Here is a 72,089-nt window from a genome sequence, read left to right as displayed (position 1 = left end):
TAACTAACTTAAGAGACATTACAAAGGATAATGACGGCATGCTAGACCAAAAGCCAAAACGTTGGTCATAGAGTTAGTCGCAAATGATGTTGCGATAGATAAATAACTAAAGGAAAAGGAATAGAAAGCCTCCTGTGGTAGTAAATGGGGAGAACACAAAGTGAATGGAGGATAATGGAGATAAAGGTCTACGCTGACACTGGATGAAAGATAACAGACGAAAGGACAGGGCAAAACATAAAGACCCGCGAGACAACGCTGAGGTAAATCGGGAGCTAAGTTGAGTGCCCCACCCATTAGGGTAAGGATTACAATGAAACACAACACGAAAACTTCCTAGGGAGGTCACCCATCCCAATATTACTCTCGCCCCAACACGCTTAACTTCAAAATTTGGATGGAACTTAATACGTTAGTGCTGGTATAATCACGCGAGACAGAAGTATCTGACTAGTAACGGAGAAACGAGATGAGATTATGTACCTGGAGTATTATAAGATAGGTAAAGAAAATCATAACAAGGTCTTAAGAAAAACAAGAAGGATTAGCTATTTGCTAACTGACGACACACTTGAATGCCATAACTCTTCAACATAGAACTAGTTAATGAGAAGAAAACCGCAGAATGGCTATATAGGCCAGTGGGCGAGGGTATTTCGACACCACTTAGTAGCCAACTCTGAGGGAGAAAAAGCAAAACCCAAAGGTAAGGGTACTAGCGGATGTAATTTACAAATGACAGGAAGCAGTGCCCAAGGTCGAAAATCCCACAATATGACCAGGACTACAAAACTCATTTTGCACTCCAGCGCCAGATGACTCTGGAGGGAATATTACTTGTGGAATAACGATATTAGTCCCTACTCCTTTGATCAAAGGTTACCTAATCCGCCGAGAAGGTGTAAAATTATAGAGTAAAAAAAAGTGGTAGGACCTTACGGAGTCCCCACAGCTATTATCCCAAGCGAAGGAGCCCAAGTTGCAACTAACTACCGAGAGGTGCAAAGATAAGTTAAGACAAACTACCGAGACGGAATTAGTACTACGGGTGAAGTAAGACATGGCCACGATTGGACCAAAGATCTACCCCGACCTCGAGTGTAGAAAGGGAGGAAAAGCAGGGTAAGACATGAGGACTGGCGAGGTAACGCTAGGATGCTTCTTGTACCCTCTCGTATTCTTGTAAAGGTAAAAAATGACACAAGATAATGTGTCTAGAGGATTATAAGCGGGGGTAAGGGAAATTGTGAAAAGGTTTAAGTAAAACTGACTGAACTAGCTGGTTACTACAGGCTAGCGAGCTTCTATGCCAAAACTCTTTTGGAATTACACCAGATCATGTTAGACAAAGCACAGAACGACTACGAGCGCCGTTATATGGGGGGACTGCAACATTATTCGGTAGCCAACCCTAAGGATTGGAAAAAGAGGGGAAGAAGGACCCAAAATATCGAATGTCAGTTAAAGTTCTGAAAAGAGTCGAGAAAGACTATACGAGGCTAACGGTTCCCAAATTATCCACGTCATTACGCACCCATTTTATACACGGTAAGAGTAGGGTGCTATATGAGTTATTGTGATTAGGCTAATGAATCAGACCATTTGCTTCCAATCAAGAGCACCTATGCTGTTGAAATTAGAGGGAGTTATAGAACATGGAGAATGGTAAGGTTCCGTGAGGTTTCCTCATCTAATATCCCAGATAAAGGGACTTCAATTATAATTAACGCCTTGAGATCAGTCCAAGGAGAGGTCAGGAGCACAGACAGGTCTTAGTACCACATTTCTCCCTCGAGCTACTAAACAGACTGAGCGCACTATTAGACGCTAGAAGATATGCCACAAGCCGGGAGATTAACTTCGAAGGTAGCCGGAATGATTATCCATCACTTATCAAGTTGCCTACAATAATAATTACTACTCTAGTATTCCAATGAATTCGACATGATTAAGCAAGCTATTGACTAAAAGCCCAGAGTCGGCAAGAATGATATACAGATAATCGACGTCGATATACAAAGTTCAAGTTGATGATTGGATGTTCATCATAGGGTCACCTAGAAAAGGAACTTGACCCAGAATATGTTAGACAGTATCAAGTTACTCATAAGGTGGGCAACGTGGCTGGTAAGTTAAGCTTACCACCTCAGTTGGAAACTATACGCCCAGTCCATTAGATACTGACGAGTCACCCAGGGTATATTCCATAAATGAGGTCCAGTAGATGGAATCCTATGAGGAAAATCCTACCACCATCCTGGATCGGCAAACTGGAAGATTGTAGACTAAAGACGTATCTTCCGTCAAGTTACGGTGGAAAAACCAAAACCAGAAAGAGGATGATCGGGGAACTGAAGAGAACATGGAATACAAGTATTTGCACCTGTAACCGATGTCTACAGGTAACTCCAACTCTTGAGCACTCGTATGTTAATAATATAGATGGGAATATATGTGATAGCATAAAAAAAATGAACCCCTCTATAATTTATATAAAGTCTTATAGAAGGTTGCATTTAACATTCGGGGACGAATGTTCTAAATGGAGGAAGGATGTTACACCCCACATCTTTGAACTCGGAATGTCCCTTAAGTTACTTAGAAGCTAGCATGTGAGCCACTTAAGTTACGACACTATCAAACGGCTCTAAGGAAGGGAGAATGTGATACCCCATACTAGAGAAGGTTGGAGATGAAATCATAAGAGTCCAGAAGGAATTGGAGGCCAAGTAATGGGTCGTAGGACTCGATTTATCTACGTAAGCTACTAACTTGGAAGTCTTGCACACTTAAGCTATTGGAGTACGTACCAAGTTTGGGTAGCATGGGTTACATAGGCTCTTAAAATAAGACGAGATTACGAACCTACGAGAGGGAGCAAAAACTAGTTTCCGAACTTACGAAAGTGAAGCAAGCAGGTGACAAGAAGGCAGGTGACTCACCTACCTGGGATGGACCCCACTGCCACATGGCAGCATGTGATTGGCCGAATAAGTTGAGGTGGCACCCTAGGAGGCTGCCACATGTCACCCTAGGGGGCTGCCACGTGTCACCCTAGGGGGCTGCCACGTGTCACCCTAGGGGGCTGCCATGTGTCACCCTAGGGGGCTGCCACGTGGCACCTTCTAAAGAGGTGAATATATATGTGTTAAGTGACTCTTAGTCACATTGTTTCATCCAAATCTACAGCTAAAAGAAAGGAAAAAAATGTGAAGAACACAAGGAACAAGGCAGCCATAATTTTGAGGAATTAAAGGTAAGTTCTTCAATTTTTCCTCCGTGAATTAATTATCTACGGTGTTCCTCAATTATGTGGTGGTGTATATATGTATATTACGATGCCTACGGAACCATGGTTGGAGTTTACACTTGGAAAGAAATAAGAGAAAGTTGAAGGAGAAAATGTTAAGAACTAATTAACAAACCAGTTTTTGGATTGGACTTTCGTTAGTAATATTAGTATAACTTCTTGTGTACAGATTAGTTTTGAGTGATTTAATATGTTTTGGAAAGGTATTTCATGGATCTATAACTTTAATTCAGACTCCAAAATCCAGTTTTACTTGTATCAGCTCGAAAAATGGTGATGAAGTGTAGAGGAGGTACTGCTCAGATTTGGTTTTGGAAATTCTACACGGACAATGTAAGTATTTTGGTCATATCTTTTTGTAAAAATTTGATGTAGGGATTATTAGAAATTTTTTAAGACCCTAAGACATATGTCTATAACTTTCATGAAGGACGTAAATCTTGTTTCCCTCCATTACCCCTTCGAAACGAAGCGACAAGGTAAAGCAGTAAGCTGTCCAGATTTCACATTTTGGATAATTTTGGCGAGGTTGACAAGTTTAACGTAAGGTAAGGCCTTTCCTTTTAAATTGGAGTTTATGGTATTGTAATATGGTGTATTACACCCATTGTATGCTGCTGGAAGTTTAAGAATGTCGTAGAAATGCTCGACGTTCGAAATAAACTAAATTGGAGTCGCTAGAGGTGAATTGTCATCGAAATAAAGTGTCGTTCTTGTTAGTTGCTGCTGCAGGGGTGTGGCTTGTTGTTGCAGGGCCTAAATATGTCCTAATGTGGGTTAGGGTGCTGCTTGTCGAAGCCACATGACCCCTCGTTACGTATAATTAAAGGCGTCATAAAATAAAGGCTAGACGCCCTATTTTGATATCGTATTTTTGAATAAGTCGTTTGGAGTTTATGTTATATATTATTGGTATGAATTGCTGCAGGTTGTTGTTGTTGGTTGGCTGTAGGTCTTAGGGACCTAATTGGGAATTTGGATAGGGCACATTACAGGGGAGGTGCTGCCCAATTTTCGTCGATGCCTTAGCGAATAACAAAACTAGTCGGGGAAACGACTAAGGAAATAGATTCCATTGATACTAAGGTGTAACCTAAGATGCTGGAAAGTTAAGAGGGGTTGATATTTATATTACTTTCATGTTGAATAGGTTCAAAGGACGGCGAGGCAAGCAGGATAAGGAATAATTCAGACAAGGTATGTAAAGCTTTCTCTTGGCATGTTTTGGTATAAGTTCGTACAACTATTTTTCTTTCCTTTTGGCAAGTGTTGGCCTTAAGTGAACTGTGTGTGAACTGTGGGGATAATTCCATTCCCAGGATTCCAAGTACGCCTCATAACCCCTACCCACTGCTCAGTATTAGAGTTCCTGTGAAGATTAGGTATTGCCTAGTAGGGCTTCTACATGTCAGAATGGAATGTGTGGAAAGATATCTCTCATTTCCCTTGAAATGTATTTGATACGAAAATGAGATTACAATGCCATGGTGGTTCACCAAGCCCCATAAAGGGCCGGGTACAAGATATGTATGTCATGACCACCAGAAGAAAAGTACAGACCACATAGAGTTTACTCACTTTCTTTTTGGCATGTCCTAGTTGTAAGCTAAATGTGATACGAGCTCCAGGGTAATTCCATTCTTAAGTACCTCTTATTTACTACTGGATGTTGAACTCTACGGTAGTTAAACTATTTCCCTGGAAACTCCTATACGTTAAAGAGGTATGAATGTACAGACTCCAAGTCTTAAAACTAATTGATAAAAAATGTTCTGATTTCATAAGTGAATTGGCCTTACTTTAGTATGCATCTAGGGTACCTGAGATCTTAACTGATATAGCCCCGAGTGAGAGTTAGAGGGCACTTGAAACAACTAAATTCATACCCTGACCTCCAAGTGATGATTCGCTTGATGACTTCATTGAGTCTCAGATAATGATTTAAATTGTGTTTTATTTCTCACTACTCTACTCATGTATACTGTAACACTTCTTCTACGAGTCCCGGGCCGGCTATAAGATTCGTGCAATTCACTGCATTGTCCACCGAGACCTTCACTAGAAGGCCAGGTACGTATGGATATATATGATGATGATATATTGTAATAAGGTAGCGATGGCACGGGGCCTGATACTGATACTACAGATATGATTCACCGGATCCCTGGTAGGGCCAGCTATATTGAAAATTTGAGCATGCATGATTTTACTTTTCAAGTACTGATTTCTGATTTGATATTTTATCCCCTGCTTCTCTATTTCAGATATGCTTCCAGTTGTATCATATTATGTTTTACATACTCAGTACATATGTCGTACTGACTCCCTTTCTTCGGGGGGCTGCGTTCATGCCCGCAGGTACAAATACAGATTTTGGGAGTCCGTCAGCTTAGGATTCCATGCAGCTCAGCTGGAAGAAGCTCCATTGTATCGGGGCCTACTTTTTGATACTGTCCACTGATGTGTAAACATTGTTTTGTCTATTCTAGGGTACGGCGGGGGCCCTGTCCCGCCATATATTGTCATTTATGTTTTTAGAGGTCTACAGACATGTATATGTGGGTTGTGTATGTCAGTTTGATTCAGCTGGGTCTACATGATATATGATATATGTTATTATGTTATGGCAGCCTTGTCGGCTTGCGTGCCCTATCGTGTTGTGGTACAAACGAAAAGGGCTACAGGTTTATGAAAATGTTATCGCCCAATGGGGCTTTGTTACATGATACTATTTATTTACAGTTCAATGTGACCACAGCTGATAGATATGTATATGGGGGGTCCAGATCGGACCCCAGTCGCGGCCTACGGGGTTGGGTCGTGACAGAAGTGGTATCAGAGCAGTTCGTCCTCGGATTGTCTGCAGACCGTGTCTAGTAGAGTCTCGGGTCGAATTTCTTAAATTCTTCCACAGTAGCGTCTGTAATGACTTGGGGATTGACTCCAGTATCTCCGACGATACTTTAGAGGTGTTTAGGAACATTTAATTGGCGACGCAATAGGAATTAGGTAATTTTTCCAGTTTTTCGTCTGTGTTAGCCCACAGATTTTTTTGGATCCGGGGGTCCGGGTTGAATTTTCTAGGATTCTTCCATAGTAGCGTCCTTAATGACTTGGGAAAAAACTCCAGTATGCCCAGCGGTGCTTTAGAAAGGTTTAGGAGTATTTTATTTGTGACGTTAGGAATTAGGCGATTTTGCTAATTTTTCGTGTGTGTTAGCCCACGGAATTTTTAGGTGCTGGGGGTCTGGGTTGAATTTTATTGTATTCTTCTATAGTAGCGTCCATAACGACCTGGGGAAAGCCCCTAGTATCCCCACTAGCGCTTTAGAAGGGTTTACGAGAATTTTATTGGCGACGTAATAGGAATTAGGCGATTTTGCCAGTTTTTCGTGTGTGTTATCCCATAGATTTTTTAGGTGCCAGGGGTCTGGGTCGAAATTTCTTTTATTCTTTCATAGTAGTATCCGTAACGACCTGGGAAACAACTCTAGTAGCCCCGGCGGCGCTTTAGAGGGGTTTAAGAGCATTTTATTGAAGACGCATTAGGAATTAGGTGTTTTTACCACCTTTTCGGGTGTGGTAGCCCACGGATTTTTTAGGTGCCAGGTGTACGGATCGAATTTTCTTGTATTTATCTATAGTAGCATCTGTAACGATCTAGGAAACGAGTCCAGTAGCCCGGCGGCACTTTAGAGAGGGTTTTTAGCATTTTATTAGCGACGCAACAGAAATTAGGCAATTTTGCTAGTTTTTTATGTGTGTTAGCCCACAGATTGATTATGTCCCGCGGATCCAGGTAGAATTTTTTCGGATTCTTCCATAGTAACGTCCAGAACAACCTAGGGAATGACTCTAGTAGCCCTGACGCTGCATTAGAGGGGTTTAGGTGTATTTTATTGGCTTCGCAGTGGGAATTAGTCAATTTTGACAGTTTTGTGTGTGTTAGCCCACAGAGTTTTTGAGTTTCAGGGGTCTGGGTCAAATTTTTTTGGATTCTTCAATAGTAGCATCTATACCGACCTAGGGAAAGACTCCAGTATCCCCGGTGGTGCATTAGAGGGGTGTAGGAGCATCGTATATGTGACGCAATAGAAATTAGTCGATTTTGCCAACTTTTCTAGTGTGTTAGCCCACAGATATTTTTAGTGCCGAGGGTTCGAGTCGAATTTTATTGGATTCTTCCATAGTAGCATCCGTAACGACCTGGGAAATGACTCCAGTATCCCTGGCAGCGCTTTAGAGGGGTTTAGGAGCATTTTATTAACGATGCAACATGAATTAGGTGATTTTTGCTAGTTTTTCATGTGTGTTATCCCACAGATTTTTTAGGCCCGAGGGTCCAGGTCGAATTTTCTTAGATTCTTCCACAGTAGCATTCGTAACGACCTGAAGAATAGGAATTAGGCGATTTTTCTAGCTTTTCGTGTGTGTTAGCGCACAAAATTTTTAGGTGCTGGAGGTCCGTATCGAATATTCTAGGATTCTTCTATAGTAGCGTCCCTAATAACCTGGGGAATGACTCCAGTATCCCCGGCTGCGCTTTAGAAGTGTTTAGGAGCATTTTATTGGCGTACCAACATGAATTAGGTGGTTTTTATAGTTTTTCATGTGTGTTAGCCCATGGATTCTTCGGTTCTGAGGTCTAGGTTGAATTTTCTAGGATATCTTCAATAGTAGCATCCTTAACGACTTGGGAACAAATCTAGTATCTCCAGCGGTGCTTTAGAAAGGTTTAGGACTATTTTATTTGCAACAACAGAAATTAGGCGATTTTGCTAGTTTTTCGTGTATGTTGGACCACATAATTTTTAGGTGCCGGGGGTCCATGTAAAATTTTCTTAGATTCTTATATAGTAGTATCCATAACGACTTGGGAATGACTCTGGTAGCCCAGCGGCGCTTTAGATAGGTTAAGAAGTATTTTATTAGTGATACAACAAGAATTAGGCTATTTTGCCAGTTTTTCGTGTGTGTTAGCCCACAGATTTTTTAGGTGTCGGGGGTCTGAGTTGAATTTTCTTGGGTTTTTCCAAGGTAGCGTCCTTAACAATTTGGGGAACGACTCTAGTAATCCCGACGACGCTTTAGAGGGGTTTAGGAGCATTTTATTTGTGACGCAACATGAATTAAGTAATTTTTCCAGTTTATCGTATGTGTTAGCCCACAGATTTTTTGGGTGTCGAAGGTCTGGGTCAAATTTTCTTCGATTCACAATAGTATCATCTAGAATGACATAGGGAATGAATCTAGTAGCCCCGACAGTGCTTTGGAGGGGCTTAGTAGCATTTTATTGGCGCCACAATAGAAATTAGGTAATTTTGCCTGTTTTTCGTATGTGTTAGTCCATGGAATTTTTAGGTGCCGAGGGTCCAATTTAAATTTTCTTGGATTTTTCCATAGTAGCATCTATAACGAACTAAGGAATGACTCCAGTAGCCCCGGCGGCGCTTTAGAGGGGTTTGTGACGCAATAGAAATTAGGCAATTTTTCCAGTTTATCATGTGTTAGCCCACAGATTTTTTGGATGCCGGAGGTCTGGATCGAATTTTCCTGGATTCTTCAATAGTATCATCCAGAACGACATAAGGAACGAATCTAGTATCCCCGACAGTTCTTTGGATGGGATTAGTAGCATTTTATTTTCGCCACTATAGAAATTAGGCAATTTTGCCAGTTTTTCGTATGTGTTAGTCAATGGAATTTTTAGGTGCCAAAGGTGCAGGTTGAATTTTCTTGGATTTTTCCATAGTAGCATCCATAACGAACTAGGTAATGACTCTAGTATCCCGGGCGGCGCTTTAGAGAGGTTTAGGAGCATTATATTGGCGATGCAACAAGAATTACTAGATTTTTCCAGTTTTTGGTGTGTGTTACCCATAGATTTTTTAGGTACCGGGGATCCAGGTCAAATTTATTTGGATTCCTCAATAGTAGCATCGGTAATGACTTGGGGAATGACTTCAGTATCCCCTGTGATGCTTAAGTGGGGTTTAGGAGCATTTTATTAGCGATGCAACAGGAATTAGGCGATTTTACCAGTTTTTTCTGTGTGTTAGCCCATAAAATTTTTAGGTGTCGAAGGTTCGGGTTGAAATTTTTTGAATTCTTCCATAGTAGCGTCCATAAAGACTTGGGGAACGACTTCAATAGCCCCGGCGGCTCTTTAGAGGGGTTTAGGATCATTTTATTGGCTACACAATAGGAATTAGGCGATTTTGCCAATGTTTAATGTGTGTTAGCCTACGAATTTTTTAGGTGCCAGTGGTACGGATTGAATGTTGGTTGATTCTTCCATAATAGCTTCCGTAACGACCTAGGGAACGACTCTAGTAGCCCCGGCAGCACTTTAGAGGGGTTTAGGACCATTTTATTGGAGATGCAACAGGAATTAGGAGATTTTGCAAGCTTTTCGTATGTGTTACCCCTCGGCATTTTTAGGTGTCGAGGGTCTGGGTCAAATTTTCTTGGATTCATAAATAGTAGCATCCTAACGACCTGGGGAACAACTCTACTATCCTCGACAGCGCTTTCGAGGAGTTAGGTGATTTTGCCAGTTTTTCATTTGTGTTAGCCCACAGATTTTTTATGTGTTGTGGTCTGTGTCGAATTTTTTTGGATTCTTCCATAATAGCGTCCACAACGACCTGGGAACGACTCCAATAGCCCCAGCGGAGCTTTAGACGGGTTTAGAAGTATTTTATTAGCGAAGTAACAGAAATTAAGCGATTTTGCCAGTTTTTCGTGTGTGTTAGCCCACAAATTCTTTTAAGTATTTGGGTTTGGGTTGGATTTTCTTTGATTGTTTCCATAGTAGAGTCCTTAACAACTTTGGAATGACTCTAGTATACCCGGTGGTTCTTTATAGGGGTTTAGGTGCATTTTATTTGCGATACAACAAGAATTAGGTGATTTTTCTAGTTTTTCGTGTGTAACGCCCGCAGATTTTTTGGGTGCCGGGGGTCCAGGTCGTATTTTCTTGAATTCTTCAATTTCATCCATAACGAACTAGGGAACGACTCCAGTAGCCCCGACAGCGCTTTAGAAGGGTTTAGGAGCATTTTATTAGCGACGCAAGTTGAATTAGTAGATTTTTCCCATTTTTCATGTGTTAGCCCACAAATATTTTAGGTGTCGGAGGTCCGAGTCGAATATTTTTGGATTCTTCTATAGTAGCATCCGTAATGACCTAAGAAATGACTGTAGTATCCCCAACGACGCTTTAGAGGGGTTTAGGAGCATTTTATTGGACATGCAATAGGAATTAGGCGATATTGCCACCTTTTCATATGTGTTAGCCCACAGACTTTTTAGGTGTCTAGGGTTCGTGTCAATTTTCTTGAATTCATATATAGTAGCATCCTAATGACCTGGAAACTACTCCATTATCCCCGGCAGCACTTTAGAGAAGTTTAGGAGCATTTTATTGGTGACGCAACAGGAATTAGGCGATTTTGCCAGTTTTTCGTGTGTGTTAGCTCATGAATTTTTTAGGTGCCAAGGGTCCGTGTCAAATGTTTCTTGAATTCTTCAATAGTAGCATCCATAACAACCTGGGGAACGACTTCAGTAGCCCCGACGATATTTTAGAGGGGTTTAGGAGCATTTTATTGGAGACGCAATACGAATTAGGCGATTTTGTCAGCTTGTCGGGTGTGTTAGCCCACAGATTTTTTAGGTGCTGGAGGTCCGAATCGAATTTTCTTTGAATCTTCAATAGTAGCACCCGTAACGACCTAGTAAATGACTCTAGTAGCCCCAGCGGCGCTTTAGAGGGGTTAAGTAGCATTTTATTTGCGACGTAATAGGAATTAGACGATTTTGCCAGTTTTTTACGTGTGATACCCCATAGATTTTTTTAGGTCCTGCGGGTACGGGTTGAATTTTTTTGGTTTCTTTTATAGTAACTTTTGTAATGACCTGGGGAACGACTCTAGTAGCCCTGGCGGTGCATTAGAGGGGTTTAAGAACATTTTATTAGCGGCGCACTAGGAATTAGTCAATTTTGACAATATTTCGTGTATGTTAGCCCACAGATATTTAGATGCCGAGGGTTCAGGTTGAATTTTCTAGGATTCTACCATAGTAGCGTCGATAACGACTTGGGAAACGACTCTAGTAGCCCTAGCGGCGCTTTAGAGGGGTTTAAGAGCATTTTATTGGCGACAAAATAGGAATTAGTAGGTTTTTCTAATTTTTAATATGTGTTAGCCCACAGATTTTTAAGGTACTGGAGTCCAGGTCGAATTATCTTAGATTCTTCAGTAGTAGCATCTGTAACTACCTGGGGAACTACTCCAGTAGCCTCGATAACGCTTTAGAGAGGTGTATGAAAATTTTATTGGCGACGTAATAGGAATTAGACGATTTTAACAGTTTTTCGTGTCTATTAGCCCACATAATTTTTTGGTGCCAGGGGATCGGGTCGAATTTTCTTGGATTATTCTATAGTAGAATCCATAACGATCTGGGGAATGACTCTAGTAGCCCCAGCGGCCCTTTTGGGGGTTTAGGAGCATTTTATTGGCAACGCAATAGAAATTAGATGATTTTGCCAATTTTTCGTGTGTGTTAGCCCATGGAATTTTTAGGTGTTGGGGGTCCGGGTCGAATTTTGTTGGATTCTTTCATTGCAGCGTCCGTAATGACCTAAGGAATGACTCTAGTAGCTTCAGCGGTGCTTTAGCAGGGTTTAGGAGTATTTTATTAGCGACACAACAGGAGGTAGGCCATTTTGCCAGTTTTCGTGTGTAGTAGCCCATAGATTTTTTAGGTGCCTGGGGTTGGGTCGAATTTTCTTGGATTCTTACATAGTATCATCCGTAATGACCTGCAAACAACATCAGTAGCCCCGGCAGTGCCTTTGAGGTGTTTAGGAGGATTTTATTGGCGATGCAATATGAATTAGGTCATTTAGCAGATTTTTCGTATGTGTTAGCCCACAGATATTTTGGGTGCCGGAGATCCGGGTCGAATCTTCTTTGATTCTTCAATAGTAGCGTCCACAATGACCTGGGAAATGACTCTAGCATCCCCGAAAGCGCATTAGAGGGGTTTAAGAGCATTTTATTAGCGACGCAATAGAAATTAGGCATTTTTGCTAGTTTTTCTTGTGTGTTAGCCCACGAAATTTTTAGGTGCCGAGGGTTCGGTTTGAATTTTCTTAGATTATTCAATACTAGCATTCGTAACGACCTAGGGAATAACTTTAGTAGCTCCAACGGTGCTTTAGAGGTGTTTATGAGCATTTTATTGGCGACGCAACATGAATTAGGTGATTTTTCCAGTTTTTTGTGTGTTTTAACCCACAGATTCTTTAGGTGTCGGTGGTCCAAGTTAATTTTTTTTGGAATCTTCCATGGTAGCCTCCGTAACGACCATTGAAAGATCCTAGTAGACCCGACGGCTCTTTTGGGGGTTTATGAGCATTTTATTGGCGATGCAATAGGAATTAGGCAATTTTACCAATTTTTTGTATGTGTTAGCCCACAAAATTTTTAGGTCCCGGGGGTCCTGGTCGAATATTATTGGATTCTTCCATAGTTTTATCCGTAAAACTTGGGGAACGACTCCACTAACCCCGGCGGCACTTTAGACGGGTTTAGGAACATTTTATTGGCGATGCAATAGGAATTAAGTGATTCTTCCAGTATTTCGTGTGTGTTATCCCACGAATTTTTTAGCTGTCAGAGATCCGGGTGAATTTTCTTAGATTCTTCCATAGTAGCATCCGTAACGACTTGAGGAACGACTCCAGTATCCCTGGCGACGCTTTAGAAGGGTTTAAGAGCATTTTATTTGCGAAGCCACAGAAATTTGATGATTTTGCCAATTTTTCAGCTGTGGTAGCCCACAGATATTTTGGGTGTCGGTGGTTCGGGTGAAATTTTCTTACATTCTTCAATAATAGCGACTATAACGACTTGGGAATGACTCTAGTAGATCCAGCGGCGCTTTAGAGGGGTTTAGAATTATTTTATTGGTGACGCAATAGGAATTAGATGATTTTGTCAGTTTTTCTTGTTTATTATCCCATGGACCTTTAGGTGCGAGGGTCCGGGTCGAATTTACTTGGGTTATTCCATAGTAGCGTCCGTAATGACCTAGGGAATGACTCCAGTAGCCTCAAAGGTACTTTAGAGGGGTTTAGAAATATTTTATTAGCGATGCAACAGGAATTTGTGGATATTTCCAGTTTTTTCGTGTATGATAGCTCATCGATTTTTTAGGTGCCAGGGGTCTAGGTCGAATTTTTATGGATTCTTCCATAGTAGCCTCCTAACGACCTATGAACGACTCCATTAGCTTCGGTGGTGCTTTGGAGAGGTTTAGGAGAATTTTATTGGCGACGCAATAGGAATTAGGCGATTTTTCTAGTTTTTCGTGTGTTAGCCCACGAATTTTTTAGATGTCGGGGGTACGGGTTGAATTTTCTTGAATTCTTTCATAGTAGCATCCGTAAAAACCTGGAGAACGACTATAGTATCCCTAGTGGTGCTTTAGAGGGGTTAAGAGCATTTTATTGGCAACGCAACAGGAATTAGGCAATTTTGTCACTTTTTTGTGTGTGCTAGCCTATAGATTTTTTCGTTGCCGGGGGTCTAGGTCGAATTTTGTTGGATTCTTCCCTAGTAGCATCCATAATGACCTAAGGAACGACTCCAGTAGCTCCGGCGGTGCTTTAGAGGGGTTTAGAAGTATTTTATTGGTGACACAATTGGAGTTACGCCATTTTGCCAATTTTTTGTGTGTGTTGCCCACATATTTTTTAGGTACCGGGGTCTGGATTGAAATTTCTTGGATTCTTCCATAGTAGCATCCGTAACGACCCGGGAAAGAACTCTAGTAGCCCCGACGACTCTTTAGAGTAGTTTAGGAACATTTTATTGAAGACGCAACAGGAATTATGAGATTATGCCATCTTTTCATATATGTTTGCCTATGGAATTTTTAGGTACCAAATGTCTGGGTTGAATTTTCCTGGATTCTTCCATAGAAGCATCAGTAACTACCTAGGAAATGACTCTAGTAGCCCCGACGATGCTTTAGAGGGGTTTAGGAGCATTTTATTTGCTACGCAATAGGAATTTGATGACTTTCACGGATATTTTAGGTGTCGGGGGTCCGGATTGAATTTTCTTGGATTCTTCCAGAGTAGCATTCAGAAGGACCTAGGAAACGACTCTTGTTAAGCCAATTTGCCTGTTTTTCATGTGTGTTAGCCCACTGATTTTTTAAGTATCGAGGGTTCGGGTTGAATTTTCTTGGATTCTACCATAGTAGTGTCTATAACGAACTGGGGATTGACTCTAGTAGCCCCAACGACTCTTTGGGGGGGGGTTAGAGGAATTTTATTGACGACGCAATAGGAATTAGGAAATTTTGCCAGCTTTTCGTGTGTGTTACCCCATAGATGTTTTAGATGCCGGGGGTACGGGTCAAATTTTCTTGGATTCTTCCATAGTAGCGTCCTTAAGGACCTGAGGAACAACTCCAGTAGCCCCGGGGGCTCTTTAGGGGGGGTTTAGGGGAATTTTATTGGTGACACAACAGGAATTAGGAGATTTTGTTAGCTTTTCATGTGTGTTAGCCCATAAAATTTTTAGGTGTTGGGGGGTCCGTATCGAATTTTCTTGGTTTCCTCCATAGAAGCGTCCGTAACGACTTGGGGAACGACTCCAGTAGCCCCGGCAGTGCTTTAATGAGGTTTAGGAGCATTTAATTATCGACGCAACAGAAGTTAGGCCATTTTGCTAGTTTTTTGTGTGTGTTAGCCCATGGATTTTTAGGTGCTGGGGTCCGGGTTGAATTTTCTTGCATTCTTCCATAGTAGCGTCCGTAACGACTTGGGGAACAACTCCAGTAGCCCCGGCGGTGCTTTAGAGGGTTTTAGAAGCATTTTATTGGCTATGCAACAGGAATTAAGCCATTTTCCCAATTTTTCGTGTGTGTGTTAGCCCACAGATTTTTTAGGTGCTGGGGGTTCGGGTCAAATTTTCTTGGATTCTTCCATTGTAGCATCCATAACGACCTGGAGAATAATTTCAGTAGCCCTGGTGGGGATTTTGAGGGGTTTAAAAGCATTTTATTGGAGACGCAACATTAATTAGGCGATTTTACCACCTTTTCGTGTGTGTTAGGCCATGGATTTTTTAGGTGTCGAGGGTCCAAATCGAATTTTCTTATATTCCTCTATAGTACCGTCCGTAACTATCTAAGAAACAACTCCAGTAGCTACATCGGTGCTTTAGAGGGGTTTAGTAGCATTTTATTAGCGACACAACAGAAATTAGCCCACAAACTTTTTAGATGCCGGGGGTCTGGGTTGAAATTTCTTTAATACTTCTATAATAGCGTCTGTAACGACCTGGAAATGACTTCAGTATCCTCGGCAGTGCTTTAGAGAGGTTTAGGAGCCTTTTATTGGAGATACAATAGGAATTAGGCGATTTTGCTAGTTTATCGTGTGTGTTAGCCCACAGATATTTTGGGTGCCGAGGGTCCAGGTCGAATTTTCTTGGATTCTGCCATAGTAGCGTCCGTAACAACCTGGGGAACAACTTTAGTAGCCTCGGCATCCCTTTTGGGGGTTAAGAGCATTTTATTGAAGACGCAATAGGAATTATGCGATTTTCCTAATTTTTTTCGTGTATTAGCCCACGGATTTTTTAGGTGCCGAGGGTCCGGGTCAAACTATCTAGGGAACAACTCCAGTAGCTTCGGTAGCGCGTTAGAGGATTTAGGATCATTTTATTTGCTACGCAATAGAAATTAGGTGATTTTGCCAGTTTTTCATGTGTGATAGCCCATGGATTTTTTAGGTGTTGGAAGTTCGGATTCTTCCATAGAAACGTCCCTAACGACCCAGGAAATGACTCCAATAGCCCCGACGGTGCTTTAGACTGGTTTAGGAGGATTTTATTGGCGGCGTAATTGAAATTAGTCGATTTTGCTAGTTTTTCGTGTGTGTTAGCTATGGATTTTTTAGGTGCTGGGGGAACAGATCAAATTTTCTTAAATTCTTCCACAGTAGCGTCTGTAATGACTTGAGGAATGACTACAATATCCCCGACGGTGCTTTAGAGGTGTTTAGGAGCAATTTATTGGTGATTCAACAGAGATTAGGTGATTTTCAAGTTTTTTCGTGTGTGAGCCCATAGATTTTTTCGGTTCTGGGGGTCCAGGTTGAATTTTCTAGAATTCTTCTATAGTAGCGTCTTTAACGACTTGGGGAATACCTCCAGTATCTTCAGTGGTGCTTTAGAAAGGTTTAGAAGTATTTTATTGGTGATTCAACAGAAATTAGATGATTTGCCAATTTTTCGTGTGTGTTAGCCCACAGAATATTTTGGTGCCGAGGGTCCGTATCAAATCTTCTTGGATTCTTCTATAGTAGCATCCATAACGATCTAGGGAATGACTCCAGTAGCCTCGATGGTACTTTAGAGAGCTTTAGGAGCATTTTATTTGCGACGCAATAGGGATTAGTCGATTGTGCAAGTTTTTCGTGTGTGTTTAGCCCAAAGATTTTTTAGTGCTGGGGATCCAAGTTGAATTTTTTTTGATTCTTCTATAGTAGAATCCGTAATGACCTGGAGAAGAAATCCAGTAGTCCCAGCGGTGCTTTAGAGAAGTTTACGAGCATTTTATTAGCGATACAACAGAAATTAGGCGATTTTACCAGTTTTACGTATGTGTTAGCCCACAGATTTTTTAGGTTGCGGGCGTTCGGGTAGAATTTTCTTGGATTCTTCAATAGTAGCGTCTGTAACTTGGTGAACGACTCCAGTAGCTCCGGTGGCGCTTTAGAAAGGTTTAGGAGCATTTTATTGGAGACGCAATAGGAATTAGGCGATTTTGCCAGCTTTTGGGATGTGTTAGCCCACGAATTTTTTAGATGTTGTGGGTTCGGATCGATTTTTCTTTAATTCTTCCATATTAGCGATCGAAAGACCTAGGGAATGACTTCAGTAGGCACAGCGGCGCTTAAGAGGGATTTAGTAGCATTTTATTTGCGATGCAATAGGAATTAGGCGATTTTTCCAGTTTTTTTGGTGTATTAGCCTATAGATTTTATTATGTCCCACGGATCCGGGTTGAATTTTTTTGGATTCTTCAATAGTAACGTCCATAACGACCTGGGAATGACTCTAGTAGCGTTGACGGTTCATTAGAGGGGTTTTGGAGCATTTTATTGGCGGCGCAATAGAAATTAGGCGAATTTGCTAGTTTTTCGTATGTGTTAGCCCGCAAATGTTTTAGGTGCAAGGGGTCTGGTTCGTATTTTCTTGAATTCTTCAATAATAGCGTCTATAACAATATGAGGAATGACTCCAGTAGGCCCGGCGACGCTTTAGATGGGTTTAGGAGCATTTTATTGGCGACACAACAGGAATTAGGCGATTTTGCCTATTTTTTGTGTATGAGCCCACAATTTTTTTAGGTGCCAGGGTCCTGGTCGAATTTTCTTTGATTCTTTCATAATAGCGTCTGTAATGGCCTGGGGTACAACTCTAGTAGCCCTGGTTGCACTTTAGAGGGGTTTTGGAGAATTTAATTGGCGACGCAACAAGAATTAGCCGATTTTACCAGTTTTTCGTGTGTGTTAGCCCATGAATATTTTAGGTGCCAGGGGTCTGTGTCAAATATTCTTAAATTTTTCCATAATAGCCTCCGTAACGACCTTAGAAAATGATTCCAATAGCCCCAACTGCACTTTAGATTTGTTTAGGAGCATTTTATATACGACGCAATAGAAATTAGGTGATTTTGCCAGTTTTTCGTGTGTGTTAGCCCACGAATTTTTTGGGTGATGGGGGTCCGGATCTAATTTTCTTGGATTCTTCTATAGTAGAGTTTATAACGCCCTAGTGACACAATAGGAATTAGGCGATTTTGCTAGTTTTTTGTATGTGTCAGCCCATGGAGTTCTTAGGTACCGGGGTACGGGTCGAATTTTTGTAGATTCTTCAATATTAGTGTCCGTAACGACCTAGGGATTGATTTCAGTAGCCTCGGTGGTGCTTTAGTGAGTTTAGGAGAATTTTATTGACGACACTATAGGAATTAGGCGATTTTTCCAGTTTTTTGTGTCTGTTAACCCACGGATTTTTAGGTGCCGGGGGTCCGGGTCAAATTTTCCTAGATTCTTCTATAGTAGCATCCGTAACGACCTAGGAAACGACTCTAGTAGCCCCGGCTACACTTTAGAGGGGTTTAGGAGCATTTTATATACGATGCAACAGAAATTAGACAATTTTTCCAATTTTTCGTGTGTGTTAGCCCACAGATTTTTTTAGGTGCCGGGGTCCATATTTAATTTTCTTAGATTCTTCCATAGTAGCGTCCGTAACGACGTGGGGAACGACTCCAGTATCCCCGGCAGCGCTTTAGAGGGGGTTAAAAGCATTTTATTGGCGATGCAACAGGAATTAGGCGATTTTGCCAATTTTTCGTGTGTGTTAGCCCGCAGATGTTTTTGGTGCCGGGGGTCCGGATCGAATTTTCTTGTACTCTTCCATAGTAGCGTTCATAATGACCTTGGGAACGAGTTCAGTAGCCAAGGCGGCGCTTTAGAGGGGTTTAGGAGCATTTTATTGGCGACGCAATAGGATTTAGGAGATTTTGCCAATTTTTCGTGTGTATTAGCCCATAGATTTTTTAGGTGCTGGGGGTTCGTGTCAAATTTTCTTGGATTCTTTCTTAGTATCATCCGTAATGACCTAGGAAACGTTCCAATAGACCCGGTGCGCTTTAGAGGATTTAGGAAAATTTCATTGGCGACGCAATAGGAATTATACAATTTTTCTAGTTTTTCGTATGTGTTAACCCACGGATTTTTTAGGTGCCGGGGTCCTGGTAAGATTTTCTTAAATTATTCCATAGTAGCATCCGTAACGACCTGGAGAACTCCAGTATCTCTGGTGGCGCTTTAGAGAGGTTTAGGAGATTTTATTGGTGAAGCAACAAGAATTAGACGATTTTGCCAGTTTCTTGGATTCATCCATAGTAGCATCCGTAAAGACTTGGAGAATGACTCTAGTAGACCTGACAACGCTTTAGAGGAGTTTATGAGCATTTTATTGGCGATGCAATAGGAATTTAGGCGATTTTGCAAGTTTTTAATGTGTGTTAGCCCAGAGATTTTTTAGTTGTTGGGGGTTCGTGTTGAATTTTCTTGGATTCTTCCATATTAGCGTCCATAAAGACCTAGGGAATGACTCCAGTAGACTCGGAGGTGCTTTAGAGGGGATTAGGAGAATTTTATTGGTGATGCAACAGCAATTAGGCGATTTTGCTAGTTTTTTGTGTGTGTTAGCCCACAGATTTTTAGGTGTTGGAGGTCCGAGTTGAATTTTCTAGGATTTTTCCATATGAACATCCATAACGACCTGGAGAACGACTCTAGTAGTCCGGTGGTGCTTCAGAAAGGTTTAGGAGCATTTTATTGGCGACGCACCAGGAATTAGGCAATTTTGCTAGTTTTTTGTATGTGTTAGCCCGCAAATATTTTAGGTGCCGGGGGTCCGGGTTAAATTTTCTTTGATTCAACCATAGTAGCATCTGTAACGACCTGAAAAACGACTTTAGTAGCCCCGGTAGCTTGAGAGGAGTTAAGGAGCATTTTATTTGCGACGCAACAGGAATTAGGCGATTTTTCTAGTTTTTCGTGTGTTTTAATCCATGAATTTTTAGGTAAAGGGGTCCGGGTCGAATTTTCTTTGATTCATATATAGTTGCATCTGTAACGACCTAGGAAATAACTCTAGTAGCCGCAGAGGTGCTTTAGAGGGGTTTAGGAGTATTTTGTTAGCGATGCAATAGTAATTAGGCAATTTTGCAGTTGTTAAGGTGTGTTAGCCCATAGATTTTTTAGGTGCCGGGGTTCCGGGTTGAATTTTTTGGACTCTTCCAAAGTAGAGTTTGTAACGACTTGGAAAACGACTCGAGTAGCCCCGGCGGAGCTTCAGAAAGGTTTAGGAGCATTTTATTGGGGACGCAACAGAAATTATACGATTTTGCCAGTTTTTTGTATGTGCTAGCCAACAGATTTTTTAAGTGTCGGGGTTGTCGAATTTTCTTGAATTCTTCCATTGTAGCATTTATAATGACCTGGGGAATGATTCAAGTAGCCCCGGTGGGACTTTAGATGAGTTTAGGAGTATTTTATTGGCGATGCAACAGGAATTATGAGATTTTGCCAGTTTTTTCATGTGTGTTAGCCTACGAATTTTTTAGGTATCGGGAGTCCGGATCGAATTTTCTTAAATTCTTCCATTATAGCATCCGTAATGACCTGGATAACTTCCATTTTATATGCGACGAAACAGGAATTAGGCAATTTTTCCAGTTTTTTGTGTGTTAGCCACAGATATTTTTAGGTGCTGGGGGTCCAAGTTTAATTTTCTTAGATTCTTCCATAGTAGCGTCTGTAACGACTTGAGAAACGACTCCAGTATCCCCGAAGGCGCTTTAGAGGGGGTTATAGTCATTTTATTGGCGACGCAACAGGAATTAGACAATTTTACCAGTTTTTCGTGCGTGTTAGCCCACAAAGTTTTTAGGTGTCAGGGGTTCGGATTGAATTTTCTTGGATTTTTCCATTGTTGCATCCGTAACGAACTGGGGAACTGCTCCAATAGCCCTCGCAGTGCTTTAGAGAGATTTAGGAGCATTTCATTGGCGACGCAACAAGAATTAGGCTATTTTCTAGCTTATTGTTTGTGTTAGCCCATGGAGTTTTTACGTGCCGGGGTTCTAGGATGAATTTTCTTGTATTCTTTCATAATATCATCTGTAATGATATGGGGAACAACTCTAGTAGCCCCGACGGTGCCTTAGAGGGGTTTAAGAGCATTTTATTGGTGACATAACATGAATTAGGCAATTTTTTCCAATTTTTTTATGTGATAGCCCAGGGATTTTTTAGGTGCCGGGGGTCCGTGTTTAATTTTCTTAGATTTTTCTATAGTAGCGTCAATAAAGATTTGGAGAACGACTTCAGTATCCCCGGTAGCGCTTTAGAGGGGGTTAGAAGCATTTTATTGGCAATGCAACAGAAATTAGGCGATTTTGCCAATTTTTCATGTATGTTAGCCCACAGATTTTTTAGGTGCTGGGGGTCTGGGTCGAATTTTCTTGAATTCTTCCATAGTAGAGTTCATAACGACTTGAAAAACGACTCCAGTAGCTAAGGCGACGCTTTTGAGGGGTTTAGGAGCATTTTATTGGCGACGCAATAGGAATTAGGCGATTTTGCCAGTTTTTTGTGTGTATTAGCATATGGAGTTTTTAGGTGCCGGGGATTCGGGTCAAATTTTTATATTTTCTTCCATAGTATCGTCTGTAACGACCTAAGGAACGACTCTAGTAGCCTCGGTGGCATTTTAGATGTACTTAAGAGCATTTTATTGGTGACGCAATAGGAATTAGGCTATTTTGCAAGTGTTTCGTGTGTTTTAGCCCATGGATTTTTATGTACTAGGGGTCCGAGTCGAATTTTCTTGGAATTTTACATAGTTGCGTCCATAACGACCTAGGAAACAACTCTAGTAGCTCCGGAGGGTGCTTTAGAGGGTTTAGGAGCATTTTATTAGAAACGCAATAGGAATTAGGTGATTTTGGTAGTTTTTCATGTGTGTTAGCCCACAGATTTTTTAGGTGCTGAGAATTTGGGTTGAATTTTTTTTGATTCTTCCATAGTTGCGTCCATAATGACCTGGGGAACGACTCTAGTAGTCATCGCAGTGCTTTAGAGGGGCTTAGGAATATTTTATTGGCGACGCGACAAGAATTAGACTATTTTGTCAGCTTATTATTTGTGTTAGCCCACAGATTTTTTAGGTGTCGGGGGTCCGGGTTGAATTTTTTTTTATTCTTCCATAATTGCATCCGTAACGATCTGGAGAACGACTCAAGTAGTCCTCGCAGTGCTTTACAGAGGTTTAGGAATATTTTATTGACGGCGCAACAAGAATTAAACTATTTTGCCAGCTTATTGTTTGTGTTAACCCATGGAGTTTTTAGGCGCTGGGGTTCTGGGTCAAATTTTCTTGGATTCTTCCATATTATCGTCATAATGAACTGGGGAACAACTTCAGTAGCCTCGGCAGTGCTTTAGATGGGTTTAGGAGTATTTTATATGCGATGCAACAGGAATTAGGTGATTTTGCCCATTTTTCGTGTGCGTTAGCCCACGGATTTATTGTGTGCCAGAGGTCATCGAATTTACATAAATTCTTCCATAGTAGCGTACATAACGACTTGGGGAATGACTCCAATAGCCCCGACGGTGCTTCAGAGCGGTTAGAAGAATTTTATTAGAGACGTAACATAAATTATGCCATTTTACCAGTTTTTTGTGTGTGTTAGCCCATAGATTTTTTATATGTCGGGGGGTCTAGGTCAAAATCTTCTAGGATTCTTCCATAATAGCGTTCTTAACGACGTGGAGAACGACTCCAGTAGTCCCGACGGCACTTTATAGGTGCTGAGGGGTTTATGAGTATTTTATTGGAGACATAACATAATTTGGCGATTTTGCAAGCTTATCGTGTGTGTTAGCCCACGATTTTTTTTGGTGCTGAGGGTCTGGGTCAAATTTTCTTTGATTCATCCATAGTAGCATCTGTAACGACCTGAAGAATGACTCCAGTTGCTCCGACAGAGCTTTAGAGGAGTTTAAGAACATTTTATTAGCGATACAATAGTAATTTGGCGAGTTTTCCAGTTTTTCGTATGTGTTAGCCCACGAATTTTTTAGGTGTCGGAGGTCCGGGTCGAATTTTCTTTGAATCTTCCATGGTATCATCCGTAATGACCTAGGGAACAACTCCAGTAGCCTGACAGTGCTTTAGAGGGGGTTAGGAGCATTTTATTGGTGACACAATAGGAATTACGCGATTTTCTCAATTTTTCGTGTGTGTTTGCCCTTGGAGTTTTTGGGTGCCGGGGGTTCAGGTCAAATTTTCTTGGATTTTTCTATTGAAGCATCCTTAACGATCGAGGAAATGACTGCAGTAGCCTCAGTTGTGCTTTAGAGGGGTTCAAGAGATTTTATTGGCGACGCAATAGGAATTAGGCAATTTTTCTACTTTTTCGTGTGCGTTAGCCCACAGATTTTTTAGATATTAGGGTGCTGGTCGAATTTTCTTGAATTCTTCCATACTAGGTCCATAACGACCTGGAAAACGACTACAGTAGCCCCAACAGCACTTTAGAGAGGTTTATGAGCATTTTATTGGCGACGCAATAGAAATTAGGAGATTTTGTCGTCTTATCATGTGTTTTAGCCCACGTATTTTTTAGGTGCCGAAGGTACGGGTCAAATTTTCTTGGATTCATCCAAAGTAGCATTCGTAACGATCTGGGAAACGACTTCAATAGCACTGGCGGCGCTTTAGATGGGTTAGAAGCATTTTATTGGCAACGCAACAGAAATTAGATAATTTTGCCATTCTTTCATGTGTGTTAGCCCACGATTTTTTTAGGTGTCAGGGGTCCTGTTTGAGTTTTCTTAAATTTTTCCAAAATAGCGTCCATACCGACCTGAGGAACGATTCCAGTAGCCCCCGCGGTGATTTAGATGTGTTTAGGAGTCTTTTATTGCCGATGCAACAGAATTAGGCGATATTTCTAGTTTTTTGTGTGTGTTAGCCCATGGATTTTATAGGTGTTGGGGGTCCGATTCGAATTTTCCTTAATTATTCCTTAATAGCATCCGTAACGACCTGGAGAATGATTTCAATAGCCCGGGCTATGCTTTAGAGGTCTTTAGGAGCATTTTATTAGTGACGCAATAGGAATTAGGCAATTTTTCTAGTTTTTCATTTGTGTTAGCCAATGGATTTTCTTAGGTGCCGGGGTACCGGTCAAATTTTCTTGGATTTTTCAATAATAACGTCTGTAACGACCCGAGAAGGACTCCAGTATTCCCGGCTGTGCTTTAGAGTGTTTAGGATCATTTTATTAGCGACGCAACAGTAATTAAACAATTTTTCCAGTTTTTTTTGTGTGTTACCTCACCAATGTTTTCGGTGCCGGGGGTCCAGGTCAAATTTTTTTGGATTCATCCATAGTAGAATCCATAACAAACTTGGAGAACGACTCCAGTAGCCCCGGCGGCGCTTTATAGGGTTTAGAATCATTTTATTGACGATGCAACAGAAATTAGGCAATTTTGCCAGTTTTTCGTGAGTATTAGCCCACGGATTTTTTAGTTGTCGGTGTTCTGTGTCAAATTTTCTTGGATTTTTCCATAGTAGCGTCCATAATGATCTAGTGAACGACTCTAGTAGCCCTGGCGGCATTTTAAAGGAGATTAGGAGCATTTTATTGGCGACGTAACAGTAATTATGCAATTTTGCCAATATTTTATGTGTGTTAGACCACTGAATTTTTAGTTGCCGGGGGTACGGGTTGTATTTTCTTTGATTCTTTTATAGTAGCACCCGTAACGACCTGGGGAACGATTCTAGTATCCCGGAGGCGCTTCAAAAAAGTTTAGGAGCATTTTATTGACGACGCAACAGTAATTAGGCGATTTTGCCAGTTTTTCGTGTGCGTTAGCCCATAAATTTTTTAGGTGCCAGGGTCCTGGTCGAATTTTTTTGAATTCTTCCATAGTAGCGTCAATAACGACCTGGGAAACGATTCTAGTAGCCCCAACGGTACTTTAGACGGGCTTATGAGCATTTTATTGACGACGCAATAGGAATTAGGCAATTTTGCCATCATATCGTGTGTATTAGACCACAGATTTTTTAGGTGCCAAGGGTATGGGTCAAATTTTCTTGAATTTATCCATAGTAACATCCGTAACGACCTAGGGAATGACTTTAGTATCCCGGCGGCTCTTTAGATGGATTTATGAGCATTTTATTGGCAACGCAACAGAAATTAGGCAATTTTGCCATTTTTTCGTGTGTGTAGCCCACGAATTTTTTAGGTGCCCGAGGTCCTATTTGAATTTTTTTGATTTCTTCTATAATAGCATCTATAACAACCTGAGGAACGACTAAAGCAGCCCTGACGGTGCTTTAGATAGGTTTAGGAGTATTTTATCGGCGATGCAACAGAAATTAGGTGATTTTGCCAGTTTTTCGTGTGTGTTAGCCCACAAATTTTTTAGCTGTCGGGGGTCCGATTCGAATTTTCCTTAATTATTCTATAATAGCATCCGTAACGACCTGGGAAACGACTCCAGTAGCCCCGACTTTGCTTTACAGAGCTTTAGAATCATTTTATTAGCGACGCAACATAAATTAGGCAATTTTTCCAGTTTTTCGTTTGTGTTAGTCCACGGATTTTCTTAGGTGCCGGGGGTAACGGTCAAATTTTCTTGGATTCTTTAATAATAACGTCCATAATGACCTGGGAAGGACTCCACTAGCCCCGGCGGCGCTTTAGAAGAGTTTAGGAGCATTTTATTAGCGACGCAACAGGAATTAGACAATTTTTCTAGTTTTTCGTATGTGTTAGCTCAACAATCTTTTAGGTGTCGGAGGTCCAGGTCAAATTTTTTTGAATTCTTCCATAGTAGCAGTCGTAACAATCTTGGAGAACGACTCCAGTAGCCCCGACGGTGCTTTATATGGGTTTAGAATTATTTTATTGGTGAAGCAACAGAAATTAGGCAATTTTGCCAGTTTTTCTTGTGTATTAGCCTAGGAATTTTTTAAATTCCGGGGGTACGGTTGGAATTTTCTTGAATTCTTCCATAATAGCATTCATAACGACCTGAGGAATGACTGCAGTAGACCCAGCAGCACTATAGATGCGTTTAGGAGCATTATATTGGCGACGCAACAGGAATTAGGCATTTTTGCCAGTTTTTCAAGTGTGTTAGCCCACAAATTTTTTAGGTGTCATGGGTCCAATTTGAATTTTCCATAATTGTTCCATAATAGCATCCGTAACGACCTAGTAACTACTCCAGTAGCCCCGGCTGTGCTTTAGAGTGCTTTAGAAGTATTTTATTAGCGACGCAATAGGAATTAAGCGATTTTTCCAATTTTTTGTGTGTGTTACCTCACCTATTTTTTCGGTGCCGGGGGTCCAGGTCAAATTTTCTTGGACTCTTCAATAGTAGAATCTGTAACAAACTTGGAGAACGATTCTAATAGACCTGACGACGCTTTATAGGGGTTTAGGAGCATTTTATATACGACGCAACAGAAGTTAGGCAATTTTTTCAGTTTTTCATGTGTGTTAGCCTACGTATTTTTTTAGGTGTCGGGGTTCCATTTTTAATTTTCTTAGATTCTTCTGTAGTAGCATCCGTAACGACGTAGGGAACGACTTCAGTATCCCTGACGGCGCTTTAGAGGGGGTTAGAAACATTTTATTGGCGACGCAAAAGTAATTAGGCAATTTTGCCAGTTTTTCATTATTTGTTAGCCCACGGATTTTTTAGGTGCCGGGGTCCGTGTCGAATTTTCTTGGATTCTTCCATATTATCATATGTAACGACCTAGGAAATGACTCCAGTAGCCCAGGAGCATTTTACGGGCGACAGAACAAGAATAAGGTGATTTTTCTAATTTTTCGTGTGTGTTAGACCATAGATATTTTAGGTGTCGAGGGTCCAGGTCAAATTTTTTTGGAATCTCTTTTAGTAGCGTCCGTAATGACATAGGGAACGACCCCAGTAGCCTGGCGGGGATCCTATTGCGTTTAGGAGTATTTTAGAGGCGACGCAACAGGAATTAGGCTATTTGCGAGTTTTTCGTGAATGTTAGCCCACGGATTTTTTAGGTGATGGGGGTCCTGGTCAAATTTTCTTAGATTCTTCATTAGTAGCATCTTTAAAGGTCTAGGGAACGACTCCAGTAGCATCAGCGTGGTTTCTACGAAGTTTAGGAGCATTTTAGGGGTGACACAACAGAAATTAGGCAATTTAGTCAGTTTTTCTTGTATGTTAGCACACAAATATTTTAGATGTTGGGGGTTTGAGTCAAATTTTCTTTTATTCTTCTTTAGTAGCGTCCGTAACGACCTGGGTAATAACTCGAGTAACCCCAACGACGCTTGTACGATGTGTAAAAGCATTTTAGGGCGACATAATAAAAATTAGGCGATTTCGCAAGTTTTTCGTGTGTTCGCCAAAGGATATTTTAGGTAAAGGGGTCCGATTCAAATTTTCTTGGATTTTTATTTAGCAAAGTCCGTAACGAGCTGTTGAACAACTCGAGTAGCCCCAACGGGGCTTCTATGGCTTTTGGGAGAATTTTAAAGGCGATGCAACCGGAATTAGGCAATTTTGTCAATTTTTTGTGTCTGTTCGGCCACGGATTTTTTTAGGTGCCAGAGGTCCGGGTTGAATATTCTTGGATTCTTCTTTAGAGAGTCTGCAACGAGTTGGGGAATGATTCTAGTAGCCCCGGCGACGCTTCTACGACGTTTAGGAGCATTTTAGAGGCGACACAGTAGGAATTATGCTATTTAGCCATTTTTTCGTGTGTGTTATTTTTCAGGTGCCGGGGATCCGGGTCGAATTATTTGGATTCTTTTTTACTAGCTTCCGTAACGACCTCGGGAATGACTCCAATAGCCCCGATGGGAATTCTACGGCGTTTAGGAGCATTTTCGGGGTGAAATTCTGATTCCGCCACTGTATGTGACAAAGACATATTTTAATTGACAATTAACAAAAAGCAAATTTATTACATTTTATGTAATTCATGAGCAAATTTAATTATTTATCCAAATAGTATTTTTGAGATATATAAATTAAAAAGAAATGTGAACACATAAATTAAACGCCTGGAGTAATAGTAGTTTAAGACAAAGTGCCTGCCAAGAAAACAGAAAAAAAAGTCTGTGTTTGGTATCATATTCAGACTGCAGACAACATAAAATAATTTTAAAAAACGCATGTACTTAATACTTTGTTAATGTTTCCAATAACTAATTGATATCTTATTAATTTAATAACGATTTAACATGTAGAAATTAATAATCGACATGTTAAATCGTTATCTTCAAAAACTAAACCGAACCATTAGATAAGCACCTAGGAACTTAATATGTTACACTTTTTTTTTATGTACAATTAAGACTAGGTTACAAATAATTGGCACATGCCTCCATGTGAGTATATACCATATTCTAAAATCACTTAACTAGCACTAAATTAAAAAACTATAATTAATTAAGTTATGGTCAAAGTTAATTTAATTAATCATCAATTTGTGACAGAGAAATTAATCATTGAGCTAATAGGCAAAAGAAAGACACAAAATCATTGGGCTGGTTTTACTGTTTGTTGTCAGTAGCAAACTGAATCCATAATTATCAACTAATCAAATCTAGGGCTGGGCGTTCGGTATTCGGTTCGGTATTTTCAAAGTTTGGATTCAGTAATTCGGTAATCGGTAATTCAAAGTATTTACCAAATACCGAACTTTCAAACTTCGGTTCGGTAATTCGATAATCGGTAAATCAAAGTTCGGTTCGGTACGGTATTCGGTAATACCATATTGAAGTCGAACTGTCAAAGTCCACACGGAATATGTTAGTATATCATATTCACAATAGCAACAATAAAAGATGTAAAGATTTTTAATAACAAACTAAACAATGGATCGAATACATTCTCAACTGAAATACCAGGCTTTTGGGACATAATAAAAAGGACAAAACAAAGCTAAAAAGCTCCTTGACTTCAAACCTTATTTCTCTACTCGGAATGATTATATATACTGCAGAAAAATAGGCAGCAGAAGTCCTGATATTCAAAGACAAATTGCACCATAATCCTATTTGATATCAAAAGGCCTCCAACAGCTTCATAGCCGGATTTGTTGGAGTATCAAAATGTCTTTGTTCACCACTAATACTGTACAATGAAGATGACAAGAATGATCAATGACACAAGAAGGATTCTAAAGTGCAGCAGAAATATGTGTAACATGGCACAAATGGGAATCAGCACTTGCTAAAGAATCAACAAATTAGAAAAGATTTCGAAATTTAACAAGTGAAAAGTTCAGGAACAAACCCAAAGGCCATGTCATCTACAACAGTTCTTCCAGTACATGTGGCTCCTCCTTCAACAAGTGTCTTGACCACGGTAGACGTCTGACTAGCAGGTTCGTGAGTCCTTGACCAGTCTGGGTTCCCAAACCCTGTCACAAATCCATTGATATCGAATCTGGACAATCAAAATTCAATATGACTTCAGTAGTTCTAACATAAGCAAATGAATTTCGAATAGGACTCCAATAGCAACGAGAGAAGTAAACGGAATATGAGAAAAGAAGTGGGGACAGAAGTGCTGCAAAAACAAGTATCCTACATCATGGACATTCACTAGATAGAGATAGCTTTTTAGAAACTTTATCAAGAAATTTGAGAAGGCCCCTGTTAGGCTCTCCATCCCAACATATAAATCAGCAGTAGTAACCCAAAACTGATGAAGACAAAATTGTCAGCATACAGAACTATGTAATTTCCGGAATCTAGTTGAAGCAAGACTACTCATTTCAGCCAACAAGGGCAGAACGCAAACCTCACACTCAAGACGGCGTGAAGTAGTGAAGCTGAAGGCGGCGTGAAGCTGATGGCGGCGTGAAGCGGTGAAGGCGTGAAGAGCTGAAGGGCTGAAGGGCTGAAGGCGGCGTGAAGACTGAAGTGGTGGACTCAATCTGAAGAGTGAAGACTGAAGTTGTGAAGTTTGAAGTATAGGGGTGATTAGGTTAAGTGTTAGTGTGTAATGTGTTAGCCTGTTAGGGACAATTGGGCTGGAGTAGTGGACTTCATTAGTTAAATTGTAGGAATGGGCCTATAGCCCTTTATGTTTAAAAGACATTTTTAGGAGGCCCAATAGAAATAATTTTGGTATTCGGTATTTATCGAATACCGAATGGGAAAATTATAAGTACCGAACCCGAACCCGAAATACCGAAATATTAAATTTCGGTACCGAATACCGAACCGAAGTACCGAATACCGAATACCGAAATACCGAAATTGCCGGTTCGGTTCGGTAATTCGGTTTTTGGTATTTTATGCCCAGCCCTAATCAAATCTGTAATCAACTAATTAATCAGACTTTTATTTATAGTAATTTTTTTTTTTAGAACAGAAGAGGTAGAGTTTCAAAATAATTGACGTGATATATTGTAAGTGATTGACTTATCAACTTATTGAAATTCGAGAACACGATTAAAAAATCATTCAAAGTTTGAATCGAAAGCATCCAATACGAATACTTTTATCATATGTTAAAGTGATCAATTAATGAAATTTGACACGAATATATGTATGGGGTTAATAATGTATTAAGCATTTCTTATTTTATTAATGTGCATTCTTATATCTTATCTTAAAGAGGACATATTTTCTAGTCAAAGACAAAACTTTAACTATTGATTTCTGTCTGACAAATTAGTACTATTTATAATTTTTCTTGTTTTTCTTTCTCCAATACTTTTATTTTTATTTTTTGCCGTCTGACCGTCCAATTTTCCTACAAGTCCTAGTCAAGGGTTTTTGACTAGAATAGGAAAAAAAATGAATCTAGGTTTCTTTTAATAATTAATGAAAGAAAAATCCAAATCATGTTGATTAAAATTGATTGCTAATCTTTAATAAAAAATAAGTGAAGTTTTATAACATATTAATTTGTATTGATGATATAAGTTTTATTAAGGAACATCTATTTTAAGTAAGGACGATATATATATTAGAATGGAGAAAATATTACATTATAAATACAAATAACTTTGATACGCTTTAAAAAAAAAATTATGTGATCCATTTATGAAATTGATATGAAAATGCATGAATATAATGACATGCCTTGAGCTCATAACAACTTTTGTATAAGTAATTATCATCGAAATTGAGGATAAATTCGTCGTTCACCTTCTCAAATCAACGAAGCCTACTAGACCATCTAAGGCATAAGATATGAACTTGCATACTCATACTTCGAATTAGGTTTCATATCGAAAATATTGAATTTAAATGAAATTGCTCATACTCGGAACACATGAATATCGACTTAATTATACAAAAATGTGACCAATCATGTGTAGCCACACACACATAAAAGTGCAGGCCCAAAAGTGACCCAAAAATAGGACTCATAATTGATGGTCCATTTGATAAGTCATTTGGTGGGCCTCTATAGTACAAGACAACCATCCTACTTATCCCTTTTATTTTGGCTTTTTCTATGCTTTTTACCATGCAAAGAATAAACACTTTCCTCCTAATGCTGTATTTTTATTTATTTTTTATTATTTGATGTTTGATATCCGAATAAGCCAACTAATTTGAATAGTATTGAATAAAGTCCATTGGACGATAGTATTTTTTATTGAAATTTTTTATATATTTAAAATCCAAAATTAAAATCTCTCAAGAAAAAAAGCAGCTTTCTCCACTGCACCTATATATACACACAAAATATGATTATTGCTAAAACTAAAAGAAAGGTGATAAAGTGTTTGTCCTTGTCAACTAACTTAAAATTTTAAATCTACATTTGAAGGGTGGGTCTATCATAAGTTAACAATTTCATCAATTTTATGATTAACAATTTCATAAACTCATAAGCTCACACTGTTAATCTGCCCTGTCTGCATCAATTTCATGATTAACAATTTTTGAAAGCAACTAGAAACAACTCTTATCTAGTATGTGTACAAGAAAACTAATATGGATGTTGATTGTTGACCAGCTACGCATGGGAAAGAAGAAATTAGAAATTGACTTTGAATATTGTATTTTTTATGTTTCATTTTAACTGGCGTTTTAATTAATTTATGATTATTGAGAAAATACTATACAACCAAAGTTGATTCCCCCACATCTATTGTGGATAGGCATTTGGTCCCATTATATAATATTGATTGATTATCTCTTCATGAGCTTATTTTTGAAGTTGAGTTAAGTTCAAAATTAATTTCTTCATCATACTCTGTACTTCTCCAGTTTCATTTAAAACTGTCGTTTTAACAATCAGTGAAATATGACGAGAGTGGAGGAGGAGGTAAAGAAAACATACCCATTGTATTAATTAAATATACAAATTTATCTGGACCTAACATTTTTGAGGCGTATTATAAATTTATGTGTAAAAAATTATAATAAATAATAGATATGATCAACTCATAATGTTTAAAACATAACTAGTCCACTACTAAAAGTTTTGAAAGTTGAATTCATTAAATTTAAAGTATGAATCCAACTATACGGATATGGGTAAATCTAGCTCACTTTGATTTATTAGGACATACATAAAATTAAATATAAATTTGGACTACTAATTCTAATTAAAAATAAAAAATGTGATATGTTATTATGTTAATCCAAAAGGACTATTTTGAGCTATTTTCGCAAAAAATGAAATATATTAAAGATAATTTTTTTAACGAAGGATAAACTTGTTCAATTTCATATAATTTGAAGGTAGTTTTTATTATTTTCCCTTTAATTAATAATCAGTACTCCACTAATTATATCTCCATCAATTAATAAATCTATATGTAGTTAATTTATTTTTTTATTTTGCTCTTTTCTTTGGCTTTTTGTGTAAATTGTGGAAGATATATATTTCAAAAAATTGTGTGGCTCATATTTACTCTGCAATTATTTTTTAATTATATCTTCTGGTTAAGTAGGTGCCTATAAAATACTCAGAACTGTAAAAAGAAAACCATGGTGGAGGTCTTGTCATCTCACTGTTCATTTCCAAGAATTTAAACAAATAAATTTATGTACCCAATGTTTAATATATCAACAAAAATAAATTATTTGAACATATTATACTCACAATAAATTTGTTCTTGATCAATGAAAATATTTTTGATAAATACTCTCATAATTGTTTGTCTTTCATAAATCCAACATTTCATTTCTAACAATAAAAAATATGAAAGCCCCAACTCTATCCATGTTAATTAGTCATTACTTCAATCCCTAAATTCAATGTAATAGGATCGAAATTCTGTATAAATTATAGAAATCATTTAGAATAACAAGTAGACAGATATATATCAATAAAATGAATATCCTTATATTTTATCTTTTGAATATCCATTTTTAGTGGATAATATCCATCTTTGATCCATTTTTAAATAATTAATTATCCAACTCAAATTAATTGGTTATTTACTCTTCCTTTTTACATTTTGCCAGCCCTAATTAAACATTAAAATCATACTGTATACATCACCTTTCACCTGCTACTTTTTTAATTAATGCACCAATTAATTAATTTTCTTTATCAGTTTATCACTGATGCATGATTATAAATGCTGCTTACCATCACAATCCATTACCATAACATTTGGTTTAAATATTGTTGACATTTAACAATATGAGCATTCGATTTCGGATGTAACTCAATTTCAAAATTAGTTCATCTGAAATCATATAAAAAGAATATATATATATATAAATATAACACGATTTCTTTAACTATTGTACGTAGGATTCTTAACGCCTTCAAATACGCTCTCTAAAAGAGTTGTATAAACTCAAAAATACTTGTTATCATCGATGAACGAATGTGTATATATGCATGAGAATCCTCAAGTTTCGTAATCAATTATGGAACATCAAATAAGAGCTTAAATGAGCAAAAAAAGAAGAAAAAATATAAGGAAGTTTGATAATCTAAGAGAATACGTCAAAAAAAATTAAATTTCTTCTCCTATCTGATTTGAGCCGTGCTTGGTATAAAAGAAAATGCTTTCCACGGAAAATATTATCCAGAAAAAACCAATTATTTCTTACTTTTAATTTGATCAAACACCGTCATATATATGGAAATGCAAAAAATAATTACACATGGTGAAAATAATCGATACAAGATAAATTTAGATATATACAACAACAATCTAGAGAGATGATACGAGTGGGGGTCCGAGAAGAATGAAGTGAACGCAGACCTCACTTCTAACTTATGTAAGCGGAAAGACTATTTTTGATTGATCATCGACTCAAGAAATAAGACAAAATTATATATATACAACAACAACATATCTAGAGAGATCATACAAGTGAGTGTCTGTAAAGAATGAGATGTACGCAAACCTTACTTCTAACTTATATAGGTGAAAAAATTATTTTTGATCGATTATCGACTCAAGAAATCAGACAAAATTATATAACTATCAATTTTTATTTTATATTTTTTTAAAAAAAATTAAAGGTGTGTTCTAGGTTTTTTATACTTGAATTACTTCTCTGTTTAAATGCTTGTATGTAAGAAAATGACAGGCTCAGAAGTGTAGGCCACCTTAGCTCATCAGTGGGATTTGCCTGTTATTATCACATTAATTACAACCCATTTCTCTATCACCTTATTTAGGTAAATTCATGACGTATACATTGGGAACCCACCTCTTTTTTTTTTTATTTTTTATGAATATATACTATAATAATAATTTTTTATCAATATATACTATAATAATAATGCTCAATTTGTTTTTAAAAATAGGGTAAATTTAAAATAGTGGTACTCTCAATGCAATGACAACAATAGTTGGTCACTCTCTCATGGCTCATCTTTTTTTGTTTTTTATTCTATTTCGTTGGGCAGAGTCAGATGGAATCAAAGGATTTATTTGAATTTCATTCATTTGAAAATTATATTATTTTATATATAATTAAAAAAAATTATATATATAAAATAAATATTGAATTTTTTATTTTTTTTGTATGTTTTCTTTCTCAAATTTTTTAGTAAAAATCTTAGCTTCATTGTTAAATATTAGATAATTATATTAAGATTCAACTAAATTTGAATTTACATTAAAAAAAATTATAGTAAAGGATAAACACACCCAAATAAAGGCCATTTTATACCTAGAAAAACTCAAATACAAAACTCCTAATTAAGAAGGAATCACAATCTTTATTGGTACCTTCATGGTTTATCTTATTTATAAACAAGTTATGTGTAAATTATACTTAATTTATTTTCAATTTATGTAAAGATATTACAGAAGAATAAAAAATATAAAAAATCTAAAATTTATGAGCTGAACATAAAAATAATTAAAATTAAATTATTATTGTATTAAATATAGCAAGGTAACATTTTTTAGCGAGACTAAAAAAAATATCACATAAATAAACATAGCTAAAGTAATTCAAAATAATTAATATGAAAATTAAATAATGATAAAATTATCTAATAAATATGCTTTTATTACGCATCTAAATTATCTATTAAATGAAGGATATTTCTTTCGTTTTGTTAATTTTATACCAAATTAGTAATTTTTTATACTAATATCTCGAATAATGTGTGGTATAAAAATAATATTATTGAAATCAAAATATAAATAGTTTCGAGATTACTCAGATTGAAATAATTTTTATAATCAAATTAAATTAAAATAATCTCATATTTTATTAATAAAATTATTATCTTTTATATATATAGTCATCATTATACAAATTCCGCATAATTCAATAATTTTAATAAACAAAAATTCCGACTCCGCTAGACTCGTAAACCAAACCAACCCCTCAAACCACAACTCTATTATAAATACGAACCCTAGTTGCCTCTCTCCAAATTCCATCTCTCAAAAATTCACCAGCTCTTCTTCAAAAATCACCATTACTAAACTCCAAATTTTTCTCTACAACCAAAAAAAAACCATAAAACCAAGAAAATATTAGATCTTTAAACTCTCTCATCACTTCATTTCCCCCCCTTTTTATCTCTATTTAATTTTTTCATATGGCTATTGAAAATTCAATTGACAAATGGAAGAAACAAAGCTCTAATTCATCCAATTACCTCAAAAATTCATCATCCCATCACAAAAGATGTGCATTTACAAGAAAATGTGCTAATTTGGTCAAAGAACAAAGAGCAAAGTTCTATATTATGAGGCGTTGTGTTACTATGCTCATTTGCTGGCGTGATTATCGAGACACTTAAGAGGAGAAATAATCCGTGTCGAGAAATTTCATATTAGGGTAAAAATGGTCAATTTCATGTTCAGTATTTGAACTCGAAATCTTTAGCTATAGATAAAAGAGTACTTACTACTTTCCGCAACTCTTGTTGATTTTTTTTTTTTTGCATATAGTATATATATTTTTTTCTCTTGCTTTCTATGAGATAGTACCTTGATGGAGTTTTCAAGATTTTTTCTAGCGTCCGAGAAAGGAAGAGAAAAAAAGATGTAAATAACATACTTAATTATAAGAATTTGTATTATTATTATTATTACTATGGTTTATTTTATTTTATTTCTCAATTTTGCATCTTAGATTTTTAATTTCAGATCTTAATCTCAATTTTGAAGGAGAATGGGTATTTCTTAATGTTAGTACTATTGAATCTATGTGTGTACTTTCATAGATTTTTTTTCTAATTATCACATGAATATGATAGGTGAGCTTTGTACAAGATCTGTATGGTTGAGATATTTCATTATTATATATTAATGGAGTGTTTTTTTTAGTTTTTTTTTGAGCTTGAAAAGAGAAATTTCTTGCATTTTGTTCCAATTTGTTTGAGACAATTTAATTTTAAAAAAATTATACTTAAGTGTAATATTTGAAAAGAACATTTTTTTGGTTTCTTTTAGTTGAGTCAAGATTTATTAGAAATAATTTTTTTACTTTTTAAGATAGGTGTAGAGTTTGTATGCATCCTCTCCATACATTGAATATATTATTATTGTAAAAATCTTTATTCACAATAAATATCGAATTTCTTTGATTTATTTATATATTTATTTTTTCATATTTTGTATCTCTTTATGCAAATTCTGACATTTTCGATTAATCTGAAATGTCTTGAGTAAGTCATTAGAAGATGAAACACTTCGTAATTACATCTTATATTCTCATAATCTTTCTAAATAGGAATAATTAATGTTTTTACATTTAATTTATTCCTTTGGGTTGATTTAGTTGGGTGCAAACTTAACATTAATTGATCCTAAAATTTGATACTAATTGACTAAAAAGTTAAAAAAAAAAAAAAAAGATTTAGGTCATGGTGTGGTGGATTTTTTATTTGCTTTTTTCTATAAGATTCGTGTGCTTTGATGTAAGCTTGACAATTGAAGTGATGGTTCAAAACTAAAAAATTGATTCCCAGTCAACCATGTTTGTAGCTGCATCCTATGTGCTAATTAGCTAATTCAATTATTTGTTTTAAATAAGATGTTAATTAACAGTATAACAATAAAACAATGAAAAAAATACTGAAAACATCTCTAAACATCACGTGAATTTAAATACTTTTCTAGATTAACTGAACTTAAATACATCTTTAATCTTATCACATCGGTGAAATGCACTTCTAAATTTTCGTCAGGTTTAAAAATATTTTCAACACTTCTTTTGATTTTTTATTAAGAGTCTCATACTCCTACAAGAGTTTAAGACTATTTGCTATGCAATGTGATAGATTAGGATATATTTAAGTTGAGTTAATCAAGTACAAGAATATTTTTAAGGCTGTAAATAATTTTAAGATAAAACTAATAATTTACGATAAATTTAAAAATATTTTCAATACATCTAAAATAATTTTAAAAAATTTGGATATGATTGTTGAGGTAAGTGATACATGGTAGTTGTGGGTGCCATTAGAGTAGTAGTTAGTAAAGATGTTAGATATGGGTAATTGTGACTAGTAGCTACTTGTAATAATGGTTGGCAGATGTACTTGCTAGTAAAACTTGATGATAATGATAGCATAATTATTGATAGTAATTAATAATTTCTTATGGTAATAATAGTGAGGGTAACTATCAATTGTGGAGATTGACTACTACAGTGATTATGATTGTGATTGAGAATGATCGTTGATAGTAATTATGATAGTAAAATAAGGACGATGTTAGCAACAAGTAAAATTAATGGAGTAGCAATGTCTTGATATATTTTATCCTTTCCAAACTTTATTAAATTAATTGTTATTGTACTAATTATATTTTAATGATCTTAAATTTATTATAAATTTAAATAATTATTTAATTCTAAAAAATCTAGAAGCAAATAGGCCAATAGCTGGAGAAGTAAATGGCTCGATGTTCACGGCTCTTCTGAATTCTTCAGGGATTTGACCATTTAGGGACCACTTTGACCTTCCTCTTTCTTCAATGGCTAAAAATATTTCATCTTTTTTAATGCAAATTTTTGTTTTTTTCTAGATGTATTGAGTCAATTACATGGAAGTATAGGGATCTTGTTCATGAATTAACGAAAATATGTAAAAGTTTAATCTACCGTTGAGAGTATTAAAAATAATTTCTTTATCCCTAACACCTTGTATGGATGGTTTTTATCTATTGTATTATTAGTTTAAATTCAATATTTATTTCAATTGTTGTTTAGATTTTACTGTATCGTTTTATTTAAATTTATCATTAGGTAACGATTAAATTTCTTATAAGTTCATCACTCAAAAATCTTAATGTGTGATATTATGTAACGACGGAGAAAAATACAATTTATTCAAACGTTATATTTATAAAATAATACTTAACAACACAATACGATACATTATAAAAAATTACTTAACAACAATCCAAATGAATATAAAAAATAGAAATAAGATTTGCATCTAACTATATATGTTATTATGCAAATCTCTTTCTTTTTGCCTATGATATAATCACTTCTTTTGACTACATCATCAGAACTTAATTTAAAAGTCATATTTCAACTTGGAGTATACTACATACATAGTTATTCTACCCCTTGTATATTGAATATCTTTGTATCCCAAGTATACAACATACATAGTAATTCTATCTTTTTCTTTATTCTTGAACTCATTTCTTAATATTATTAATTTTCATTTTGTGTCTCCAAAATCTTTTTGATACGATCTGTCAAGTTAGAACTCATTTTTTTTTATTGGTGCAATGAATGAATTTTTTTTCCACGTAAATGTGTATTTTATACATATTCACAACAGATATACAAAAGAATCTCAAATCTTATCACCAACTTTATCAGTTATACAAATACGATACACTCATCATGCATCCAAATTCAAAATATAGTTTATCAACAAATTGGTTTAAACAGGTCACATTTTCAAAATTTTAATACTATCTTTTTCAAGTCAAATTACTTATTTAGTAAAATCAACAACTAATCTATTATTATAAATTAAATAACATTTGCCAATCTATTCCCTCCGACTTAAAATACATGAACTTTGAATCTTTGACAAATATATTAAAATGTACCCCTCCATTTTATATTAGTTACTTGGTCCATCTTAATTTGACACTTTCCTTTAAAAAGTATGTATAGATTTATTTTACTTAACTAATTACCTTATTACTTATATTTTAAAAATCTAAATTTGAGTATTATTTCTTTATGAGTTAAGATAGTTATTTAATAATAAGATTACATCAAAAGAAAATAATAAATTTCTATTAATTTATTAAAATATACAAGTAAAATGAAAATCTAATTTTTAATATAAGAGTCAAGTAAAATAAAATATAGAAGATATTTTGTTATTATATTAATATGAGTAAAATGACAATTTATTATACTTTTTGTATAACTTTTAAATATTTAAATTAAATTTTAAATATTAATCAAATTAATTCTCGTAATACAAAACATGATAAATATTTTGAGACGGAGAGAGTACGAGTTAATTCCCTAAATGATCACCCAAGTATTGAAAATTGCCTTCAAATATCACTTTTATTTCATTTAGGACCAAAAAATCATTCAAACTATCACTATTTTCCTCAAAATATACTTAACACCTCAAAAGCCTCCTTCTCTCCCAATTGGCATGTCATGTCATTAAAGCTTATTTTTTTTAATAATAGACTTATTTAATCCATCAAATTCATTTAATAAAAATTATAATATTATTTTTTAAAAAATACATTAATTTATCGTACTTAAGCTTACAATTTTTTTTCTATCGTGAAAAATAACTTTTTAACACTTACTATAATACTAACAATTTTGTATAATTATAAACATATATAATAAAAAAAAATATTGCAGTTTTAAAAAATTCAATTGAAGTTAAAACTAAACCATGATGTGCAAATCATTTCATGAATGTTAACATTATTTAATCATTATTTTATAATAAATAAATAATATTAAAGGTCAATTAATCATACACTGAAAAAAATTAATTAAGTACTTTAAAATTCATACTTGCAATCTTTTTTTAAGAAAAAATATAAAGTGAACAATATTTGTAGTAGAAAATAAAATGTTTACCTTTATTAATGAGTATATTTATCTCATATAATGTAATGACCCGTTAGGTCATTTTAAGAACAAGTCCTATCTCTTTCATAAAAGATCCTTACCATGAATTTTAAATGGGAATTTTAAATTACTCGCTTAAATACGGTTATTTAATTAGTGGGTAAATTTTAAATATTTAATTTTAGAAAGTAATTAATGGGCCATGTCCATAATTTATTTAATACCCTATGTCACTTGGCCCATCTATTAGAATTAGTTATTGAGGTTTAATAATTTTTTTGACATTACACAAATTACTGCGGAATCTCTATCCAAATTACAAGTAGATCGACGCCTATGCCGACAAGAAAAACAAAATTATTCCAGGTAAAAGATACTCCAATTTATGTGGTGATTTCTAATATGTATAAACTATTATTTTATGTTGATGGGGAAAGTAGTGAATTTTGAATTTGCTGCAATATTAGCCTTACAAATTGAAGGGGAAAGTATCGTCTCTGTTTGTATTTCTTTTTACAAGACTTAGTGGTTAATTAGGGCTAATGATTGGTCCAATCAGTGGAAGAAATTTTATATTATGGTATAGACATACAATTGACATTTTGCATAAAATAAAAATAATTCGCCAGTAAATATTTATTGTTGTGTTTAAATACTGATTTGCGTAAATTAATTTTGATTTTGAAATTTTTCTATAATGATTATAATTATCATATTATGATTCAAGTTTTGATACTATCACTACATATATAATTAAATATTAGGTGTACTGTGTTGTATGAACTTTATTTTATTTATGATGTTTAGAGGAATTGAGACATAATCCTAAACTTGATATTTAGGACTTGATTATAGATTAGGGTGAATTTTTGGGTCTAGGCTAAACATATAGTAATATGGGTGTTGATAGTTTTAAAATCTTATTGTGATTATGTATTTGATTAGATTGTGGTATTTCGGATACTGTTCGGAAGGGAAAGACTCAAGAGGTTGATTGATCTTGATTTGATTGATGCAAGTGAATTTCTAAATCTCAGTTTAAGCTTGTAGATGCTAGTATTTTCTTATTATGTACGTTGGGGAGTAATGATAATTGGGCTGGGTTATTGACTGTATGATTGACCTTAAAAATGGAGGTGAGGGGTATGAAATGGCAATCTAATAACGTGTATTGGTGTGATCGGTGTGATGAGATTATTGACTTATCTTGGACATGCAAAATGACTATATTGATATGAGATGTGAAAATTATTGTTGATATCATGCTATTATCTTGAATTATATGAACATAAATTGATTGCATTGGTTCTGATATATTGTGTTGTGACTGAAAATGATATGAAACAAAGGGGTCGGGCCACATGCTCCGTGGTAGGTATTATGAAACAAAGGGGTCAGGCCACACGCTCCGTGGCAGGATGTGTATATTAAGGGGATGGGCCACACGCTCCGTGGCAGGATATGTATATTGAGGGGACTGGTCACACGCTCCGTGGCAGGTTACATGGACAGAAATATTCCCCATGGATTTCGGACTGTGATTCAGTGGATATATACCGATAGGACAGATATGTATCATTTCATTGCATTGTATTGCATCACACATTTTTGGATATTTGTGAATTCGTGTTTACCCCTTATTGCTATGTATATGTTGAACTTGACTTGATATGATTCACTTGATGAGACTATTGATGAGTATTCATGGACTGTATTATTATTATTGTACAAAGTGTAGGGTTGGGCTGGTTTTATGTAGGTTGTAGTTAAGGAGGTTCGATTAGGATAACAGGATTACTTGTATCTATTGAGCTTTGCTTAGTTTTAGTTGTACACTTAGTGAGTACCATGTTGTTTGTTACTCACCCCTTGCTTCTACACTTATGTAGGTTGTGAGCCGGAACATGCTTGATCTCCTAGTGTTTCGTACCACATCCGAGGCTATCATTCAAGTGTTGAGGTAGCTGTTACATCCATCTAGCGGACACCTCTTACTCTTTTATTATGTTTTAGTCCTGTTCTAGAGACAAAGACATTATGACTGTATTTTCTTTTGTACTTCGGTAATGTATTAGAGACTTGTACACGTGACAACCAATCTTGGGGGATTTTGAGATTAGTTACCTATTTTTGATTAAGTTAAACCTTGCTTTATTTCATTTACTTCCGCATTTATTTTCTGTTGAGTTTTAGGCTGATTTGTCTCGATGGATTGAGACGAGTGTCATCACACCCGATTTTGAGTCGTGACATATAATGTGTGTATTATTAAATTAAAATAGGCAACCCAACTAATTAATTATGTTTCATGAATTCGGGATGAGTTAAGAACATATATTGGTGTTTAATAGTATGATTCCATAAAATATAATATAATAGTCATAAAAGAATAAAAAATAAAAAGTAAATTATAAATAAAAGTTAAATAATAAATTTCTCTTATTTTACCAATTTTTCTCGATGTCAACCTTACGGATATATTTGAATATTTTTATAAAAAATTACTTGCTTAAAATTTTCAGAATATTTAATTAGCGATTTCAAAATCCTTCGGTAATAATTACCTACAAAAAGTTTTTCATTGAATTTTGTTTGGTAAAAAATCTGCAGGAAATTAGATTTATTTGTGACATTTTTTTTGAATAATCTCCATACGTTACAATTTTTTTACAGAGACATAAGTTCGATTAGTTAAATAGCTCTATTATTTTTTTTAAATGATGGTTTAATGATATGACATGTCCACAAGAATAGAAAGAGATTTTTAAGGTATTTCGTATTTTTTGAGAAAAATATAGTAATATGTTTTTTTAAAAAATAAAAGTGATTTGTATAAGTAATTTTCAAAATATGAATAACTATTTAGGAAAATAATATAAATTTTAATTACCGAAAAAGATTCCTAAGCTCGCAAATTTTTCTTAATAAACTAATCTATTTTTTTAAAAAATAAAGAATAAAATTAAAATTTTAATTAAATAAATTAAATAAGTCTATTATTAAAAAAATGTGATTTTAATGATATGCATGACAACTAAGAGAGAATGAAACTTTAGAAGAGTTAAGTATTTTTGAAGGAAAATATAAATAGTTGAGTGATATTTAGAAAAAAATAATAATAATTAAATGATATTTTAATTTTAAATAAAATAAAAATAATATTTAAAAACAGTTTTTAAAACTTAAATAATCAAAACATGACGAATATTTTGGGACGGAGAGGTACTAAACTAGTGGCATTGGGAAATGCAACCCCAACAGTTTTTGGCTGACAAAGGTTCACGGGATCACCACATGGGATTCTTCATTGTTCTTCCTTTCAACAACCCTTCCTTTAACCCTATTCATTGACCTCACATGCTATTCTTTTGTCTCTTTACTCTTTATTTATATAATTTAATTCGTTATTTTCATTTCGAATTGTATATATTATTCAGATTAGATTATTATTATGAAGTTTGTAACAAAGAAGCGAGTTTGATATTTTGGAGAGTAGTGAGAATATTTTGAGTGAACTGTTGGATTGAGGCACTAGAGTTAGTCACTTTAATTGTTAAGTCATAATATGAAACATTGCTTTTGAAAAAATAATAAAGGTTGAATTTGAAATCCCATGAGATATACGTAGTGAGTTTTTACTCCCTTGATTAAGGAGTTTTCCACGATAAATGAGTGTTTTATTATTTCTGTCTTTCTACTTACTTCATATTAAGAACCTGGTTCTTAATATGTTTTTTTAGATGGTTTAAACTAGTCTATTATATAAATAAACATAGAATTCAACGGAAAAAAGTAGAATCAACTGAATTCGTTATTTTTAACTAGAGTTATATGTATTAGTGAGACTAGATGATTTAAACTAATAGTCTTTTACATTATAAAGAAAGAGAGAATAATCTGACTCAACTTGTTATTTTCAATTCGAATTATATGTACTATTGAGACTAGATGGTTTAAAACTGGTCTACTACATAAAAAGAGAATAGAATTTAACTGAACTCGTTATTTTGAATTAAAATTATACCATTGAGACTAGATGGTTCAAATTAGTCTAATACATAAAAACCATAGTTAACTGATCGAACCCGTTGTTTTCAACTCAAATTAGATGTACTATTGAGAATTAGATGGTTTAAACTAATCTATTACATGAAAAGAGAGTAGGATTCAACTGAAATCGTCCTTGAAATAGAATTATATGTATTATTCAGACTAGACTTTTTTTCAATCCCAAAAAAGACTAGATAATTAGGGAATCTTAGTAGCTCAATTGGTTGACCTAAATTTTTATTTTATTGGTGAGAATTCGAATATCCTCATTTTATTTTATTTTAAAAGAGAGAGGCTAGATGATTTAAACTAGCACACAATTAGACAAAGAGTAAAAGAAGAAGAAAATGATATAAAAATATTTTTTAGGAAAGGGCAATATATATGTACATACTATTATCTATTCCTATGATTCACTAAATATTGCTCTCTCTTTTTTGTTGTGTTTGATGTTTAATTATTTAACAACCATTTTATTTGTTTTCTTTTATTGGTACAAGCTATAGCTATCTGAAATTTGGACTTTGTTTTCTCAAAAATCATATGTATTCTATTCTTTTTTTTCTTGGTTGCATAAGATATATTATAAATTAACTAATGGTTACAAAATGTGACCTTTCTCCTTCTCCTTAGAGTCTTAAATGTGCTTCTAAAACAATAAGAATATGTTGTTTATATGTCGTTTGAAAAGCCATACTAATCTAAACAAAAAATTATTTGCTTCTCAAATGTATTATTAGTGATAAATTGAATTAAGGAGATAGATCAATGTTACTCAAGTTATCATTTGGTAGTTGGTTAGAGTCAAACAAATATTAATAATCTAAGATTAATTCCTTATGAAAGAATTTATGCATTATTTTATGTCGTAATTAGTTATTTATGTATTAGTTATTCTATTTTCTATTCTGCATAAAATAATATATGAATTCTTTTCTAACTAATTATACATCTACTTTAGTTATGCGAGTTTCTACGGTCCAAATAAAATATCATATTAATTTTATACATAGTAAAAGCATGTTTCCAAACATAATACATATTACTTATGAAAGATTTAGTAATCAAACAAATAAATTGTGCAACTATGTGTTACCAGCAGTTTACAATAATACTAGTCTTGTTTTCTTATTTGGATTTGTCCAACTTTATTTTTCAGTACCACTTTTATTAACTTTAGATTTGTAATGAAAGTTGATTTGACCTCTGTCCTTTTCTTTAAAAACTAGCAAACATGGAGCCGTTTGGATAGAAACCAATTTAAAGTCTTTTTTTAGCTTTTGAACGTATTTGCCTAATGCTAACTTTAAGCTATAAAGTTTTTAAAGTCAGTCAAAAATGAAAAGTTAGGATTTCTAACTTTGTTTTTTTAAGTGCTTAAAGTCATTTTCTTTGACCATGGAAATTACTTTTATATCCCTTATATTTTAACTAAATTCCCAAACTATCCTTTTTATTCTTTTAACCCTAAAATTCACATCATTTTCCTCATTTAAGCAATTTTATCCAAACACTCAACTGCTTATTTATAAAAATAACTTTCAGCACTTCAAAGTTCTAAAAATACTTCATACATAAACGTAATATTTTTAAGCCCATCCAAACGGGCTAATGATAACAATCACTTCGTGTTCTCTTTATTCATACACTAAAACCTCTATAAATGCATATATTTGGGATCGAAAAAAATATTTATTTATCAAAATTATTAATTTATCAATAAATGCATTAAATATTTATTTATTAATAAATAAATATTTATTATTTTAGAGAGTATTTTGCAGTATGTGTCATAAGAAAGAAAAAAAATATTTGAATTATTTTTTTTAAAAGTTTAAATCTAGAAAACTAAAAAATGTAGTCTTTGCATATTTATTATTTAAATCTAGGAAAGCTAAACGAATTCCATGAAGTTTAATGTTTCTAATTATATTCATGTATATAGAATATGAAAAGATTTTATGATAACTATAAAAGAAAATGTGATGGATGTTGAACATCTTTTGAGCTATCCTAATGAGAATGATACAGTTATGGAATCACCTATAGAGGAAGAGATTATTCAATCTGTAATGAATAATGATGATGAAAATGATCCTGAACAAGATGATAGTAGCATTGTCCCACATGTATCGTCAAAGAAGGCATTTCAAGCAATGACTATATTGTCAAACTATTTGGTACAACACAAATAAAATATTTCGAAAATTGTGTTCGCTCTTCAAAAAGTTAAGAATGAGATTAATTTTGGTTTTGATGGGAAGAAAAAACAATCAACTATAGAATCATATTTTTTTAAAAATAGTTATTGGTCTAGTATTATTAACTGATTATATATATATATATATATATATATATATAAATTCTTGATATATTCTAATAATTATTACTTTATATTTTTTCCAGGCCTTTAATATTTTATTTTTAATTATCATCTAATGCATTTAGCGAGAATATTACTTTAATATAACTGGTACAAGCCGGGACCGGAAAAAAATATTAATTTAGCGAGATTATTATTTTATCGAATATTACTTTATCGAGGTTTTACTATAAAATTAACTATGAAATTCATTGTTATATAGCTCAAAGTTAATAAAAATAATAATAATAATTTATCGTTAAATAGAATCATTGATAATTTTTTTTAATTATTTAGTAAAATAAGTTATTGGTTGCTATTTTTTTTTGAGGGGGGTTGAGAAAATGAGATGTGACTTTTGATAAATTGATTAGGTATGCGAAAATTATTGGAAAAGGGGAAAGAAAACTAACCCAAAATGGAAAGTTGATTTTAATTGAGCACATGCAAATTGATGTTTTTTATGCATTTGTATTCATTAAAGACTTTGTGGTCAATGTATTGAAATCATTTTTAGATAAACAAGAGTCGTGAGGTAGTTGTAATTACTTTTTTATCCTTAATCAAGAAGTATTGAATTTGAGTCCTTTTGAATACGAAAACATCTTTGTTAGAAAATATTTTACTTTTTAATATAAGACTTTTCGATACGAATTCAAATTTAATCAGACTCCAATATAAATATCGAATCAAGAACAAAAAAAATAAAAACCACTCCTAGAGGAATGGACTGTGATGGGACCAAATTTTGCAATAAATATAGTTAGCTTTATTGACTAAGCATTTATTTCTTCACAGCATATATTTCTTTTTTGAAACATATATATTTTTTTGTTTTTCATCTTGCTTTCGATTTTCATCGGCATATTTATTTCATTAGATTGTATTTTATGGGTAACAAATTGTCTCGTATTTAATTTTGGTTCAATCAGATTTTTAAATCTGAATTATACTAAAGGATAGTTTCAACTTTCAAACCATAGCCAAAAAGGAGAAGGGGTATATTTGGATTCTTTTTTTTCTTTTTGGTGATATAAATATTTTTTACACGTGGAAATTGTTGGATACTGCATTTGTTATTAGTTAGAACAATTAGTTGTTTAGCTATAGGATGAGTGTCATAATTATTTTAGTAGAATGTCAATTTCTCAGTTTTAGTAAAAGTCCAACACTTTAGATATAGGAGGAGTTTACTACTTTGTTTAAGTGCCAATATAAAACTTATGATTAACAAGTTTTATATGAGAAGGTTTTTTCATTCATATTTTCTGCCTTGTTGCTTGGATCTTTTATTTAGCCGACTAGCTTAAAAAAATGTTAGTAAAATCCATAAGACACTTTCTACTGTTACTAGACCCGATTGGTCACATGGGCAATGTCTTGTGGGTTCCATATATAATTTCAAAATATAGGAAAATATATGTGTTCACTCGTATAATAATATCTTATCCTAATTGAAATTCACACAAATATAATATCTGATTGTAGTGGTATAGATGGATGCGTGGGCAAGTGTGTGCTATATATATATATATATACACTTTGAAAACACACACAAATACATATATTAGAGAAATAGTCTATTTTAAGGCTGTAGAAAGGACTACGCTTTGCGGGTGGGCATCACTATTTATCATGTCAAGACGAAATTTTGATTTATTAAAATGTAATGTGTGGATTCAAATACCTTGTTGTAAGTCTCCTTGACTAAATTATGTATTGGCTTCCAATTGACCTGTGACATTTATTTTGTTGGTTTTTTGTTTGATATTTAAAATATGTATTGAAATTCGAATAAATAAAATTTACTATGTGTTATGCGGCTTTCATGAAACAAATGAGAGTAAGATTTTGAGCTTTCGAATGTGCATACACTTAATGTCAACCTCTTTGATTGGTAAGTGGGCGGGCTAAGCCCCCCCTACTTATATAGCGGTATATACCACATTTGGTGAGGGGGAAGGAGTTAAGTGCTTCCTAAGAGAACTCGTGTTAGGATTCCAATTCAAGACATTTAATTAAAAATGAACGAGTATTTATCACTTAATTACAACTCTTGTTGGTCATTTGGAACTTATTCATGATTTTGTCAAATGATTGAATATCCAAAGCTTTTACAAAGAATAATCTAGTGAAAATATGGGATAGAAAGGACAGTCCGGTGCACTAAAGCTCCCGCTATGTGCAGGGTCTGGAAAAGGGCCCGACCACATTTTAGCTCTCATAGTTGACAAATAAATACTATCTTGAAAATTTTAAAAATTAGGTTCAACAAATGATGCAAAACACTCAATCGAAATATATTTTATTTTCAGAGGTCGATATTACTGATTTTTTTAATCTATACAAATAGCAATTTTACCTTCTTTGGCAAAACAAAATCTACATTTTTAATCCACTTTAGCAAAAAATAAAATAAAAAATTTAAAATATTGGGCCTGTGAGTTGGGCTGGGCTTATGGATTTCAATACTTCATAAGCCCATATTCCTCTTTACCTTGTTTGCGATGACAACAATCAAATGGATTCCAATTTGGGACCCGAATTCCCGATTGATTAACCCGTCCAGTGTCAGCTGATACCGGAGTAACTTTCCTCTGCCGTTAAATTATCTTTATCTCCGGCGATTTCCTACCGATCTCTTTTTTTCCGGCGAAATTGAACTGTAAGTTACCTCTGTTTGTGAAGAAAACCCTAACTTTTCTTTTTTTGCATTATATTGTAATAGTATAATTCGAATTGTTAAATTGATTGCAATGTTTTTTGTACTCTGAATTGAATTGCCTGAAGGAGCCTCAGTTCAATTTGGCTCAAGTTGTAGCGACTTTTTCTTTCCAATTCATGAACCTAGTACTTTCGATATGAATTTACGGAATTGCAACAAATAGTAGGTATAAACTTATAATCTTAGAAATACAATGAGTTCAATGCTAAGTATCTTAAATGTTGAACTCATATAGTTTAAATACTGGATCTGTCTATGTATATGTCTACATGCTAATTTGCAGTCAGCTTTTGCTTATGACAGTGTTCTAATCTGCCTTTATTAGGACGACTAATCAATTTTCGATCCCCTGTTGACTATTAGAGAAATTTGATCGTGAATTTCTCTATAAAAAGATAACTTTTTTGGCATGTCAATGTTACATTTGGATCAGAATGCATATAGATGATTCATATAGCTGACCTCAACCGGCTGGGGATTGAGGCGTAGTAGTTATTGTTGCTGTATGTATCAATTTTATCATTAGAAAGTACTCGGTGTATAGCTCGTACTTCGTAGAAATGAGTTTATTAGGAGATTGAAAAAGAAAAAAAGGGTTTTTTTAGTAGGACATTTTGTGAAAGTCACTTGATGCGCTTGATAGCTCAAATCACAATATGGATAATTCCTAAATTATGTTTTAACTTTTCAACAAAGGAAGGCCTATGGCATGCTTGGTAAAATTCAGCTGGCAAAACACTTCCAGAGTTTGCATGTATCAAAATAGAGGCTTTAGATCTGTGTAGTTATCTCTAGGAGTCTAGGTCTACTTGTTGAAGTAGATCTGTCCTTGGGAGTGGACAGAGAGCTTCCAAAAAGCCTTCGAAGAAGGCCTCCTCTATGTGCCAAAATGGGGAAACTTTAGGCATACTCTTCTAAAAGGAATTTTGTGATACAAAGTGGGCCGATCATCCGGGGCAACAAGGCACATGAGCTCTCTTGGAGTCTGCATATTATTGGCTGCAAATGAGAGAGTTCCAAAAGAAAGGAGAATAAAATTTTAGTTTCCCCAGTAACCTGCATAAAAGATTATTCAATATATAAGTAGCTGTCAGTAGTGATAAATTCTATGTATTTTTTATTTCATATTAATCATATAAACATTTCCCAGCTGCGAACTCTCCCGTCTTCATCATTATGGGATGTATGGGTGACATGGGGTCCATGTGAGTGCAGTCAAAAGCTTGGTATTTGAGTGGAGAAAGGTAGTGGGCGGGCTCATTACCCTGTGAATTTTGAATTTTGCACCATTGTCTCTCCGGAATTTATCGGTTATCCAAAAAGAGGTCCATGTGATTGCCTGGACTTTGTCTACATTGAGAATTTATCTGCGGTCAGTTGCTAGGTTTGTGAATTTCTTTGGTTCATCTTATTTGTTTTTGCCTCAGTAAGTTGAGATTGGCGACTATCCTCTGCAACGAACCTCACAGTGTACCCGTCCAAATATGATATTAGGAGGTCAGAAACAATGATCAAAAATGAGAAATTCAAACAAAAAAAAAAGGAAAAATAAGTCTCATTACTGAAGTTCCAAGTTTTAATTATTAAAAGGGGAAAAAATGAAAAAATGCTGAAAGAAATAATTGTTGGTCAAAATATTAGTTGAGTTCTTATAGGCTTTGCAAGAGAAATATGGAAACTCTGCAGTTCAAAAGTTCCAGTCATGCTCATTAATCTTACATAAAGTGTTATGTAATTCTCTCTCTTTTGCCCTACCATTCGTCATTATGCTAGTCTAGTTTCTTTTTGATGATTTATAGCCGGTTCACTTTTAGAACATTTACATATTAGTGAAAATACTCTTTGACGTAGACAAATTGTCCTATAATGCAGTTAACGGGAAAAAGAACTATGAAATGCTTCCATTTTGTTCTTTAACTATTTCCTTCTCATAGCATTCCCATTCATTTCCTTCCCTTTTTTGTGTGTGTGGTTTAAGCAGTTAGTTTCTTAAATAATGTGAATAACATCCTCTGCTCATGACTTGACTTGATGTTCGTTACCAGCCAGGTTGCTGTAAAGTTATATAACATGGGTGATGCAATTGATTTAACTGGAGATGGAGGTGTTATGAAGAAAATTGTGCAACGATCCAAACCTGATGCTATTGCTCCCTCAGAGAGTCTTCCTCTTGTTGATGGTATGGGTCACATTTCTTGCTTTTGACTTATAACATAAAACGTCTAACATTCTTTCTGTTTTGTGTTGTCTGTCTCTTTTGTATTCACTTTTCTCATTTCCTTGTTGGCACGTCTTTTATCACAGGCTAATGATATAGTTATTAGGATAACACTTGAATGCATAATGAGCCTTTTCCGTGTAACTATAGCTCTCATTCCATTACATCCTTCACCCATGCTGTTTGAGACTGTAAATACATGTTGTGTCTTCCTTCATTGATATGCTCAATAATCAACTCTAACAAACATTGTTTTAAAGAATCCAACCTCTACTATCGTAGAACCTTACGAGAACAATATGTGTATACCGTTACTTCAAGAAAAATTGTGTTTGAGAAATAACCTCATGATCTGAGGTCTTTTTTAACCTGAAGAAGTCTCCAAGTGTGCTCTTCCACTTATGAAAAGGAAATTACACGTTTACATGCACGAGCTTTTAAATTTTTTCTACCCCGCAATGGTTGTGATTGAGATAATAGACACCGACCAATACCTATGCATTACTATGCCTCAGTTCTCGCATAAGAGCTCAAGAATAATAGAAGATGCTTTTTATTTGAGAATAATCACAATCATGTGAATTAATTCTCTTCTAGCAACATATAAAAGAAAAGTGCAATTTAATCTTAGTACTCTTTTTTGTGATCCCCATATTGAAAATAACCATTTTGTCCGTACCATCTGTCTTGTTTCAGCAATCTCATCTTCAAAATTTCCTCACTTCCTAAATAGTGCATATTTCTTCTTAGTAGTACTGGAAATAAGTACAGCTTGGTCAAGATTCGGCATATTAATCTTTTCCTTCTGTTTTTTGGTAACAAAACAGTTCATTATGAAGGCACTCTTGCTGATACTGGTGAAGTATTCGATACTACCCGTGAAGATAATACAATTTTCTCCTTTGAGATAGGCACTGGTTCTGTTATTAAGGCTTGGGATGTTGCATTGAGGACCATGAAGGTCGATATGCTCTTTAACTTGCGGTGGTTGTACATCGAGTTTATGTTAGTGCTCAGCTTTTTTTTTATTTGATCTTCTAGGTTGGGGAAGTAGCTGTAATTACCTGCAAGCCAGAGTATGCCTATGGAAGTGCTGGGTCCCCACCGGATATTCCCCCCGAGTAAGTTAACTGTATTAACTTTTTTAAGCATTTCAAGCGTTTGTTGTCACACAATGTCTGATAGTACCCTCAGTTGTGGATGGAGGCTATGTGCTATGGGTTCAAGCAAACCTAGTACTTTTGACACAGAACATAGATATATGTGAAAAACACATATGTGAAAAAACACTAAAATGGAACAAACATTAAGCTTGAAGGGTTAAACTGATCAAAGATTAAATCTTGGATTTGTCTCTGCCATGAAGGTTTAACTGAAGAAGAGAATTCAAACCCTCCTCGTGATCCCACTTGTGGGACTATACAATCAATGTTTTAAGCTGGGAGGGACGGTGTTCTTTTGAATAGGTCATCTAATTGTTGAGTTTGAAACATCTTAATACAGGGCAACCCTTGTTTTCGAGGTGGAGCTGGTGGCTTGTAGACCACGTAAAGGTTCTAGTGTCAGCAGCGTTTCAGATGAAAGGGCTAGGCTGGAGTAAGTGATCTCTCTCCCTCTCTCTCTCTCTTTGTTAGCTCGAAAAACCTGGTTTTCTTCTCTGTAAGAAGCAACTGAATGGAATTTCAACGAAACAATTGTTGGCCCTGTATTAAACAGGGAGCTGAAGAAGCAAAGAGAAATGGCAGCTGCAGCTAAGGAGGAAGAGAAGAAGAAGAGAGAAGAAGCTAAGGCCGCAGCAGCTGCTCGTATCCAAGCCAAACTTGTGGCAAAGAAAGGAAAAGGGAAGGGCAAAGCGAAGTAAAAATGGCCAAGTATTTGTAATATTTATATACTAGTAGAATATACTCGTAGACGTATACGAATACCTGATGATGTTAAATATGCTAGCTTGTATGCTTCAGCATTTGCTTGATACTTCTAAGCTTTCATATTGTTATGAGTTGTCATATAATGCACGTGAAATTAAATCTTAGCATAGTGAATGATTTTGAAATTCCTCCATTCTTGGTCAGAGGTCTTAGGTTGAGTTCTCGAGAATGAAAAGAATTATGTAGGAAAATGAGTCTTCAATGTGCGAATTGGGAATTAGTTTGGTCTCAATATGAATATCAGACAACAGGTGAAAAACCAAAAAGAAAAAAATAACATTGATGAGAAGAACAACATGTGTAGCCTCGGCATAATCCACGCCGTTTTCATAGCATTTAGGTGCCATTTATGTCACGACTTGTTTCCTCGGGTCATGACGGCACCTACCATAACCCACCAGTAGGCAAGCCAATCCGTAACGACAAATAATGGGTTTGAGAGCAGAAACTAATCAAGAATAGGAAGTTCTAAGATAAACAGAATAGATAAGTGAAAGCAAATCAAACATATATATATATATATATATATATATATATATATATATATATATATACAACTAAAGATTCCTTCCAGAACCTCGAGGTCACAAGTACAGAGCTACTACACAATAAAATATGAGTACAGTCATAAAAGTGGACCATAATATATATACAACAACTGGCTAGTCTTAAAAAGGCAAAAGACGGGCTATCCATGCTGAAGGAGACAGAAATGATCTCAAAACGTCGAGTGCTCACCCTGGTTTCTGAAACGGACGGCAACAGGCTCGATCTATCCACGACGGTGACTAGTGCTTGATCCTGCATCACGAAAGTAGATGCAGAGGGTAGTATGGATACCTGTAGGCATCATAGGCCGACTAAGCAGAAAAGGTAAAAACAATATGAAAAAGAGGAATAAGCCTAAATAGAAGTCATAATAAGCACCTAAGTAAAGAAGGTACACATATATACGAACCGGAAGAATCAATCTAAGAGAAATACAACTAACTATACCCAACTAGGCCCCACAAGTCCAGCCGGGACACTCGTGCGCAAGTTTAAATAAAATCAGAACGAACCCCCACAAGCCCGTCGGGTACACAGAATAGCTATGACTACAATGCTAGGAACTAGAAATCTGCGATACCAAGAACTGAAGAACCATATTATTTTCGAACCAAGAATCTCCAAGTATCGATTAGCCATGAATGCTTTAGGGGCCGAGGCCGAGACTGGCACTCGGATGCTCTCTCGAGTTCTTAATATGATCAAGGTCGGGACTGAGATCCGAATGCTCGCTATAATATATCGGCACGGTATATACCGATACTGGAACCCGAATGCTCGCCATAATAGATTGGCATAGTCGAGGCTAAGAGTGGAACCCGAGACTGTGACCCGGATGCTTCCCCGATGAGATTCCAGAACAAAGGCGGACTGGGACCCGAATGCTCATAGATAATTTGGCCAATGGTGCCGAATATTCTCCTTTCCAACCGGACGCTAGTAGTTCCCGAGGATTTCCTCCATAATGAATTAACTGGTATATCGACAGGACTTCCTATTCTTGTTCAGTTTCTGTCCTCAAACCCATTACTTGTCGTTCTGGGTTATGGGTTGGTTTGCCTACTAGTGAGTTATGGTAGATGTCATTATGACCCGAGGAAGCGGGTCGCGACAACTCAACATGATTCTGACGTGTTTTTTTGTTTTTCGTGTGTAACGCCCATGAATCTTTGGTGATATGGATTTCGATTAATATTTTTAAAAAACCTTTACAAAATCCTTCGTAACGATCTGGAGAACTGTACGTGTAGTGGCGGCATGATCCACACCATTTTCATAGAACTTAGGGGTCGCTTAACATGAATTAGATTTATGAATTTTTTAGTGATATAACTTTTGGTCTTTTTTTTGCAAAACATCTACAGGACCCTCCATAACGACCTGGACAAAAGTACTTCCAGCCTCCACATGATTCACACCATTTTTTTAGCATATAGGGTCCGCTCAAAAGAAATTTGGCGATTTTCTTAGTTTTTTTATGTTAGCCCATTAATTTTTTGGTGATATAAATTTCGATCAATTTTTTCGTAAAATCTTTACAGGATCCTCCGTAACGACCCTCTGTAACAATACATGTAGCCTCGAAATGATCCACTCCATATTCGTAGCATTTATGGGCGCCATTCAACAGGAATAAGAAGATTTTCTCGGTTTTTTGTGTGTTAGCCCATTTTTTAGTAATGTGGTTTTCGGTTAATTTTTTTGCAAAACCTTTATAGGATCCTCCGTAACGACATGGGAAAATAGTACGTGTAGCCTCGACATGATCCATGTCATTTTCATAACATTTAAGGCAAACTCAACAAGAATTAAAAAAAATTCAGATTTTCGTGTGTATTAGCCCATAAATACTTTGATGATATGACTTCCGATCATTTTTTGCAAAACATTTACAAGATCCTCCGTAATGATCTAGGGGAACAATATGTGTAGTCTCACCATGATCCACGTTATTTTCATAGCATTTAAGGGCCACTCAAAAGGAATTTAAAAAGTTTCTCAACTTTTCGTGTATGTTAGCCCATGATTATTTTGTAGATATGAATTTCGATCTTTTTTTATAAAATCTTTACACGATCCTCCGTAACGTCCTAAGGGAACAATATGTGTAAATTCGACATGATCCACGCCATTTTCGTAGCATTCAGGGGCTACTCAATAGGAATTAAGTGATTTTTTCAATTTTTCATATGTTAGCCCATGAATTTGTTTTGGTAATATGGCTCTTAGTTAATTTTTTAGCAAAATCTTTACAAGACCCTCCGTAACGACATGTGAAACAATACGTGTAGCCTCATCATGATCCACTTTATTTTCGTAGCATTTAAGGGTTACTCAATATGAATTAGGCGATTTTCGTAGTTTTTTATGTGTGTTTGCCATGAATTTTTTGGTAATACAGCTTATGGTCATTTTTTTCAAACCTTTGGAAAACCATCCATAACAACCTGGTAGAACAGTACGTGTAGTCTCGACATGATGCATACCATTTTTGTAGCATATAGGAGTCCCTCAACAAGGAATTAAGAATTTCTTGGTGATATAGCTCCTAGTCAATTTTTACCAAAACCTTTACAAAATCCTTCGTAACAAACTTAAGGAACAGTACGTGTAGTCTCGACATAATCCACACCATTTTCATAGAATCTAAGGATCATTCAACAGGAATTAAGCTATTTTTTTAGTTTTTTGTGTATGTTAGCCAATGAATTTTTTGTTAATATGATTTTCGGTCAATTTTTTTGTAAATCTTTAGAGAACTCTCTGTAATGACATGTTGAAACAGTACATGTATCCTCGGCATTATCCACGTCATTTTCGTAGCATTGAGGAGCTACTCAACATGAATTAAGCAATTTTCTTAATTTTTCATATATGTTAGCGCATGAATTTTTTGGTGATATCACTTTTGATCAATATTTTTGTAAAACCTTAATAGGATCCTCCGTTAAAACTCGGGGAAAATTACGTGTAGCCTTAGTAAGATCCACACCATTTTTGTAGCATTTAGAGGCCACTCAACAAGAATTAAAAGATTTTTCTCATTTTTTCATGCATGTTAGAACATGAATTTTTGGGTGATATGACTTCCAATCAATTTTTTGTTGGACCTTTATAGGACCCTCTGTAACAATCCGAGGAAACAATATTTGTTGCCTCGGCATTATCCACACAATTTTCATAATATTTAGGGGTCATTCAACATAAATTAGACGATTTTCTTTGTTTTTTATTTGTTAGTCCATGAATTTTTGGTGTTACGACTTTCGAGAAAATTTTTGCCAAAACCTTAACAAACCTTCTTAACGACTTGGGGGAATAATACATGTAGCATCGTTATGATCCACGCAATTTTCATAGCATTTAAGGTCCACTCAACAGAAATTAGACATTTTTCTCAGTTGTAGTATGTATTAGCTCATGAATATTTCGGTGATATGACTTTCGATTTGCAAACCTTTAGAGGAGCCTCCGTAAGACTTGGTGGAACAGTATTTGTCGTCTTGGCATGATCCACACCATTTACGTAGCATTTAGGAGCCACTTAACAGAAATTAAGCAATTTTTTATGTTTTTTGTGCATCTTAGCCTATGAATTTTTAGATGATATGACTTTCGGTGAAATTTTTTTGCAAAACCTTAATAGGATCCTTCGTAACTATCTGGGGGAACAATACGTGTAGTCTCTATATAATCTACATCATTTTCGTAGAATTTAGAGGCCACTCAAAAGGAATTAGGTGATTTTTTCAGTTTTTTGTGTGTATTAGCCAATGAATTTTTTGGTGATATGGTTTTTGGTCAAATTTTTTTATCAAAATCATTACAGAATCCTCTGTAACAACCTAGAGGAATAATACGTGTAGCCTAAGCATGATCCATACCATTTCCGTAGCATTTAAGAGCCACTAAACAAGAATTATGTGATTTTCTCAGTTTTTGTGTGTTTTAGCCCATGATTTTTTCATTAATATGGCTTTCAGTCATTTTTTTTGCAAATCTTTAGAGGGATCTCCGTAAAGACCTGATTTAACAGGACGTGTAGCCTCTACATTATCCACATTATTTTCTTAGCATTTAGGAGCCACTCAAAAGAAATTAAACGATTTTCTCAATTTTTTGTGTATGTTAACATATGAATTTTTTGATAATATGACTTGTCAATTGTTTTGTAAAACCTTAACATGATCCTCCGTAACGACTTCGGAGAACAATCAGTGTAGCCTCAGTATGTTCCACACCATTTTCGTAGCATTTAGGGGCCACTTAATAGGAATTGAAAGATTTTTCTCATTTTTGGGGTATTTAAACTCATGAAATTTTTAGTGATATAACTTTCGATCATTTTTTTTGTAAAACATTTATTGTTCCTTACGTAACGACTTCGGAGAAGTCTCGACATGATCCACATCATTTTTGTAGCATTTAAGGGCTACTCAACATAAATTACGTGATTTTCTCCATTTTTCGTGTGTTATTACATGAATTTTTGATGATATAGTTTTCGATCAATTTTTTAGCAAACCTTTACAAGACCCTCCATAATTACTTGGGGGGAACAGTATGTGTAGCGTCGATATGATTCACAGCATTTTCGTAGCAATTAAGGGTCACTCAACATAAATTAGGTAGTTTACTCAGTTGTCGTATGTGTTCGCTCATGAATTTTTTAGTGATATGACTTCCTATAATTTTTTTGCAAACCATTACAGGACGCCCTTCGTACAATTTGATGGAAAAGTACATGTAGCCTTGACATGATCCAAGTCATTTACGTTGTATTTTGGATCCATTCAACATAAATTAAGCAATTTTTTTATGTTTTTCGTATATATTAGCCCATTAATTTTTTGGTGATATGACTTTCGATCAATTTTTTAGAAAAATCTTAATAGAACCCTTCGTAACAACCTAGGAGAATAGTATGTGTATCCTCTACATGATCCAAGCCATTTTCGTAGAATTTAGGAGTCACTCAATAAGAATTAGGCGATTTTCTCAGTTTTTTTTAGTGAGTTAGTCCATGAATTTTTTGTTAATATGACTTTCAATCAATTTTTTTGTAAAATCTTTATGGGATCCTCCATAAGTACCCCAGCGAGCAGTACGTGTAGCTTAGACATGTTTGATGACATAATTATAGCATTTAGGGGTCATTCTAGCGTAATTACACGATTTTCTCACCTTTTTCGTGTGTGTCAGCACATGAATTTTCAGGTGATATGACTTTCGATCAATTTTTTTGTAAAACCTTTATGGAACCCTTCATAAATATCCGGGGGTGTAGTACGTGTAACCTAGGCATAATCAATGACATATTTATAGCATTTAGGGGTCACTCAAGCACCATTAGACTGTTATTTTCATTTTTTTCATGTGTGTTAACCAATGAATTTTATGATATTATGACTTTCGGTCAATTTTTTGTGAAATCTTTATGCAGCCTCTGGAAGTACCCATGGGAGCAAAACTTATAGCCTCGAAATGATCAACGACATACTTATAACATTTTGGGGCCAATCAATCAGAATTAGACGATTTTTTCATTTTTTTCGTGTGTGTTAGCCTATTAATTTTTTGGTGATATAGGTTTCGATCAATTTTTTTTGAAACTCTTTTTGAGACCCTCTGTAAGTACTTGGAGGAGAAGTACGTGTAGCCTCGACATGATTCACAGTATATTTATAGAATTTAGGGGTCACTCATGCGATATTAGATAATTTTCTCATTATTCATGTGTTTAAGCCCATTATTTTTTGATAATATGATTTTCAGTCAATTTTCTTGTGAAACCTTTATGGAAGCCACCATAAGTACCTGAGAAAGCAGTACGCTCAACCTTGGCATAATCCACGATATATTTATAGCATTTAGGAGTCATTCAAGTAGAATTATGCGATTTTTCTATTTTTTTCATATGTGTGTTAGCCTATTAATTTTTTGATGATATGACTTTCAGTGTATCTTTTTGAAAATTTTATGGGGCCCTCTATAAGTATCCAGGGGAGTAGTACGTGCAGGCTCGACATTATCCACAACAAATTTAAATCATTTAGAAGCCACTAAAGCAAAATTAATTGATTTTCTCATTTTTTTTCGTGCGTGTTAGCCAATAATATTTTTGATGATATGACTTTCGATCAATTTTTTTGCAATTTTTTTATGGGACCCTCCGTAAGTACCCGGGGGAGCAGTATGTATAGCCTAGACATGATCCACGACATACTTATTGCATTTAAAGGTCACTCAAGCGTAATTAGGCGATTTTCTCTTCTTTTTTCCATATGTTTTAGCAATTATTTTTTTGGTGATATGAATTTCGATTAATTTTTTGTGAAACCTTTATGGGAACCTTTGAGTACCGGAGAGAAGTACATGTAGCCTCGGCACTATCCACAGTATATTTATTGCATTTTGGGGCCACTCAAACAAAATTAGGCGATTTTCTTATTTTTTTCGTGTGTGTTAGGCTATAAATTTTTTGATGATACGACTTTCAGTCAATTATTTTGTGAAATCTTTATGTGACCCTCCATAAGTACCCAGGAGAGCTGTACATGTAGTAGCGACACAATCCACAACATATTTATAGCATTTAGGGGTCACTCAAGTGAAATTTAAAGATTCTCATTTTTTTATGTGTTAGCCCATAATTTATTGGTGATATATTTTTCAGTCAATTTTTTTGCTAAACCTTTATGGAACCCTCTATAAGTATCCGAGGGAATAATATGTGTAGTCACGTGATAATTCATGGCATATTTATTTTATTTATAAGAAACTCAAGCAAAATTAAGCTAATTTTTCTCATTTTTTCGTGTGTATTAGCCCGTGAATTTTTCGTAATATGGATTTTGGTCAATTATTTTTGTGAAACCTTTATTAGACCCTTCTTAAATATCCGGGGTAGCAGTACGTGTAGCCTCGATGTAATCCAAGGTATATTTAGAGTATTTATAGGTCACTCAAGCGGAATTAAACGATTTTCTTATTTTTTCGTGTGTCTTAGCCTAATCAATTTTATGGTGATATGACTTTTGGTTAATTTTTTTGTGAAAATTGTAGAACCCTCTATAATTACCCAGGGGAGCAGTAAGTTTAGCCTCGGCGCAATTCACAACATGTTTATAGTATTTAGGGGCCATTGAAGGAAAAATTAAGGAATTTTCACTTTTTTTCGTTTGTCTTAACTCATGAATTTTTTTGTGATGTGACTTTCGATCAATCTTTTGTGAAATCTTTATTGGAACCTCCTTAAGTATCTGTGGGAGCAATATGTGTAGCCTCGACTAATCCATGACATATTTATATCATTTAGGGGAACTCAAATAAAATTGGATGATTTTCTCATTTTTTTTCGTATGTTATTCCATAAATTTTTTGATGATATGACTTTCGACATTTTTTCCTGTAAAACCTTTATGGGGTCATCCGTAAGTATTCGCGGGAGCAATACGTGTAGTCTCAGCATGATACGAGATATATTTATCGCATTTAAGAGTTACTCAAGTGGAATTAAGCGATTTTCTTATTTATTTGGAGTGTTAACCCCATAATTTTTTGGTGATACAACTTTCATTTTTTTTATGCGAAACCTTTATGGGACCGTAAGTACCCGTTGGAGAAGTATGTGTAGCATCGATATGTTCCACAACATATTTATTATATTTAGGAACCACTCAAGTGGAATCAGACGATTTTCTCATTTTTTTCGTATGTGTTAGCCCATGAATTTTTTGGTGATATGTCTTTCAGTCCATTTTGTTTTTGCGAAATATTTATGGGACCCTCTGTAAGTATTAGGGGTAGCAGTACGTGTAGGCTCAACATGATCCACGATATATTTATAGCATTTAGGGGCCACTAAAGCGGTATTAGGTAATTTCTCTTCTTTTTTTTCGTGTGTTAATCTATTAATTTTTTGGTGATATGATTTTTGTCAATTTGTTGCAAAACCTTTATGAGACTCTCCATAAGTACTCGAGCAACAGTATGTGTAGTCTTAGCACGATTCACGATATATTTATAGCATTTTGAGGTCACTCAAGAAGAATCAGGCGATTTACTCGTATTTTTCGTGTATGTTAGCTCAAGAATTTTTTTGTAATATGGCTTTCGGTCATTTTTTTAGCAAACTTTAACAGGACCCTCCGTAATGGCCTGATAGAACGGTACATGTAGCCTCGACATGATCCACGCCATTTCCATAGCACTTAGGGCCACTCAATACGAATTAGGCGATTTTCTCAATTTTTCATTGTGTTAGCTATGAATTCTTTGGTTATATGACTTCCAATCAATCTTTTGCAAAACCTTTAATGCACTCTCTGTAATGACTTGGTGAAACAATAAGTTTAGCATCGACATGATTCACGCCATTTTCGTAGCATTTAGGCAACACTCAACAAAAATTAGATGATTTTCTCAATTTTTCGTATGTGATAACCCATTAATATTTTTGATGATATGACTTTCGGTATATTTTTAAAAAAATTATTTACAGGACTTTCTGTAACGACCTAGGGGAATAGTACGTATAGTCTTGACATGATCCACGTCGTTTTCGTGGCATTTAGGGGCCATTCAACAGGAATTAGACATTTTTCTCAATTTTTGGCATGTGTTAACTCATAAATTTTTTAGTGATATAACTTTCGATTAATTTTTTTTGTAAAACTTTTACAACACCCTCTGTAACGATGAAAAAGCAGTATGTGTAGTCTCGGCATGATGAATGTCATTTTCAAAGCATTTAGGAGTCACTCAACAAGAATTAGACGATTTTCTCAATTTTTGATATGTGCTAGCCTGTAAATGTTTTAGCGATATGACTTCTTGTCAAGTTTTTTGAAAAACCCTCCATACGACCTAAGGGAGCAATATGTGTAGCCTCAGCATAATCCACGTCATTTTCGTAGCATTTAGGGGTCATTCTACAGGAATTATGTGATTTTCTTAATTTTTCTTGTGTGTTGGCCAATGAATTTTTTGGTGATATGACATCTAATCAATTCTTTTGCAAAATCTTTACTGAATCCTCTGTAACAACCTGAGGGAACAGTATGTGTAGCATCGGCATAATCCACACCATTTTTCGTAATATTTAGGAATCACTCAACAGAAATTAGCAATTTTCTTTGTTATTCGTGTGTAATAACCCATTAATTTTTTGATGATATGACTTCCGATCAATTTTTTTATAAACCTTTATAGGACCATCTGTAACGACTTGGGGAATTAGTATATGTTGCCTCAATATGATTGTACCAACTCTTAAACATGAGAGATCGTACTTGTAATTTTCTTGAAAATAAGGCAAATGGACAAAATTTAATTCCAAACACAGAGTTGTTTTAACCACTTTGATTGTAAGAATAATTATCATTCTGTCATGAAATTCGAGTAAGCTTTTCCTAGACGCAAAAAGTGGTGGTCAGAAAATATTCATTGAGATGCCAAAAATCAGCCACTTATACTTGGGAATGTTCATTAAGAAGAGACAAATCCCATGATTTAAGGCCCTTAATTTCCATTTAATTAGCAAAAACAAGCTGTAAGCATCTTAAAAGAAAACTAATTTGTTGTCATCACATGACAGGTTCTCAACTTTTTGACATTATTTGATAGTCCATAGATGCTTAATTATCCTCTTAATATAAAGAGAGATTTATATAACCAAATGAAGATACAATGTCGACTTAATAAGAGGCTAAAAGAAATTTTTATTTTTCACAAAAGTCCATCCACTAAATTATATACATTAGAATATGAAAGAATATAAGAAAAAACCACCTAGAAAGATATTTTTTTAATGTTTAGCGTAACACTAGATTCGCACCGCTTACTTGCTAAACACAATCATTTACTATCGATCAAGAATGGAATACTACTGACATTTTTCGACCTCATTAATCAGCAAACCACTTTTTAGTTTATAATAAACGAAACCCCAGATGGGGAGTTGGAAATTTTACTAAAAGAATTCAAAATACATAGAAAAAAATGCATTAAAAAAACAAAAACAAAAATCTACGCCCCACTACATACATATAAAATAATTTTTAAACTTGCACACAATGCAATGACGAAGGAGAGTCGGATGAATCCTTAACCTGAGCTCTGCCCATAGTTGATCTAAAATAAGTTTGAAGTCGATTAGATGAATCTTCATAAGTCCTGATTATTTCAATTTAACACGTCACAATTATTCAATATTTGAAGATTTAAAATCTATTAACTTTTAATCACGTCTTATTGGTATTGCCTATATGAATCCTTTTATCACCATTCACCAATGTGCCAAAGCTATGCGCAAATTTTACACAAAAAATAGCTCCAATGACAGCTTATTTTTCAACTGTATCGTACTCAAAACACAACTGAAATGCCATGGCACGATGCAGTTGATAATGGCGTATAAAGGCAAGATCTGCACCCCCATTGTCCTCTTCCATATCAAGAAGAAGAGATCGTAGCAGACGACAATAAAGAAAACATACAACGACGGCTTTTGAGGCTAAAGGAGATATACAACCAAATGCTTAACGACATTACGCTTACCTTCTTTTTTCTAAATTCTGGTCATAACTGTCCTTTAGCAGAGAGCCTCAAATGATATGATCTCCACTACTATAATTGATTGTTTACAATTAACCAAAGGTCCACACAACTCATGGTCCATATCCAGCCATATAATAATACATCAAACATACCATACCAATCTTATAGAAAAATGAACAAACCTGAGTGTGCATTAGGACAATGGAGGCCACATATAATTGAGCTAAGCAGACAGCAGCTAGCAGGTCCCTCAGAATATGGAAATTCAGTTGCAAAAACTTTCGAAGTCAAGTCTGATTAGGAAGGACCCACATTACCTGTCATCACAAACTATTAAACAACAACACTATGCTCAATGGAATTACTTTTAAGAACAAATATTTATCAATCAGATACTCTTCACTTAAAACAAGAACTAATTCTTATTCTTAGCAGACAGGGAAGGCACCAAAACATAGTCACTGCCCCGCTAGACAATTTTCCATGGGATATCTGTCACCTTCCACCAATAACATGCAACATGTACCAGATAACTCTGTCCGTCAAAACTGAAACATATGAGAAGAAATCACCTAATATTTTCGTCTCGGTTGGAAATTGAACCTGAGACCTCATGATGCTCAATCGACCCTCAAGTGCATGCCCCCCTAGACTATTAGGTCCCCCATCCTGAAAAATCACTCAAGTGCTCTTTTCTTAACCAAGAAGATTTGTCCCCAACACCTGTCTTCTTCTCAGAGGTTCTCAATGTCATCTTAACAGTATTCATTCCACCATTAGAAACCTTCTTTTTATCTACAGGTATATTATTTGACTATCACCCGAGTAACCGACAATTTACCATCCCACTCAGATTAGATGGCCCCATATGCTATATAGGTCCAATTTTAGCAATTAAAAGAGCTTGCTAAGGTTTTTCTCAACCTATAACTTTTAACAAGCTAACTAGTGGTCCAAAAAACTCGTTAGGCTGTTGTCAAATAGCCATGTATTCTTCTGAATGTTTCATTCAAAAGAGACAGATCCATTTGATGGCCAAATGCAAAGCTGTCAATGTCCCAAAAATCTTCAATTTCTTGTCATAACATGGCATAGTGCAGACTGTTAACACGAATGACGGAGTTGCTGTTTTGTGAGGGGTTTGACTTATTCTATCAGGCAGTCGGTAGTTTGGGAATCTAGAGATAGAGCCTCCTTTCAGTCGGTGGTTAGTGCCGCCAAGGAGGCGGAGTTGATAGAGAAGGAGGAGTTCGGGGAACCCAAAAGGGGCCATACTTCTGGTCAGTTTTCGGGTACCTCATCTGGAGGTAGAGGTTCTTACAAAAGAGGTGATTCCTTTCAGCGCAAAGGGCAGGGCTATCGGAGTCGTTCCCCAGGTTGTTACGCACGCTACAATAGAAGAATCCAAGAAAATTCAACCCGGAACCCCAACACCTAAAAAATCCGTAGCTAACATATACGAAAAATTGATAAAATCATTTAATTCCTGTTGCATCGCCAATTAGCGGCAATTATAGTCACCACTAATAGTCATGCTGAAATATTGCATTTGCGGCAACAACAGTTATCCTTAATCTTTTTGGAAAATCGGAGTCCGAAATATTGATCAGGGGATCAAAACCTGCGAAAAAATAGTCTCGATCGATTTGATACCGCTTTTGTATTTTGGGCATATTGTAACAACCCCTAAAACGTCGTATGTGGTGTCCACGAGCGAGGTGAAAGGCTACTGATTGTGCGCGATAATGCCTGGGCATTGGGTATGCAGCACAGGAAACCGACTTCTTACATAAGCATTTAACTCCCAAATAGAAGAGCCAAACTAATTTGGTTCAGTACACAAGCAAACATAACACACCAAGAACATCAATTAATAACCGGACAATCTTCCAGCTATGCAATAACAATAGTACCAAGATTTAGGCCATCAGTTATTGCTAAAGGTCAGTGTAAACCGGAAGGACGCCATATATTAATAGACAGGTAAGCACGCCCAAATATAGACGTAATCCTAGCTAGCATGCTGCAAGATAAAATGTGTTTTGGAAGCCTGTTTCTGCCAAGATGTATCATAAACTGAAGAATAATATGCTAAGAATCCACTTGTCACTCTTAAGTTATAACTAATCAAAGCAGCTCATGGCCCACATATAGCCATACATGAAACCTACCATTTCCACCTTGAAAAAAATGAACAAAGGAGAACGTGAACAATCACAGTGTATAAAACTCAGTTTTTTGCCAGCATCCCAAAATGGGATTTACTTTACAACAACATCATACCCAATGTAATCCCACAAAACGGGGTCCGAGGAGGGTAGAGTTATGCAGATCTTTCCACTACCTTATGAGGCACAAAGTTGTTTCTGATGAACCTTAGCTCAAGAAAAAACAGCTCAAAACAATATAGAGAAGGAAATAACAGAAATAAAAACAGTCATGACAAATTATTATAGACAACCTGACAAGTCATCCTAAACAGTAGTCACAACAAGATAAAACGATAATAGTAGTCACAACAAGATAAAACGATAATTGAAGCCAAACGGGATAAAACGATAATTGAAGCCAAACGGGATCACTTTAAAATCCATCAAATACTCCTCACTTGAAACAATAAATATTCTTCTCCTTAGCAGGCAGGGAATTGCACCAAATAATAAGCACTCCCCTGCCACCAGAGGACTACTATTTTTCACATCCTAATAACATTTCTCAACTTGCCTCTCCTCTCTTTTTCAAAGTATTCTAATTGATAACCAGCTCCACTTATACTTCACTTCTCAATCCTGAAAAAGTTTCCTCATTGAATACAGGTCTACAAAGTCTTAGCCAAGAGGCTGGAGCTACATCAGCATACATTTTTCGCCACTGGAAGGCCACTTTTTATCAGCAAATGGATTATTATTATGCACACCCATAAAAAAGTTAGTAAGTTCCCACTTTGCACAAGATTACCCCCTTGGACCATAGGCTCATTTTATCAATTAACATCACTTAAAACTTATTGTTAACCTGTAACATTCAAAAAGCAAATCAATATATCCATCAACTGGTTAATTTATGTTACCATCAGTAGTATGCAGTGTAACATGGCCTGCTATTTTGACCTCACTTCACCTTTCCATGCTGTAACTAGTGTTTACGAGAGTCCATCACCTATGATTCAATACCACTTTAAAAACTTCCCTCCCAAACCAAAACACAGAGAAAACTCTCACCTATGATTCAATACCACTTTAAAAACTTCCCCCCTCCCAAACCAAAACACAGAATACGAACGTTCAACATTTATCACACTAAGCATATGCAATTGGTCTATTGTTCGCATAAAACAACCAACAATAGTAGCTTTCAAACTTCTACTAATGACATCAAAATGTAGAGAACAAAGAGAATTGTGCTATAAGGGAACAACAATCTTATATTTATAAGCTTCGATGACCAATTTGGTTACATGATCAAAAGCAAGTTTTTAACTAACAAACCAAGACTAAATGCAGGATCCCTATTGTGGGATATACCTGAATTTCCAAGTAAACAGAAGCTCAGATACAAGAAACTAAGAATTCATGTAAGCTTCGTAAGTTCCACTAAGTTATCCAACAAGACGGGCCAAATTTAAAAGACACTAAATCTTAAAAAGGGAAAAGATAAATGAATAAAAAGGAAGAATTACACTGCGGGGAGCAATTCTTACACTAATATATTCGAATGTCACCATCCCTGCTATAGGATCTTCAACTCATTTGCATAAATGTCACCTTAATAAATATCAAAAATAAATTTTTGCGTCGACATTGAAGAGCTAGCATTCACTTCCAGTGTATTTACAATGATGATAATCGTGTCGTGTCCATCGGTACTCAAGTTACCATCTTCTAACTCCATTATTAGCTTCGAAACCCCAGCCCCTGCGCCTTCTTGCTGAAGCAAGAAAGACAGATGACATTGAACTACTTCTGCTCTGATTTATCCTAGAATCTGAACTAGAGCTTGACCCTGATGAACCAACACCACCAAAACACGAAAACAAGTTCCCAAAAAACCTCCTAAAGCCACCACTTTGTCGCAATTCGCTCCCTCTAGAACCCCATGAAATTCTCCTTGGAACCCCATTATTGTTATTATTAAACCCACCATCCATTTCAGTGAATACAACAGGAAGAGCTCTCTCCCCACCTCTCCTACCTAACCTCCCAACAGCAAATCCACCACCAGGTAATCTCCATATTGTCAATCCAACAGCTTCCTCCCCTTCATCATTTGCTGCTACACTCTGTTCACTCGGTGGTGCTGGTGGTGCTCTATTCGGATCGACAACATCCCGAGTCTCCGAGGGCAATTCATGCCTACAAACTGGACATGAATTGCGCAGCGAAAGCCATGGGAGTATGCAATCTGAATGATATAAATGCTTACAGGGCATTTCGCGCGCCTCAGTGCCTAATTCGAATGCCTCTTTACACACTGCACAACAAGATTCAGTCACAATATGAGAATGAATTATCTCAATTGTTGGCAGTGACTCAATTGCAGCTTTTGAAGCTGGTGGATTCTCCATTCTTCCAATCCCATTAGCTTCAATCTGTGCCAGCTGATCCAAAAGCCTATCAAAACCCGACCCGAGTAAAAACTCGGACATACTCGCAGGTAAGGGTCTCAAACCCGACCCGGCTCCATCATCATAATACAGTTCGAACCCCCCTCCACCCCCGCCACCTCCACCTTCCCCACCCGCACCACCTCCATTTGTAGAACCACGAAGGACTATCACTGGATTAAACGGCGACCGGTCACCAGTATTCCTCCGGTTCCTACGAACACCCGGACTTGACCCGGAACCATAACCCGAAGCAGGAGACTGCTCCGTGTTGCGCGCTGCCGTCTGCATCACCGCCGGAGGGAAATGCCTCCGTCGAGACCCCGACAGCGTGGATCGGTTCGGAGCCTCAATTTCTTCAACAAATCCGGTGTTACAACCGGGACAAGTAATCGATTCTTCACTCCATACTCTGTAAAATCTATTGCATCTATAACACCAATAAGTTGAAGACATCGAGAAAATCTAACTTCAAATTCAAAAGTCAAAATACAAAATTTCCACAACACCAGAAACGAATTCTTCAAAACCCAGTTTCGGATCCGAATATTTCAACAAATCAACTACTCCCACAACCCCAGAAACGAATTCTTCACAACCCAGTAATAGATCCGAAAATTTCAACAAATTAATCCCAAAAAAGTGAACTTTAGATCAAAACCCACCAAGAAAATACCAAAAACTATGCCTTAGAATCGAAATTGTTGAGCAAAGTTTGAAAAAAGAGGGAATATTTTAGGATAGAGAGAGAGAGTGGGGGGAAATAGAGAGAGATTGAAGGAGAATGAATGGGGGCTGAAATACAAATATACGGAGAAGGGATATAGACGGTATATTTTTGGGGGTGGAGGGTAAAATAGGAAAATGTGGTGCAAGTGATGACTAAGAGTATGACATGTAATTGAAGCTGGCATTTATTGACACGTGTTAGTGGATAAATGGTGTGTGGGAAATTTGGTGTCTATAGCAAACTACACGTCCATATTTCTATATTTAGTAAAATTATCGTTTTATTTATTTATTTTAATTAAAAAAAATAAAAAAATTGATAATGATATTAGACATTGTATTGATGTGATATAAATAAAGTGGAGGTTTGTATTTATTGTTTATGTGATAAGAAGGTACTATTAAAATTTAAAGATAAATTTTATATAGTGTTGATTAGATTGGTTTTATTATATGGAGTGTAGTATTGACCAATGAAGAACTTTTAAGTTCGAAAGATGTAAGTAGCGGAAGCGAAGATATTGAGATATATGTGTTGGCATACTAAAGCGATAGAATTAAGAATGAGGGTATTCTAGATGAAGTGGGAATAACCTTCGTGGTGAACAATATGAAGGAAGAGACACTGAGATAGTTTGGATATGTGAAAATGAGAAGTATGTATCCCCCAATAAAGAGGTGCGAGAGGTTGGATATAAAGGGGTTGAGGAGAGACATAGGTAGGTTGAAGAAGTATTGGGGAGAAGTGATTAGGCAGGATATAAAATATTTTTAATTTACTGGGGACATGACCTTAGATAAAAGGACATGAAGGTCGTGGATAAGGGTAGAAGGTTAGTAGGTTATTAGTAGTATATGCATGTCTTTGGATGGGCGAGAGTATAGAGCTCCATGACGGTCGTAGTATTAACATATTAATTAATGTAGTTTTTGACTTTTGGTATCTGATTTTATCTATAATTTACTATGTTTAGGTGACGACACCCTCTTGTTGTTGTTACGATTCCTTGCATATATGCATGCCATGGTTTTTTTCTTTAATTACTATTTTTCTTGCTGGAGTCAATAGTGATAAGGTCTACGTATACTCTATCCTAGGTTGTTATTGCTTATATTGTAATTCCTATATTTTCTTCACTGTCATTTTTTCTTTTTATACTTACTCTGATTTATTGTATTCGAGTCAAGGGTCTTTCATAGCTATTTCTACGAGGTAGTAATAAGATTTATATATATTTTATCCTCTTCAAACTCTAATCGTGAAATTTTACGGAATATGTTATAATTGTTGTTGCTGTATTTATTATTTTTTATATCAAATAAATATTGAATAAATAATATAAACGGAGAAAATACGTAATAATCATGAAAAGGGCAAAAAAAAAGTGATAACATCTATGGTTTAAATAAAATGTTACTTCGTTTCGATTTTAATTTATTTAATATATTTTTCTTTTTTCAATATTTTTCTTTGGAGATCAAAAAAGGATTGGTTCTGTTCTGAATGGATAACGACTTATATAATGGTTGGCTTTTTCTTGCCATAAATCGAAGAACTCCAATTATTTATAACTCTGTGTTTTATTTTATTTTATTTTTTGTTAAGGACCTATGGGTAGGGTTAAAAGATTATTTTTTGTAAGATTGAATTTATATAGATTTAAATGAGGATAAGAATAGAAGATCTTTTTTTTTTTTGGAGAATTATCCAATTCTAGAATAGTCAATTTTAGATGGCGCTCTCATTTTCTTTTTTTCATGACTTTTTTCTTTTCTTTCCCTGGATTTAAGTATACACATGACACATCTAGGGGTCGTTTGATATATATATAGAATGTAGTAAAAATAAAATAATGTA

The 72,089-nt window shown here is 35.5% G+C and overlaps 3 protein-coding genes across 4 annotated transcripts; 1 reads left to right on the top strand and 2 right to left on the bottom strand.

Moving 5' to 3' along the window:
* Window positions 1–28,882: 28,882 nt before the first annotated feature.
* On the bottom strand, window positions 28,883–30,070 carry LOC129869937 (outer envelope protein 64, chloroplastic-like). Its single transcript, XM_055944499.1, has 4 exons — window positions 30,045–30,070; window positions 29,820–29,936; window positions 29,310–29,462; window positions 28,883–29,147 (listed from the first exon to the last, which is right to left on the bottom strand). Exons 1-4 carry the CDS (start codon window positions 30,068–30,070, stop codon window positions 29,078–29,080), a joined length of 366 nt encoding a protein of 121 aa, XP_055800474.1. The 3' UTR covers window positions 28,883–29,077.
* Window positions 30,071–49,423: 19,353 nt separating this feature from the next.
* Window positions 49,424–53,894, top strand: LOC129871654 (peptidyl-prolyl cis-trans isomerase FKBP20-1). Of its 2 annotated transcripts, none has more exons than XM_055946609.1 (6): window positions 49,424–49,584; window positions 51,690–51,823; window positions 52,690–52,823; window positions 52,904–52,983; window positions 53,366–53,458; window positions 53,579–53,894. In XM_055946609.1, exons 2-6 carry the CDS (start codon window positions 51,715–51,717, stop codon window positions 53,721–53,723), a joined length of 561 nt encoding a protein of 186 aa, XP_055802584.1. In that variant the 5' UTR covers window positions 49,424–49,584; window positions 51,690–51,714; the 3' UTR covers window positions 53,724–53,894. The 2 variants fall into 2 exon arrangements, with proteins under 2 accessions (XP_055802584.1, XP_055802585.1); XM_055946610.1 differs by having other exon boundaries at window positions 49,431–49,584; window positions 51,694–51,823.
* A 14,409-nt stretch (window positions 53,895–68,303) lies between these two features.
* On the bottom strand, window positions 68,304–70,291 carry LOC129871123 (probable E3 ubiquitin-protein ligase RHC2A). Its single transcript, XM_055946002.1, has one exon. The coding sequence runs from the start codon at window positions 69,956–69,958 to the stop codon at window positions 68,771–68,773; it is 1,188 nt and encodes a 395-aa protein (XP_055801977.1). The 5' UTR covers window positions 69,959–70,291; the 3' UTR covers window positions 68,304–68,770.
* Between the last annotated feature and the right edge of the window lie 1,798 nt (window positions 70,292–72,089).

This window comes from Solanum dulcamara, chromosome 10, assembly GCF_947179165.1.
Source record: "Solanum dulcamara chromosome 10, daSolDulc1.2, whole genome shotgun sequence".
In the NCBI taxonomy this organism is placed as follows: Eukaryota; Viridiplantae; Streptophyta; class Magnoliopsida; order Solanales; family Solanaceae; genus Solanum; species Solanum dulcamara.
This window is presented reverse-complemented; position numbering and strand designations above follow the sequence as displayed.

Bases quoted from the DNA above. Each gene is read 5' to 3' on its own strand.
- LOC129871654 (XM_055946609.1), top strand. From the start codon at position 51,715: ATGGGTGATGCAATTGATTTAACTGGAGATGGAGGTGTTATGAAGAAA. The intron at 51,824-52,689 runs GTATGGGTCACA...GTAACAAAACAG, and splicing joins GAGTCTTCCTCTTGTTGATG to TTCATTATGAAGGCACTCTT. The intron at 52,984-53,365 runs GTAAGTTAACTG...ATCTTAATACAG, and splicing joins CCACCGGATATTCCCCCCGA to GGCAACCCTTGTTTTCGAGG.
- LOC129871123 (XM_055946002.1), bottom strand. From the start codon at position 69,958: ATGTCTTCAACTTATTGGTGTTATAGATGCAATAGATTTTACAGAGTA.
- LOC129869937 (XM_055944499.1), bottom strand. From the start codon at position 30,070: ATGAAGTCCACTACTCCAGCCCAATT. The intron at 29,937-30,044 runs GTCCCTAACAGG...CCACCACTTCAG, and splicing joins TCCACTACTCCAGCCCAATT to TCTTCACGCCGCCTTCAGCC. The intron at 29,148-29,309 runs GTTTGTTCCTGA...TTCATTGTACAG, and splicing joins GTAGATGACATGGCCTTTGG to TATTAGTGGTGAACAAAGAC.